The sequence below is a fragment of the Ambystoma mexicanum genome, chromosome 3p (assembly GCF_040938575.1).
Source record: "Ambystoma mexicanum isolate Mex_15411 chromosome 3p, UKY_AmexF1_1, whole genome shotgun sequence".
NCBI classification, from domain to species: domain Eukaryota; kingdom Metazoa; phylum Chordata; class Amphibia; order Caudata; family Ambystomatidae; genus Ambystoma; species Ambystoma mexicanum.
The window spans coordinates 89,165,305-89,237,393 of record NC_090925.1 but is presented as its reverse complement, the minus strand read 5'-3'; the positions used below and the strand labels follow the sequence as shown (position 1 = coordinate 89,237,393).

At 43.5% G+C, this 72,089-nt stretch overlaps 1 protein-coding gene across 1 annotated transcript; it reads right to left on the bottom strand.

The window, feature by feature from the left end:
• Positions 1 to 40,294: 40,294 nt before the first annotated feature.
• Positions 40,295 to 41,233, bottom strand: LOC138579776 (olfactory receptor 5V1-like). Its single transcript, XM_069650008.1, has one exon. It carries the CDS (start codon positions 41,231 to 41,233, stop codon positions 40,295 to 40,297), a length of 939 nt encoding a protein of 312 aa, XP_069506109.1.
• Between the last annotated feature and the right edge of the window lie 30,856 nt (positions 41,234 to 72,089).

The following is a 72,089-nucleotide window of genomic DNA, read 5'->3' as shown; positions in this document are numbered from 1 at the left end:
ACTCCACCCGCGTCAACTAGCCTGGACATATCGTCTTGTACAGAAATTGTTTATTTGTTTATTAATATACTTTTAGCCAAATCGGCTTTGTATATGTGCAACATTACATTAAAATACATGATTAAAATGACAGTAACCAGTACTATTCAACAGAACGGAGAAAATAAAAGCACATGACGTTACACCTAACCGGCCAGAACTAGTAATCATTATTCACTTATAGTACAACCGTCACTCATTCCATCAGGCGCTGCAGGTGAGTTGGGGCATGAGAAGACCCTCCTGGGCTTCTGGTCGCACCATTTTGGTGCATGGTTGGGGACCCCTGATCCGGCCTGCAGCCCTGTTTCCTGGCTTCCCTTCCCTCCCTCGACCCACCTCCCAGCCCAGCCCCTGATCCCTGATTGGGATGCCTAATGCTGAGCCTCGCTAGGCTCGTATGGAGCCCCACTCCCTGCAGCCGCCATTCCATCAGGTGCTGCAGGTGAGTTGGGGCACGAGAAGACCCTCCGGGGCTTATAGACGCACCATTTTAGTGCGTGGTTGGGGCCATCTGCACCCGGCCTGCAGCCCCGTTTCCTGGCTTCCCTTCCCTGCCTCGACCTGCCTCCCAGCCCAGTCCCTGATCCCTGATTGGGCAGCCTAATGCTGAGCCTTGCTAGGCTCGTATGGAGCCCCACTCCCTGCAGCCACCATTCCATCAGGCACTGCATGTGAGTTGGGGAACGAGAAGACCCTCCGGGGCTTATAGACGCACCATTTTAGTGCGTGGTTGGGGCCCCCTAACCCGGCCTGCAGCCCCGTTTCCTGGCTTCCCTTCCCTCCCTCGACCCACCTCTCAGCCCAGCCCCTGATCCCTGTATGGGCAGCCTAATGCTGAGCCTCACTAGGCTCGTATGGAGCCCCAGTCCCTGCAGTCACCATTCCATTAGGCGCTGCAGGTGAGTTGGGGCATGAGAAGACCCCCCCTGGGCTTCTGGATGCACCATTTTGGCACGTGGTTGGGGCCTCTTGCCCCGGCCTGCAGTCCTGTTTCCTGGCTTCCCTTCCCTCCCTCGACCCACCTCCTAGCCCAGCCCCTGATCCCTGATTGGGCAGCCTAATGCTGAGCATTGCTAGGCTCGTATGGAGCCCCACTCCCTGCAGCCGCCATTCCATCAGGTGCTGCAGGTGAGTTGGGGCCCGAGAAGACCCTCCTGGGCTTCTGGACACTCCATTTTGGTGCATGGTTAGGGCCCCCTGCCCCAGCCTGCAGCCCCGTTTCCTGGCTTCCCTTCCCTCCCTCGACCCGTCTCCCAGCCCAGCCCCTTATCCCTGATTGGGCAGCCTAATGCTGAGCCTTGCTAGGCTTGTATGGAGCCCCACTCCCTGCAGCCGCCATTCCATCAGGCACTGCAGGTGAGTTGGGGCATGAGAAGACCCTCCTGGGCTTCTGGATGCACCATTCTGGTGCGTGGTTGGGGCCCACTGCCCCGGCCTGCATCCCCATTTCCTGGCTTTCCTTCCCTCCCTCGACCCGCCTCCCAGATAAGCCCCTGAGCCTTGATTAGGCAGCCTAATGCTGAGCCTTGCTAGGCTCGTATGGAGCCCCACTCCCTGCAGCCGCCATTCCATCAGGCGCTGCAGGTGAGTTGGGGCACGAGAAGACCCTCCTGGAATTCTGGACGCACCATTTTGGTGCGTGGTTGGGGCCCCCTGCCCCGGCCTGCATCCTCGTTTCCTGGCTTCCCTTCCCTCCCTCAACCCACATCCCAGCTCTCCCATCCCCCTGTGATTGGCCCATCCAGCTCGAAACAGAATCCGTACGGCCCTGGCCGGTATCCTCCTCCCTATGATTGGTTAATTGCCCCTTCTTAGCACACCCCCCCAGGACAGCCCTGAGCCCGGCAGCCCCTGCGAACATGGGCCCCAAGGCAAAGGGCGGCTCCTCTATTGGCGATACAAGACATGTCTGCAGGTGTCCACAGGGGAAGCCAGTGAAGCCAGCAGTCAACAGACACCAACAAAAACTGTAAGTGTAGCATGGGTTGGGTGTAGAGCAAATACTCTACTCCAGAAAGCCCCCGCCACTCTACCTTACCTTTCCATTAAGTAGACTGCCATAGACTTACACCATGCATACTTAGAGAGATTTGTGACCACCAGCCTAAATCTACTCATGGCTGGACTGTAAATGTTGCCTGCATTATATACTAAAATATTTGCCAATGTTAACTTGTGTCACAACTAGAGAGAACTATGAAGATTAACCTGCGTAGCATCTAGGTAGGATTGTGAATGTTAGCATGCGCCACACTTACATGGAATTCTTAACCTTAGCCTGCTTTGCGTCTACATAGAAATGTGAATGTTAGCCTGCGCCACACGTACGCCACACTTAGATGGAATACTTAGCCTTGGCCTGCATCGCATCTACGTAGAAATGTGAATGTTAGCAACTGTCACACTTAGATGGAATTCTTAGCTTTAGCCTGCGCCGAATCTGGATAGGATTGTGAATGTTAGCATGCGCCACACTTAGATGGCATTCTTAACTTAGCCTGCATCACATCTAGATAGGATTATAAATGTTAGCATGTGCCACACTTAGATGGAATTCTTAACTTTAGCCTTCGTCCCATCTAGACAGAAATGTGAATGTTAGCATGTGCCACACTTAGATGGAATTCTTAACTTAGCCTGCATCACAACTAGATTGAATTATAAATGTTAGCATGTGCCACACTTAGATGGAATCGTGATCACTAGTCTGCCTTACATCTAGATAGGATATTGAAGATTAGCAAGTGCCACACTCAGATGGAATAGTGAATGATAGCAAACATCACACCTAGACATAATTGCAAGGACAGCAATGCCAACTAACCAATCCTCTAACTATTGCACCCCTCTGCATACACCTCTCAAATTCTAACCAAACACAACCACAAGCCTACAACACAACAATCCGCACAAACTTCACTACACTGCAACAACAAAACAAGACATGCATACACTCGCACAATAGTACACAACGACTACCGACCGTAAAACGACCCAAGCCCAGCTAACGGGCCCACCGGGCTGAGGCTGCAAACAGCACATCAGTGCTCTCCTGCACTTTTCCAGCTTATTCCCACTAACTCACCCCCTTCCCCTTTTCAGAGCCGCCAGAGCGCCACTCCGATGGTGATAGTGCACAGTACAAAATATCCTTTAACATTAGCTCATTGCCAGCTTAGAACATACTTTACACTATAACAATAATTCATCAATTAAAAGTTAAAACACACCGCGTGATAATACATTTCAAATCTCTGTACATTCCATAAACAATTTCACCTTAAAATAGATATACTTTATATCATTCCCTTCCATTAGTTTACTCCACATTTCTCCTGTCTTAGTGCTGTCACATTTGTTATGGTAGGATTGAATCCATTTGGCTCACAGAGTATTCAAGCCTTCGCACTCAACTAGGAGATGCTCTGCAGACTCTATTATGTTGGTACCGCATCATCTGCCCCATCGAGCTATTCGCCCTGTGTGTAAGGGCGCTCCCATCATTTCTAGCACAGGACATATATTACATTTAATCAGCAGATATTGCCTAAACATCCAACTACTTGGCAATGCAATTATGTAGTAAGCCATTGAGATACGCTGCAGTATATAAGCTATGAATCGACTATTATTCACATTTGTTGCAATTTCAGTTTTAGCCACCTTTTGCATGGCCAAAGATGATTCATGCTACTATCCCTTGTGAAACCTGTAAGCCGACTATCATGGGTCTTCCTGATTTTAGCACTGGTACCCATGTGAGTGTACGTGTCAGTCGATGCATATGATTTTAAGTAGCTCACTATGATGGTCTGATTATCTAACATCAGTAGATTTTCGTACCATAAAGTTACTCTAGATATGTATACAGCCATAGTACCTTTTATATTGAATTCAAGTCTAAGATATTCAACTGGCAAACTCATTTCCTTAACATCCCTGCTTCAAAACCATTCATTTCTGATGTTAAATCAATCATGACCCCACACTTCAACACCGTATATAAGAACAGGGATGATCTTTGCAGTATCTAACAACATAACGGTTTGGATTGACACCTTGCCGACCAATAAAAGCGATAAAATAACTTAGGGCGTGCATAAGTCTCATGCATTTGTTTTGGGGTTCAGTCCGGTGTCATTTCCAGGTTAGTGTATTATCAATGGTCACCCCTAGATAGTTATATTGTTTAACACATTCAAGGGGCAGTGAATCATAATTCCACACATACTTACAGCCTACTCTCGAGGATTTCCCTCTAACAATCATAATTTTAGATTTACTAATGTTGACCTTGAGACCAGTGTTGCTTGCATATTTATTCCAACAATCTAGTAAGTTTTGCAGGCCGTTTTGTGTTTGATATAATGGTAATAGATCATCGACATAACCCAACCCTTTTATTTTCTGCATTCCAATCTTGATTGTGAAAATTTTGAGTCAATAAATGCGACTGGCATGTCTGCTAGTAGAGGTTAAAGAGTGTTGCAGCCAGGATGCAACCCTGCTTGACGCCTCTTCCAGTTGGAATAGAACCTGAATGTTTACCCTCGACATTCAAAAGTATTTGTATATTAGTATCACGGTACAACAAGACTATCACATTCAGTAGGCCTCTCAAGATGCCCCACACTATGAGTTTGGACCACAGCTTGTTATGAATTACAGTGTCAAAGGCTGCACTGAAGTCAATGTAAGTTCCATGGACTGCTGAACTTTTATTATTCATGTATTCAACAGCTGACCCTAATATTAGTAGACTGAGTGGTATTCAAATGTTGTCTGTAGCCAATCTGGTTAGGCGGGAGAATGTTGCTGGTGGCAATCCATTCTGTTCGTTCAACTAGGATGACTTTTGCAAACAATTTCACAGGGGTGTCCAACATTGCTAACATCCTATAGTTGGCTGGATTCGTCCAACAGCCTTTCTTGTACATCGGGAGAATGTGGCTTGCTCTCCACGAAGAATGGAGAGTTCCACTGCTTCCGATCTCCACAAAGAGTAGACGAAGTGACTTGGTCCAGAGTAAAGGTGATTTTTTAATTAGGCTGTTACATGTACCATCAGGGCCGGTGAGCGTGATGATTTTAGTTTGCTGATGATCAGTATGAGATCTTCAACAGAAGATGTGCAATCCCACACATGTGTTGGTAGTTCAATGATCACATCTAGTGGAGTCTGGCTATTGAGGGTTCCAGCAATATGATCAGACCATGCGTTCACAGCTACACAGGGGTAATACACACTTTTCTGCTCCCCGATTACCGTCCAGACACCATTAGTATTCCCACTGAGCATGTCATTTGCCAACTGTTGCCATATTTCTCTCTGACAAGCGAGATGGTGGGTCTTTAGCCATCTCTTGTACTTGTTTTTAGCTTTTCTAATGGACATACTTATTTCCCAATCTGCCTTTGTAATACTTGCAGATTTCAGTCTATTCGAAATTTGTGTCCTCAACTCTTTTTTAGACCTGTGTATGTTATTAACAAAGTGCAGCCTTTTAGTGCCTGACAAGTTCCAACGCTAGTGGGGGCTTTTAGTTACTTTACGTGTTTTAGTTGTTGCTTTAATCTTGCTTGTTAGTTCAGCGAAATCGGTCTCATGTTGGGCAGTAGCTCCTCCACCAATGGATTCGCTTTTTCAAGATTCTTCGGATTCCACTGAATCCGATTCTTACGATTGTTGATATAGATGTCGCCATTCTCCTCATACTTGTTACTGCGTGTTACATTTTGATCTATTTCTAGGGCGACAAATAATGGAATATGGTCACTTTCTTCCTGTGAAATTATGGCAATGTCTAAAAATATCGGCATAGCGGCTGAATTCACACATACGTAATCTAGAGTGGATGCACTTTTACCACTAACTCATGTGAAAGCCTCAGTGGGGTCTCTACGGCAATTACTATTTAGTTGAATTAGTGAGTGAGAGTAGAGAAGTGTCGCCCAGGCCTTTCCTTGACGCTGCAATGGCCATAACTTGACAGGAGATGAGACAGATGTTTTCAATAAAGCGGGACGTTTGGGGGGGGGAACCTGTAGCAGCTTTTTTACAGCATTCACATTGCTGTCGTTGCCACTGCTCCTGTTGGATCATAGATATTTTCTATGTTAAACACTTTACTCTGGTAAGAGGCAGTGGCTGCCAACACCATTGGAGATGACCCAGATAGCTCTTTCTAGATCCAAGGGAGATAACAGTCTGGGCCCTTACTGGCCATTTGGAGGATGGTACTGCGTCCATCTAATTCAACTGGCACAAGCAGCCATGTTCCTTGTAGGGCGACCATGCAGAATAATTCCATATGGGTTAAGAGTCCTTCCTCAGACGTTAAGTGTGTGTTACCCCTCGTGTTCCAAGAACATAACAAGCTAGGTCATCGAGTTACACTTGCAAAATGAGTCTTGAAAATAGTTGGCAACCACTGCCAAAATCCCTCACCATTGGACTCACGCTTACTTTTGACGTTTTCGTTGGGATCTTCCAGCAGATTATTAGTATTTCCCACAGCCGTTTTGACAAACTGGTGTTTTATCTGTCCTTTTCCTGCGTGTTTATGGACTGTATCTGACTTAAGGTTAGCAGCTTTAACAGTTCTCCTTTTTTGCGAATGAATTGTCATAATTTTACAGCTAAAACCCAATTTGGTGAGTTCAGGTGCATAGTTAATTAAATACTGAATGGTCGCCTCTGATGTGAACCAGATGTTAGAAACAGATACTGGTGAGTGTTCAAGCAGTTCTACAATTTTGATGTCCTCAGAGCTAACTACGCCAAGAACGACTCCAGAATGGCAAAGGTCAAGGATATATTGCCAATTCAAAGGAGGAGTGTATTCAGAAGTGGACAGAGGATGAAGTTCCAGGGCTTTAATGTCGACAATGCTCATTTCATCTACTCTAGGTTTAGTAGTACTATTATTACTATCTAGATTTAGTGCAGGAGGTACATATACTTCTAATCATCTGTGATTGCACCGGCAGGGTCTTCTGGTTATTCTCGCTGCCTGGATTTTCTGAAAGCTCAAAGCTTAACGAGTCAACATGTTCACTCACAAATAGGAATTCAGTGTCTTCTAATGCTCCATCAGGGTTTGAATCAAGAACCTTTTTTATTTTTGCATTTGCTTATTTTGTTATTTGATTTGGGGAAGTGAATCTTCTGCTGCTTCATCTCTCCCCGGGTAGTCTTTGTACTAGTTACGTTGGTAGTAGAATCCTCGTTTGGTGTTATACATATTGCTTCAGCCTCAGACAATACGCATGCGTTCTTCGGCCTAGTTTGTTTATTGCTATACATACATGCCTGAGCAATTTGTTTCTTGTTTCTACCTTTGGAAGATTTAATACTTTGATGATTAGGAAAAGCTACACCAGTGGAATCATCCACCTTCTGTATATTGATACTAACTGTTACTTGAGCTACTTGACCGATGTCAGGTTTACTCGTGTTTATCCATTGATCTCTCTAATATTTACGCCACCTGTTAATACTTTTGTGTAGTAAAATAGATGATCAATCTTGTTCTCTAGTCTTTCACATCTTTCTGTGAGCTCAAAGCTTAACGCCTCAACATGTTCACTCACAAATAGTCATTCAGGGTTGAAGCAAGAACTTTTTTATTTTTGCGTTTGCTTATTTTGTTTATATTTGTTATACTGTAAGCAGTAGATTTTCAAAGATACTAAACATTGCCGACAATGTCAAACTCACATTGACTAGGTTATTACTATCAATATCTTGCACAGTAGACTCTTTGGGGTCAGTAATGGAGTTATTCAGGGGCTAGGCTCATGGAGCATAGGGACATCGATCTGTTGGTTTCCGTAAATACTATTTGTGTGGAACTCTCTATGGGGCCTATTTCACTTAGATCAACTTCATACATTATGGAAGACATAGAATTAGCATTTTCAGCATTCACAGGAGTGCTAGAGGATGATATAGTTGGTGACATCGGTATATCATCATCAATTACATCGATTACATTCACTGTGTCCACAACATTAGGATCCAGCGTCATATTCGCAAGACAAACACTAGTTACAGGGTTGTGTATCATTGCTTGCACACTCAGCACTTTATCAAGGACAATATTTTCAACACTAGTCACATACTGCCGGACCCTAGTACATGCTGCGTTGTTTCTTTTGAGTACATGGTTAACGAATATGTACAAGGTACAGTATCACCTATGATTGAGTGGGTATCAGTGATGGGAATGTCATCTATAACAGGATCGTCCTCACCTGATATATTCACCAAAGACAATTGTGCACTCACAATGTCATTAATTGTTACAGCGGAATTACCATTGTTACTTGTATCGTTTGTGTCCTGCCGGACAGTAATAGTACTGATTACCTGGGAAATAAGCTGTGTTCCTGCACATCCAAACGCTGTGTTTAATACAGCTACAATTGCTTCCTTTTCCTCTATGGGTCTAAGCATTGGACGTATGCGGAAAAAGGTTGTTAGTTTCTTTGTTTTTGACACAGGTTCAGGTGTAGCTATGATTTTGGGTGTGCACATTCTACGTTGTCTGTGTAGATGACTCAGGTCAAGAGGGAGCTTAGATGGCTTGGGGGAAGAGCTGAAACATGGCGCTTATATCGTGCTTCAGCAAACTTGACCACGTTGCAATATTTCGCTAAGCTTGTTCACAAGTCTACCATGTCATGTGGTCTGAAGGAGCAGACAGGAAAACGGCAGAGCAAAGAGCGGGGGAAGGCATGGGTTACTGACAGCTAAAACGGACGAGACGCTGTGTTCGTGGCTGCAAAACAATGCATATGTTAGGTTGCTCAGTTACTGCTTTCAGGCAGCCAGAAACTGCAGTACACAGGCGGACTACAGTCGGGAGAGTAGAGGGGGGAAAGGACCAGACGAACGCGCACGTTGCTTTTGAATCCGTCCGGGTCAGAAGGGGAGTGCCTAAACTTCTGCAGAGAAAGAGGGACAGAGAAAAGAGCTACTTTTAGTGATTATATTAGGTAGTTGAGAGTGGAATTAATATATCTATAATCCCTTATGTAACTCGATCATTCTACAGTAGTCCATTCCAAATGTCATAACTCCAATAATCCACGAGAGTTTCAGAAGTCTTGCAGAGTATCCCTAGCAGACAGTAGAGCAGACAGCAAACAGCACTCAATGCTGCACTCACTTGATGCGCATGTGCACGCTGCTTTTGAACCTGTCTGGGTCAGGAGGGGGCGTGGCTGAACTTCAATTGTCCAAACCCCAATAGTCCATGAGAGAATTTATAGAAATCTTGCAGAGTATCCCCAGCAGACAGCGAACAGCACTCAATGCTGCACTTGCTTGATGGGTGCGGGCGGATGAGTGCGCACACTGCTTTTGAACCCTTCCCAAAAACCTCTCCATATTTGGTGGCAGCCTTGCCTCTTAGTTATACAACAACAGAATTCCTATTAATGACGCACACAGATCTGCCCCAAAAGCACCTAAGCACATGAAGACGAGAGAAAGACACATAGATTTCCTTTTGACCTATTCGTGTTTGTTAATCGCATTGCCCAAATCTGTCCGGGGTCCTATTTTTATGACTTCTACGTGACTGATCTTTCCTATTCACATGAGTTCCGCCCACTCTCTGACAACATAATCGCTCTCCTGAAATGATGGTGAGGGTGCCAGAGAGGAGGGAGAAGCTGTGGGAGAAGAGCTGCACATATGTGGCAACATGTCAGCCTGCACTGCATCTCATAGCAGCGAATACACAAAGCATACAGCTATAGATAATACCTTACACCACCAGAAGAAAAAAATCAAGGGCCACAAACCTCTGGACACAATAGACTTACCTTAGAGGAGCTAGAGCCAAGGCCCCTAACACAAACTCGGACCTTCAGCTTCCAGGACCACCATCTTTTTTTAGTGGTAGACTCACGTGCAGACAAGAGACAGGGTGTGATGGTTTCTAATGTGTATTTCGCCTTCCGACCTATTTCCAGAAGCCGGCCCACGCTTCGTAAGTTCGCCTCGCTAGGATTAAGAAGACTTTTTCTCTCAACCATTCTTGTCTATTTTACTCACCTTCTTGTTTTCCATTCCTCCCTTTCATTTCAGAAGGCATTACGGAACCTTTCATTTTCATTTCTGGGATCGATTCTACTTCTAAGCACGCTTAGACCCGGAACCTCCTCCATACCTCCCTCTAGGGAGTCTCTAGGTACTAATCTATTTTCCATCTCACCTCTTCGATCGCCCCCCGGCGATCGGACTTCTGTTTCTAAAACCTCATCCTTCCTTTCTAGCAATACCTTGTTGGGAACCTCCAGATTCTCCTTATCCACTCAGGCTGGCTCAAAAAGACTTGGAAGTGAAAGGGTAGGCTTTTCTCCTAGTTCATCCTGCTCTTATAGGACTAGATACATCCACCCTAAATCTTACGGGTCTTTTCTTTCCCTCATCATAATGCCATCTTACTTTTGCAATACGACGGAGATTCCTTACCTCTCCGCACTCTTCATGTTTAACACATGGTAAGCTCTTAGAACCTTCAATAGGAACCCCTCCTTTGCTTACTATCAGGAATAACTGTGTTCATTTTACCCACTATATTTAGCTCAGTTTCAAAGGCCACTCATCTTAACAGCCAGAAGAATATCCAGACCAGCTTTCTCACCGGGTCTCCACAGGAAGACAACGCCCACCAGCAGCTCTTCCAGGGTTTTATTCCCCACGAGGGTTTCCCTCAGAGTTTCACGAAGGACAAGCTCTTGCAGGTCCTTTGAGGAGTTCTCAGGGGGATTTCTCTTACTCTTCGAAGGTTCACGCTGAATTCGAAGAAACACCAGGGTTTCTTCAGACACCTGTTCATCCTAAATAACCCCAGGTAGGTGGTCTTTTGTTTCTTCCCAGTATATTTTCGAAACACATTTGTTGTCTATACAAAACAGTTAACAGTTAGCAACGCCCGAGTGTTATATTTTGTTCTTAGTACTCTGGGTAGAAACATAGGAATCACAAATCATGGATCAGCAACAACAACAACAAATTCAACAGCTGATTGCTGATGTTCAATCTCTAACTACTGAAGTACAGCAGTTAAAGCATGAGAATGCCTCCCTAAAACAGCTCCAACAGCAAACGGCCCAACAGGCTGCAGCCCCTCGTGTCCCACACTGCTCAGACGTTCCTCCAGGACCCTTACCAGGAGGACAGTTTGATGGTAACCCGCATAAGGTTGAGGAGTTCTTGGACTCCTGCTCTGTGCAATTTGCCTTTAAAGCGGCTTATTTTCATACCGATAGAGATCGTGGGGGATATATGGTCTCACAAATGACTGGACCAGCATTGGCTTGGGCCACACCATTAATCACAAACAATAACCCTATTTTAGACTCTCATACAGCATATTGCAATAGCATCCGTACCATGTTTGGCCGCCAAGAGATTCGTGTGGCTTCACAAGAACACCTCCTAGATCTAAAACAAGGAAGCTTAGACATTTTGGCTTACATAACCAAATTCAAACAGATGGCAAGCGAAACCACTTGGTCAGATGACACTCAGGTCACACTCTTCAGCAGAGGTTTATCTGAAGACCTCAAAGACGAGGTGTCTCGGGTCCCACGCCCCTCTACACTAACTGAATTCATCGCATTGGTAATGCAAATAGATTACCGTATGAAGGAAAGAGTAATAGAGAGAAAAAAGGGAAAGAATACACAAACTACATTCTCTCCTTCTTCTTCTCGTCCACAGCCCAATGATGAACCGATGCAATTGAGTACAACAGCTCGAGGCCCCTTGACTCCCGAAGAGAGAAACCGTAGGAGGACCTTGGGTCTTTGTATGTACTGTGGTTCAAATAACCACACGGTACAAGACTGCCCAATTACACCACCTCGGCGTTCGGGAAACTCCGGCTCCCAGCCGTAAGGGGAACCACAGTACGGGAACCAACACCTAAACAGGGTTCCTCACAAACCTCATACTCCTCCTTCTGTACTAGTCAGACCAATTCTCATATGGTGGTACTCATGGTCTCTTTCTCCTTTGGAGATCATCTGCTACAGAACATACCGGCACTAGTGGACAGTGGAGCGGCCGGAAATTTAATTGATGATCAATGGCCCATTTCACACAGTATTCCCAGGTCCACTAAGGTAGAACCTATTCCAGTAGAAAGTGTGGATGGTAGCCCTTTGGTTTCAAGGATCAACCAATCCAATCTTGATGAACATCTCTGGCCATCAAGAGATTCTCACGTTGGATATCATTCGGGCAGCCCATCATCCAGTAATTCTAGGATTACCATGGTTAAGGAAACACAACCCGTTCATTAACTGGACAGCTGGATCTTTCTTTCTGGGGTCTGAATACTGCATCACCCATTGTGTCAAAGATCAGCAAAAGGTGATGGTTGACTCTGCTCCAGTCCCCTTGAATCACCAGTGGGTAACCTCCTTTAACCATGTATCTGGGCTTCCAGAACTTTATCATAAATTCCAGGAAGTTTTCTCTGTCTCAGAATACACTCAACTTCCCCCTCACCGTAGGGATGACTGTTCTATAGAGCTGGTTCCTGACCAGTCATTACCATTTGGGCGAATGTATATCTTGTCTGATAACGAAAAGGAGGTCCTACGTGAGTATCTTATAAACCATCTAAAGAATGGACTGATCACCGAATCCACTTCACCTGCTGCTGCCTCTTTGTTTTTTGTTTCTAAGAGAAACTCTACGGAACTCCGCCCGTGCATAGATTTCCATGGGCTGAACAAAATCACAGTTCCAGACAAATACCCTATGCCATTAATACCCGACATCCTTGAAGCGGTCAAAGGGGCCAACATTTATACCAAATTGGATCTCAAGGGAGCTTATAATCTTATTCGAATAAAACCGGGTGACGAATGGAAGACAGCATTTAGAACTCCGTTTGGACATTTTCAATACAGAGTGATGCCTTTTGGATTGCCCAACGCCCCGGCTATTTTCCAGAGGTTTATGGATCACATCTTTGCAGATCTGCTACTTCATAATATGGTCGTCTATTTAGATGATATCTTGATATTCTCTTTCAATATCCAAGAACATCAGAAACATGTTGAAGAGGTGTTATGGCGGCTCCAACAAAACCATTTGTATTGTAAGATAGAGAAATGCTCCTTCCATCAAACTCAGGTTACCTACCTAGGATATGTCCTTTCGGCCGAAGGAATAGCAATGGACCCTGAAAAGGTGTCCGCAGTCCAAAACTGGCCCACTCCCTCTTCCGGCAAGGACATTCAACGCTTTGTTGGATTCGCTAATTTCTATCGAAGGTTTATTCCCGAATTCTCAAGACTTACCCAACCTTTGACGAATCTACTTAAAAAGGGAAAAAAGTTTTTATGGTCCCCGACCACAGACCAAGCATTCAACAAACTCAAGGAGTTGTTTACCTCAGCTCCTATCCTGTTAACACCGGATCAATCCCACAGGTTTATTGTTGAAACCGATGCCTCACAGTACGCCCTAGGAGCAGTCCTACTTCAACTAGACAATTCTAATCAAGAACGCCCTTTAGCGTATTTATCCAAGACACTTGCTCCTGCCGAACTAAACTATACTGTTCTAGAAAAAGAACTCTTAGCCATCAAGCGAGCCTTTGAGGAGTGGCGTCATTTACTCTTAGAGGCCAAACATCCTGTTGAAGTCAGGACAGATCATCACAACCTCCGGAATCTGCAGTACGCACAAACCTGTAATAGCCGCCAGGCTCACTGGGCTCATTTCTTCTCTCCATACAGGATCACTTTCTCATTTATTCCCGGAAGGGATAATTCGAAAGTGGATGCTCTTTCACGGAAGGAACACCTTCCCAACGAACTTTTCAAGGCAGAACCCATCTTTCCCCTGATGGCTTCAGGTTTACAAACCACATCGGATTTTCTGTCACGACTTAAGGTCCAATCAAGGCACATTAGCAAGGACCAACGATCACTTACCGATAAAATGGCTTTGATCAAGGAAGACAATTGTTATTTTCATGGAAATAAGGCATTCATTCCCACTCAACCACTCCAGAAAGAAGTCTTGGACATGTGTCACTCTTCACAGATAGCTGGACACCGTGGATTCCTGTCAACTCTGGAATTGATCTCACGTTTTTCTGGTGGCCTACAGTCCGGAAGGATGCCAAGGAATACGTTAGATCTTGCCCTGTCTGCCTACAAACCAAGGTTCCTAGAAAAGCACCTCTTGGGGAATTGGTAAAGATGCCATTACCCTCTCGCCCTTGGCAGATAATATCAACGGATTTTATTGTTGATCTTCCACCTTCAGGGGGTTGTTCCACCATAATGGTAACTATTGATACCCTTACCAAGATGGCTCACTTCACTCCACTGGTAGGAGTACCATCGGCAGCACGAATGGCCCGCATCTTTATCAGTAACATCTTCACCTTACATGGTTTACCCGACACTATCATCTCTGATAGGGGTTCACAGTATACCTCACGATATTGGAAGCTTGTCTGTTCACACCTCGGTATTTCTTGGGCTCTCAGTTCAGGCTATCACCCTCAATCTAATGGCCAGACTGAGAGACTCAATCAAACATTGGAAGGATATCTCCGGAGCTATGTTTCTGCAGCCCAAGACAACTGGAAAGAACTCTTGCCCATGGCCGAATTCACATACAATAACTCATACCATTCTGCCATTAACACAACTCCCTTTCATTGTACATATGGATTCAACCCCACTTCTTTCCCTATAATGAAGAAATCCGAAACCAGATTTCCAGATGTGGACTATAATGCTCCAGATACGTCACGGACATAGTTCAGCCTTGACCGCATTACAAAATTCACAAGTCAAAAGAAAATATTTTGCAGAACGACACAGAACCCCAGCACCAGTGATCAAGAAAGGGGACTGGGTATGGCTATCCTCTAGATTTCTCCCTCGCCATTTAGTACCATCTAAGCTTTCTCCTCGATTCTTTGGACCTTTTCAGGTTATTTCGACGATTGGTACCGCAGCTTTTAAACTCTGACTCCCGACCTCCTGGTCCCGGATTCATCCTGTTTTTCACATATCACAATTAAAACCTGACAATCGAAGTATTTTTCACCCTGTGGTCTTGGTTCGTCCTCCCCCAGAGATGTGTGAAACCGGACCAGAATACGAAGTCAAAGAAATTTGTGACTCTCGATACCATCGGGGTCAGTTACAGTATCTTGTGGACTGGAAGGGGTATTCTCCTGCCGACCGCACATGGGAACCTGAAACTGAGATTCATGCTCCTCGTCTTGTTAAGAAATTTCACCTCAAACACCAGTCTAAACCGGGAGGAAGCAGGTCTAAAAAGGGGCATAATGTGATGGTTTCTAATGTGTATTTCGCCTTCTGACCTATTTCCAACATGGCCGCCACTTCTGCACCAGGAAATCGTCCACACCACAGTCTAGTTGAAACTGATTCCAAGATGGCCGCCGCAGTGGTTACCATCGCTAGCGTACAGTTCAGGCTAGTTGTTAATTCCCAGGAAGCCTCTCAACCTTCCACCATCACTTCCTGTTCACTCTCTTATAATCCAGCGACAACAGAAGGAAGATGCGTTGCTACTCTCTCAGGAGCCGGCACACGCTTCGTAAGTTCGCCTCGCTAGGATTACGAAGACTTTTTCTCTCAACCATTCTTGTCTATTTTACTCACCTTCTTGTTTTCCATTCCTCCCTTTCATTTCAGAAGGCATTACGGAACCTTTCATTTTCATTTCCGGGATCGATTCTACTTCTAAGCACGCTTAGACTCGGAACCTCCTCCATACCTCCCTCTAGGGAGTCTCTAGGTACTAATCTATTTTCCATCTCACCTCTTCGATCGCCCCCCGGCGATCGGACTTCTGTTTCTAAATCCTCATCCTTCCTTTCTAGCAATACCTTGTTGGGAACCTCCAGATTCCCCTTATCCACTCAGGCTGGCTCAAAAAGACTTGGAAGTGAAAGGGTAGGCTTTTCTCCTAGTTCATCCTACTCTTATAGGACTAGATACATCCACCCTAAATCTTACGGGTCTTTTTTTTCCCTCATCATAGTGCCATCTTACTTTTGCAATACGACGGAGATTCCTTACCTCTCCGCACTCGTCATGTTTAACGCATGGTAAGCTCTTAGAACCTTCAATAGGAACACCTCCTTTCCTTACTATCAGGAATAACTGTGTTCATTTTACCCACTATATTTAGCTCAGTTTCAAAGGCCACTCGTCTTAACAGCCAGAAGAATATCCAGACTAGCTTTCTCACCGGGTCTTCACAGGAAGACAACGCCCACCAGCAGCTCTTCCAGGGTTTTATTCCCCACAAGCTCTTGCAGGTCCTTTGAGGAGTTCTCAGGAGTTCTCAGGGGGATTTCTCTTACTCGTCGAAGGTTCACGCCGAATTCAAAGAAACACCAGGGTTTCTTCAGACACCTGTTCATCCTATATAACCTCAGGTAGGTGGTCTTTTGTTTCTTCCCAGTATATTTTCGGAACAAATTTGTTGTCTATACAAAACAGTTAACACAGGGCTTAGCCCACTATTTATACATCTTGCTGCATCTAACCTCTCCTGGGCGGGGAAGATAGGACCAGATTAGCCAGGGACAGTTGACTAAATGAAACAGGAGGGGGAGCATAAAAAGAGGGGCAGGATGCAGGAAGTTGTGGGTTGTTCGGGTGAGGTCACAGGAGGAGGGGGTGGCAGACCATGAGCAAAGAAGGAAGGAGTGCACAATGTGGAGGCGATTCCTTGAAAAGGTGAGGTATTGTTTAGTGAATGCAAGTGGTACTGCATTGTGATTGTGTGTTAGAGAGTGACAGGGGTGGTTAGAAACAGGAGAGTAGGGAGTGCATGTGAAGTGATTCTATGAGTGGTAGTGGAGTAGGGAATAGTAGTGTGGAGTAGGGAGTTGTTGTGAGGAGAATGGAGTAGTAATGTGGGGGGTGAGTAGTTATATTAAAATGTGAAGGCAAGTCATAGAAAGAGTGAAAGACTAATTTTGGGACAGAGAAGAAAGATGTAAGGAGTGGAAGGGATGAAGGTGAGTGTTGATTGGAAGAGAGCAGTGGGTTGGGAACACCAGGAAGTAAGAGGGGAAGGATTGCAAGGGAGTGGAAGAAAGGAGACTGAACAGGTTGTTGGAAAGGCATGATCCTCTTCCCCGTTAGACGACTTAACTTAGGATAGAGTAGGGAAAGTTAGGAATTCACTGAGGGAGTTTTAGTTAGATAAGGCCACAGGCATTTAGGTCTACACCAGAGAGTATTTAGACTTTTAGCATACTGAGGGTGGGTCAAACAGTATCTACTTAAAGGAGGCTAAGGAACCCTGGCTTTGGGAGGACGAGCTTGAAGCTGAAAGAGAGGATTGGCCATGGGACCCATTACAAACTCAATAAAAACCCTTGCAACGTCTCTGAGGCTTGGTATAATTTGTATGCTATCTATGACACCACACAGCGGAATGGCAATGAGCATTACAATCTTTTTATATATCACCTTTTTTTTCAGACTCGCTGATGCATGAAACCGTACCATTAAAGGAGTTCATACAACCTATTGAAGAAAGAAAATGTACAATACATTCAGTTTCTGCCCTTAATAATCTTCAGTAGGATCAAACCTGCCTCAGTGGTTTTGCAGTCAAAAGGTTTTAAGATGTTTTAATAAGTACTTCCTAATACAAACGAGGTTACAAAATGATCAATATTTAGTAATTTAAACATTTGCACCAAGGAAAATGAACTCCGTGAAGGGTTCTGAATGCATTGCAGGATTCAAAATTAAGTTTCAGAGTGCAGGAGCTATAACCAGATTCTGGGTTTCAGGTGTCACTCTGTAGGCAGGAGCTACACCTGGGGAACCGGAGTGAGTATACATCACACCGCAAACCGACATTCCTTAGGACAGGCACACTTTGACCTTTTACTCATTATGTATGATCCATTAATTTTAAATGCATACACAATGTGTCCTAGTTCTTCTTTATCCCCTTTCTCAAATACTAAAAATGTATGTCACATTTCTATGTTTGTAAGGCACAGTTGGCCTGGGGAGCAAAATGGTAGCTCCAGATAGATACTGGGGATCATTTCGAGCATGCAGGTAAGGTAAAAACCATGCCGGTAATGATTTACTGGCATGGTTTACCGCTCCATGCTATTCTGACCCCTCAGACCGCTAATTACGGCACGGTCTTGGGTCTTGCGCGCGCCCGACCATGCCGAAATTAGCGGCATGGCGTAAACGGGAGCTGATCGCAAGTGAGGAGCACACGTAAATAACGGCCTCCCCAATGCCGTAAAGTACCTTACCGGCATGGAGTACATCTCAGAGAAGGAGTAAAAACCCTGAGCAGTGGTTCCCAGAGCCACAGGTGCACACATTCATCACAGATGGAGGCTATGGAGTCTGCCACAGCAGAAAAGGAACACACCCACACACCACCCCCCTCCCACACCAAGATGACACCAATAGAACCAGCAAGTTTAGTTTAGTTTAGTTTCTTTATTTATACCGCGAGCCGAACCCTGGGGTAACTGGACGCCTGAGACTTAGATGCAGTTACAACATGGCAAGACTTAGATGCAATTACAACATGTCAGGAATATACAATATACAATAATACAAGACTGTGAAATAACAACAATAAGTGTGGAAGACCAGGTTATGGAAGACCAGGTTACAGGCTGGTCGACAGGGACATGCGGAGAGGAAGCAAGGCCACAACTGCAAAAACATCTGCAACAACACTAGGCCCTCCCTCTGAGGAGACACAGGGGTAGAAGGAGGCAGAGACAGGCCCTGCATGCAGCACCAGTGCAGCCTCCATCACCACCCCAGCAGCCCCCATGCACACGCAGCATGTCCGGCCACTCAAGGAAAACCCTTAGCAGATAGACACCCCTGACCACCTTGACTGTGACACCGTCACCACCATATTTCACCAGAGACACAAAGAGATAAGCGAGCAGCATACAAATATACAGTGCTAACCTGGCACAAGTGACGGTGTTGCCTGTGCCCCAGACCCATGCCACAGGCACCTACCAGCACACAGTGGCGCCCATGCATGCCATGTCACAACCGTCCATTAGACGGCCACATAAACAAGTGCTGTTACACCTCCCCAAGCACACAAGGGCCTACCAATCCCCAACATGGACCACCCAGGAGATACACAACAGTAAATCTGGACCACATGCAAATGGAGGCATGCCAAATGACAATGGTGCCCCTGACAGCACCCACAGGTCGTATGTGGACCAGCATGCCATGCAGGCGGCGGATAGCAACTGCAAACAATACCACTCCCCCTACGTGCAGATGGAATATAATGCAACCAAGAACCACACACATGGGTGGGCCCGACACCAAAGAACTACACATGACTCAAAGGGCCAGCAGTTCACCACGCTACCGTGCCACATGGTCCAGCATGCAGGATGACGTGCCTGGCTGGCTGTTGAGTCGTCTGACTGTGTCATGCAAGTGCATTGGTGCCATGAGGTGGGTGCCTGCATGAACCAACTGGATCGAAATTATGAAGCCATCGTACGGTGTTCACCCCAACAACAAACCTGCCACAGAACCAGTGCAACGGCACATACAAACAGATTCCCACTTTGATGGAATAAGGCACTCACAATACACTACATCTCCACCATCTGACAAGGGCTAATCACACTACACTTGCACCACTCATTGGCGGCCACCACAACCGTAAGCGCATATCGGAAGACACACTGCATATGCACAATGTGGCAGCCTCCAGCATGGCACCACATCGGAGACCCATCCCTGGGAGTGGATTGAACAGAGGGCAGCAGGGATACCACACCACGTCACCAGCATGGCACACCCATAGGAGTGTTGGGATTCACCATAGTATGTATTTGATCAGGATGATGATCATGAGCCACGGACTACAGCCATCACACCCAAATACGAATCTACACAGTACACAGCACCACATGGATCTAACATCAGGACAGCAGCATGCAACAACGAAACATGTACCACGAGATGTCCATGCCATCGTTCACGGACCATCTTGAAGACGCAACCCCCCACAGCATTCCATTGTATTGGACACATATTGTGTCCATGATCATGCGGAATGCATCCATGGACATGTGCATATGGCCATCAATGAAACCCTGCCATGACAGCCAAGTACTGTTCTCCACCATGACAGTCCAAACACTCACCTTATTTGGCTAGAAATGCAGCTGTTGGTGGCTGTCCCTTGACAACATGGTACATGACCCCTGTCAGTAACCCCCTGAACAGGCCCAGGGAGCACTCAAACAATGGCCATACCCGTGCATGCGTCTAGATGAAGCAGTCACCTGGCTTGCGTAAAGCACATATGAGTTGGCGAAGCAGGACTGGTGGGTGACCCATCCACTGATATCTGGTGTCCAATAAGCCCATGTCATATGTGTAGCTGAACAAAAAGTGCATCCCTAGATTAGCGTCTATCACCCCTGACATGGTACTGCTACGACCACATGAGGGGAGTGGCAAGAAAGCATCATGGAGGCAGTGCACTTGAGGGACATGTAATGCGCCAAACTAACAGTGGACAAGATTTCCAGGACACAAGTCAGCAGAGGGTGGCATGACATGGGCACACAGGGCACTGGACGTGTGTATACTTGTACACCATGCACTGGCAGACGTCAATAAACACATGCTCAATGATGAATGTCCACAACGGTTGAACTTTGCGACACCAATAGTGTATTGTGAAAAAAAAGATTCAGTGAAAACATCATCATAAGCCCCCCCCAAACTCAACAACAAACCATCACCCCCCTAAACCCCAACTCCACAACAAACCCACACCCCCCATGCCGGAAAGTACCGGTACTTACCTCCTAGCTCGGAATGAGGGCCACGGATTTAAAGCTAAGTTGGCTCTCCAAGGCTAGAAACAGGAGCTCAATAGACAACCCCCTTCTCTTTCAAATACCTCTGCATTTCCTACAAACCAAGTTGAGGGTCATTGTTCATCACTATGCACTTGGGGTTATCTTCCCTCATGTACGCCTTCTCTGGAAATTCAAAGACCATTGCAGAGGAGATACTGTGAACAAATGCGACCTTAATGCATTTGGATGTGTAGCCCATCAAGACAATACCAAACCTACAGCCATGACCTGCCCTTCCCAAGGGATCCATAAAGTCTATACCCAGCTCATTCTATACACACTTTAGAATCATCACAAGAATCAACTCTTGAGTGTGAGTCCTGTGCATCATATTGCACTTTGCACACACACTCTACTCCTTCGCACAGCCCGCTATTAGTATGCCCATGCCTAGAAACTAAAACCTGAAATTCAGCATCATTTTCCTCGGACTGCAGCCCAAGAGAACCGAGTGGGCTAATTTCACCAAGGTCCCATGCATGCCCCTGAGCAGGACTACCTAGTCACCTCAGGACAGCTGAGATCTCACCTTGAAGGAAAAGAATGTGGGTGTCTATTTGGCCCATTGATGTACTAAATACCCTGTGATTTCACCTCACCCTGCCCTCCCATTCCTCATCTGCTTTGCCATTGAACACCACTTAATAGTTTTGGGGAAAGTGACAAGCATTCACCGACATGGCTCTCCTTCCCTGGTACATATGCCCGGCAAAGTTGCTGTAATGAACTCATGGTGGCAACACTAAAGACAGACACAAGTGATCACAGTTCAAGGGTGTTTATTAAACTGTATAAGTAGGTTGGAAAAACACCTAATCTAAACCTAAATCTAAAATGGGAGCAAGCTTCAACCATCAAAAAATAATAAGGTAGTCCTATTGTCTTTGTCAAATAAAAGCGCCTATACAAAAAACTTATTGGCAATCCTTACGCTAAATACAAAAAGAAGTGTGAGATAATGTTCGTAAGAAAGAAAGACATGTTCACAAATAACAAATCAGGATGCAGTATTTGGTGTCTCCTTCCCCACATTTTCACGTTTTCTGCATGGACAAGGTAGGATTTTGGAACACAGCATATGCTCAAGCTTTCCCAGCATGAACCAACAGTTCAGCTGACAGCAATCACGGCCCTTGGTGGTCGAATTGTACACAAAGAAATAGTTGAACTTGTAATGAGGACCTATGCCTGGTGCCTACAATAAATACATCTCTTGGCTTTTTCTTATTGTACTTCTCCTTTTTTCTAGGCAATTACAAAATGTATTTGTTTTAAAACAAAGTGGCAGATAGAGCAAATAGCAAGAGAGCGCATATGCAAGGAGGGGAAGGAGCGGGTGATCAGAGACATAAAACACAGTGGACCGTGAGCACAGGAAATGACAGAGTAGGAGGGGGTAGGTGAGGGGGTAGGTGAGCAGAGCCAGACAGCATGACTACAAAGGATAGGACTACCTCTGTATCAGACAGAACAGGCATGTGGTCCTGTGGGGAAGGAGGCACACATGACTTGCGTGACTTCGACTTCTAGGAGATTGAATTTCATGGACAATTTCTGCAGTAATATGGGCTCTGACTCAGACAACGAAGTAAGGGGCAGTGGGGACGAGGGAAGCGGGCAACTCAACCACCAGTCAACAGGGAAAAGTGCAGACAAATGTGTGACCTGAGACATGGGGAAAGGTACAGAGGATCTAAGGGAGACAAGGATGACCGAACACTGTGTTCACTGGACGAATTATGCAACCTAGATGACCTGGTCCCATATGTGCAAAGGCTTTGGGATCTCCCAGGGTGACAGAACAGGGAGCCAGTAGATGCATACACTGACATAAGAGACACCGACAAGCATATTAGACTGACTCGAGGAGCGAATGGGGAGGTAGGGTTTACACAGTTGCCCCTACTGGAAAAGGGAGGGGGGTGAACTCAATATATACCATGGAAACACATAGACAAGGACAACTTGAGGTATAGGCTACCCTCATTAACCACGGGTGCAGGGAAATGGATATACAAAATGGAAAGAATGACAGCAGGACAGAAGTTACCAGTGGGGGACGCAATGGAACTACTAGTGGCAATATTCAGGGAGGCTGTTGATGACGTATGGAGAAGGGCGGGATACCCAGGACTGACCATCCAGGACATGGCATACAATGGTTCACCATTTGCAAACTGCTGAGCTGCTGTATGGCAAGCTCTAAGGACTGTCAAGGGTTTTGACCCATGTTGAATCCTTAGACTGGGTAGATGTGGGGATGAGCTGTCGCCGCCCACATTCACGCCAGAATCCAGGAGAACTGCACAGTTGGCACAAGACCACTCCAAAGATACAACCTTCTTGTGGGGGGTTCCACATCACCACTCTACTGTAAGGATGCCATCAAAACAATGTTAAGCAAGGGTCCTATACTATCAAACAAAAGACCACTCTATTGAAATGCAGTAATTCAAGACAGATCCCAAATATGGATGCAATACCGGTGCTCACTACTATCAGAAAGCCGGCGTTTTAAAACCACCAGACTTTTGTGTAAAACTGAACAAATGAACCGAAACCAGGCCGAGGAAAGACTTGCTAAGAGGTGGATACAATGTAAAACTATATTCTGAAATGACTTGAAGGAAGTAATTATTTAATGTATATGTAAACATTGTAAGTTTGATTTAAACTGGGAACTAAAGTGACATTTAGCTGAATTCTGCCTGACAACTACCCCCGACAGGAGTTGAAACTTGATCAAACTGCATTCCCAGGCCTGGCTGCCTCCTGCTTCCCCACCAAAAGGAGATGACACCTCTCTGATTAGATTAGGGGAGGGGCACCTGCAGGAGGTTGAACAAAGCCTTGTCCTGGACTCAGGCAAATGTTATATTGGGGGGGGGGGCGTAAAGTGGCTTCCTCTTGGGAGAAGTGGGAGGAGAAGTGCCTGTGAGAGCCAGCTGAGCTTGGGGGAAGTGGATAAACCAGTTATTCCACCATGTGATGTGGGAAGCCATACCCCTTTTTGACCAGGGCATAAGTTAAAAAGATGGATAATTCATAGTACAGACTTGTCAGAATTATATAAGTAATATCATTATTCTTGTGATTTTTCTGTGCACGTTTTAAGAGGTGTTAGGACGCTGTGGTGTATTCTGGGGGGTTGCTAGCGGAAAATAGGGTCTTACTCCAAATGTCTGCATGTTAAAAATCTGACACTTCATCAATTAATGTCCTTACTCCTTGCGCACATGTGTGTAATTTTTGGTAAATGTCCGATATTGGTAAACCAGTCAAAAAGCGCAAAATGTTGTCATTTTTGAATGCAAGCCCCCAGGAAGATCAGAGGCGGACAATCATGGACCATAAGGAATATATAATGTGTACATGTAATTTCAACAAATTGTGTATCTGGCAAATATGTATTTGAATCAAATATAGATTTGTGGGCAAATTGACCAGGGGAGGATCCTCTGACCCATAAACAGACCTCATCATGATGACAATTCATTTCCTTCGCCCAATCATGGGAGAGGGGAGAGTTGGGCCAATGACAAGTAGAGAGGGGCAGGCTCAGTTATGCCACGCACACACCCACTTCCAAAACACATAAATAGAGACTGCTGGGACAGGTAGAGACATTCAATTCCATTTGCTGCGGAGCGTGCTGACCAACGACTTCACATCCAGAGATCCAACACTTAGACTTCCAAGCTAAACAGAGACTACAGAACTTTGAACCAAGAAGGCCCACTGCAAGCAAAAGTATTTGTCAGCAGGCCTCAAAATCTTTTGCAAACTATTCCACAGCCGGGCGAGCTGTCTGAATTCTTTGCCAAGAACATTTGCCAGTACCCAGAAAGCAGTGTTACATCCAGAATCCACTTGATCCGGACCGGAAAGCAGAGCAGTATCCAGAACCAGAGGCCGCTGTATCCAGAGAGGCTAGACCAGCAGAGCAGAGCTGACCCAGACGCTGTGAGTAGAACCGCCCGAAGTCCAGCCCAGTTGACCAGATCCGTGACGAGGCCCATTCATTTCAAAATTAGGAGTGAGTATCCGCCAGAACTGTGCAAAACCAATCTCTTAGTTAAAATAATCTAATCCAAACTATTTTATCCTAAGTAGAACTGCCTCCTAGAATCGTGTCGTTCTGTCATCTTTAAAACTGAAAACTGTCATCTGTCATTTGAACTTTTAAATTTCAAATCCGAAAAAGTACCTTCACGAAATCGGCCGTATCTCCGGAACCGAGTTTTAACTGTCATCTTAAAGCTAAGATTCTAAGCTTTCCAACGAGCTTAGAACCGACTTCCTACTCCTTATAGTGACTCCGCAATCACGCTCGACGCACGCGATTATATTTGCCGCGATTTTACATTTTGCACAATTTCAGCCACGTGTAAAATCAGCAGCTTCTTGCTTTCCTTTGCTAAAATTCGTTTTAACCTGCTGGTTACACATAGAGCATTGCTAAAGTGAGCCTGAACTAATATAAACTAGATATCACCCACCCTGAACCTCTAGAGGGAATTAAAAGCATTTTTAGCACAAATCTCACTTAATTGTCATCACATTCAAAGCATTTTGGGCCTGTGTTTCAAACTTCTACCTGTTTCCTCTAAGCTTGCTGGGGGGGAACTGAATTCCGTATTGTATTTTATTGTATTCCTGAAGACTGTGTGTGTGTTACTTCCATCTCCTTGCATTGCATATGGGGGGGTGAATTGCCACCAGGGGAAAAGTGAGCATATTATCTCTTGTGAAACCATATCAGTTTATTTTCTGTACTGCATTTATTCCACCTTGCATTCCTTGAAACCAAAAAAGTATTTTTGCTACCTTATCCATCCTATACTAACTCCTCATTGATTGTAAAGAAGTTTGCTAGTGCCAGATTACCCATTGCTGATCAACATTATATTCATACGTGTGATATCAATTATTAATCTATTATTAAATTGTGATATATATCTTGTTAATTTTTCAAATAAACCTTTTAATTTGCAAAACAAACCTACTTCTTGGCTCAGTGGGGTCAGGGGGATTCTAAGAGGGGGGTGTTATACAAGGGTTGTCATCCAGAGTACTGAACTGGACATAAAAATACATCAATAAGGGTTTTCCTCAGCATCCCAGACTAGGCATTGACTTAGCTGTAGTGTTGATTGAATATCGCTTACAGGACACAATACCCAGACATGTCAGACATTAGTGCGATTATGGTACAGAAGATGGGGGAAGATGAAGACCCCTTAAACTATATTCAGATGATTCAAGAGCTTTTGCACCTTAAAATGCAAGAACCGTGGGACAAAACAGTAGCATTATTTGACCACATATTGTGCCAAGGGCTCTCAGTTCTTCCCTAACAGCATTTAGCCTATGTTCTGTTTCACTTGCAAGCTGTAGCAGCTCCCACTGTGTTATGTGCAGCCATTTTACATTTGCTGCTGCCTGCACCCCGGGAGCAAGGATCAATGTAGAAAAACTTTTAAGCTTTACTAAACAACCTAGTCTTCGGGATTAGCATTCAGCCTACTGATGGAAGCCTGGGAGAGATAGTTGCTTCATCGTTAATCGTTGCAAACCCATTGAGCATTGGGCCCACTGATGCATGTGGTGCACTGGTCTGGACATGGGGTGTTCGCTGATTGCAATCTGGGACAAAGAACATGGGGTACTGCAGGGTTGAGAAGGAACACACACCCTTCCAGAGTGGTGGCAGTTGGATGTATACCAGGCTGCCACAAATCCAATATATGTGCATGAGGGCTGCTGTACTCCCTTTAACGTCTGGCGGATCGATGGTCACATTACACTGTGTGTTAGTTCCCACATGTATGCTGCCATTGCTTCTGAAACACAAGGAGAATAATGCAAGTTTTATACTTTGATAGGCTTCTAATGCTCATCAATCCAAGTCAATTTCTTAATACATTTCTCCAAAACAGCACATCAAGTTGCTTTGATTTGTTATACTGCACTCTCTGATAGTGCGCCCAGCTCTCCTGCTGTGCACCCCATCAGCCCTCAACCCATTCATCTCTATAATAAACAGCACCTTCCAGCTGCAATCGGGGTCTTGTTTTGCACTGAAGCTGCTCCTGTCCTCCTTCCTCAGTACACCTGATCAGGGGTGGTCCCATGAAGACAGATTCACCTTTCCTCTGCCCCACTGTTTGATAGTTCAATATTCAATTTTTTCAACCTTCCATATTTGCCATCTTCTTTATCCGTATGTAGTTATCTGTGTATGCTGAGATGTCAACCTGTACCTATTGTGCTTGGACCCTGTGTCCTTGAATGTTCCGCTGCAACCCTATTTGCACTAAACATGTATCTACTTCTGGTGGCAACTCCTGTGGTATAAACAGTCTGGGTGTGACTGTTGCATAAGGAAGTAAAGAACACACATAGCAAAGATCCATCTATTGCCATCTTCCCAACACCTTCATTTGGTTATACCACATGTTATCAGTCTTAGAGCGATGCACGTCTACAATACTGTCTAAATAAACTCCTGGATTTGAAACATCCCTACTAATCCTGGTTACAGATACACTACTATTCACTGTTATATATGCAATATTAGTAATGTTAGTAGGCCCATGCCTAAACAACAACCGTATACATTCATCCATGAAGAAAGAAAGAGAGAGAAGACAAGAAAAACAATACAAGGCATACTCCCTTTAACATTGTCTGTTGTTCCTGATGACTGATATTAACGTCACTCTATTTCTCCCCCCTTTTTCTCCTCATGCTGCTGGAGACAAGCATTGGGTTTGTTGTCCATCCAGGTGTCTGTCATGTGGTTCCTTGTCTTCCGGCCTGAAACCTTGACTGCTGTGGGTGTGGTATAGATGGCGTTGTAAGGACTGTTGGTTCTTGGTTGATTCCACTTCCGTATGAGTTTTCTGATTAATATTTTATTGCCGAAAGAAGAACTGTTGTGGCTGCTGAAGCACAGAATCCTGTTTTCATGTGTGTGTGTCTGCCGTTGATGGAGTGAGCTCTCTTGGATCGGACCCACGCTGGCGGGATATAAATCTGACAGATTTCATTAACTCCCTCCCTGAAATTCATCACCTAGAATGTGGGCAAATGTTGTGCATTTGAGGATGTGTGCAGGTGTGAGTGTAGTATGCAGCCTCCTGCAGTCACTATTTTATTTATTTATGCATTTATTTATACCGTGCCGAAGGCCCGCAGACATCCGGACGCGAACACTAACACAGGACAGAGAACGTATGGTATGACAGGACACCAAACATGAACATATATGCGCTGCTTTACTAAGCTGTTCTAGCCATAACTGGTTCACTTAAACAGGTACGTTTTAAGTTGCTTTCTGAATTCAGTATATTTTGACTCTAGTCTTTTGATGAAGCGGTAGGTTATTCCATTTGGTAGCAGCCTTTATAGGGAAGGCTTTTCCCAAGCCATTTGCTCGCTTATGAGGTTCCACTATGATCTGGCCCTGCGCTTCTGATCTTAGGGCTCTCTACGGTAAATAGCGGGTGATCTGTTCCTAGAGGTATGCTGGGACTTTCCCATGCAGACATCTATGAACCAAAGTCAAAGCCTTAAACTGGATCCTGACTTCCACCGGTAACCAGTGTAAATCTCTTCGGCCGTTGCTGACATGTTCTTTCTTAGTTTTCTTTTTCACTATTCTAACTGCGTTGTTCTGGATCACTTGGCATTTTGCTATATACCATGTATTTGCCCCTAGCAACAGATCATTGCCGTAATCCAGCCAAGACAATATAGTAGCTCTGGCAATGATTGCACAGTTTTCCTCACTCAGGTAATGTTTTATTACTCTGAGAAGCCGGAGGTAACATGAGTAGTTCTTACTCAAGTACATAACCTGCACTTCTGCACTCATTGAGGCTTCCAAAAACATTCCCAGTGTCTTCACTTTGCCTACAACCTGAATGGGGGAGTCTTTAATGTAAAATGACTCATATTGGGGATCCAGCTTGGCCCGAGCTTGTTGTGAGCCAAAGACCATCAGGTCTGTTTTATTGCCATTTAGGCACATCCAGTTGGTATCCATACAGGTTTCGATAGTTTTATATAGGGCCTTTACTCTGGCGCTATCCTGTGCATAGCTGCCACTCAGCTTTACCACACGTTGAGTATCATCTGCGTAGTTGGCGAAATACACAATGATGTTATCTAAAACTATGCAGAGGAATCTGAGGTAGAACTTGAAACAGTAAATGGAGGTCTCAAGGGAGAATGTATCTCCCCAATGAACCTTAGATTTCCTATCTATAAGGAATGATACCAACCAACTGATTGCTTCTGGGGAGCAATTTGCAACCTTCTCTAGTGCCAGTTGAAGTTGTTCATGGTCTAAAAGATCAAAAGCCGCTTTTAGACTAGGAGTATAAGTAGCCTGTGTTTCCTTTATCTATTATGCTCAGCATGTGCGTTTGCAGATTTAGCATTGCTGTTTCCGTGCTGTGAGCTGCTCGGAAACCAGATTGTCGATTATGCAAGATCTTGTTTGCTTCAACATATGACTGCAGTTGTGTTTGTAATGATCTTATCCAAAACCTTTAGGAGGATATTACAATTTGTTAAAGGTCTCAAATTTCCTGGTTCCTCTTTGATTTAGTCCAGGTTTCTTCCCCAGGGTTGTGATAGTTCCTGTTTTAATACAAGTTGGCACTACTTTGTCACAGAAGGATGCATTGACGATCTTAGTAAGTAGTGGGGCGAAGATGTCAATGTTCTCCAGAATCATTTTCGGAGGGATGATATTCTCGAGACATGAAGTCGGTTTCATTGTAGAAAGATTTTCAACCATGTCTTCAATTGTAACATTATGGACATTGAAAGTTTCCAGATGACTCAGTGACTTGCTCCTAATGGGTGAGTCCGTCTGAGCCTTAGATGTCGTTTGCGCATCTATTATCAGATCCCTGGCCTTTTTTTATTTTATTTACAAAGGCTGTCTGTACTGTGTCACAATCTTCCTGGGACGAAATAAAGGTAGAACCTAGTACGTTTGGCTATTCCATGGATTTGACAATTTCAAATAACTTACTTGTGAAATTAGCAGCTGACGTAATTATTTTTAGCTTGACAAATACTCACTTTATAAGTCTTCTCAATCTCCCTCGAACTGTCCTTATTGGACTGGGATGGGTTCTACCGCCATCTACTCACTCTCTTTCTTTTTTCTTTTTTTAACTCTGCTAATTTGGAGTTAAACCATTTTTGATGGTTACTATTCGGTCTAACCAGCTTTGCTTTTAGTGGTGCCCTCTGGTCCACCAACTCTTGAGCATGATGAAGATAAATTGATATGAGTTTCTCACATGAGTCCTCCTCTTTGGACTCCATCAGTACTTTAGTAATACAACGTTCTAATTGTGCAATCTCAATTTTCTTATAGTTCCTGATTTGAAGTCTTTCCTGCACATTGAAGCTTTTCTGTTGGGGTTTTTTTAAGGCCATATTAAATGACACTTTGAAGTGGTTTGTCCAGATACATGGCAAGGTCTTGTACCTACTAGTCTCTAGGTTGTGCGTAACAACCCAGTTGAGTAGGTTTCCATTTACCATGGTAGCATCTGTATTCATGACCTTGAAATCGATGTTATTCAACATCTTCTCGAGGCTAATAGCCTCTTTGTCTTTGGGGTTGCCATGCCATCTATTGAAATCCTCCAATACCTAAGTGGCAATATTTGTGAGGGGTGAGGTGATAGTCTGGCCCTGGCTGATTATGAAGAGCAAATACAAACATAGGTAAACAATAAAGCCAGCTCTTTTTTAAAGTATTACAGATCTTTGCAATATGATGTTTCTATAAGCCATTTTGGTGCCTCACAATCCCATTGGATTGCAGGTGATAAATATAGCACAAATTGTGTTTAATTCCCGATAAAGAGGACATTTCTGTGAAGAACCTTTTAGAGAAGTGTGCCCCATTATCAGGCCTGCAGACATCACATATTTCGCATTGGGGAAAAACATTATGTACTAAGAATTTTGCTCCCGATTTAGCATTGGCTTCAACCCAACGAGAGAATGGGCACATCACAACAATTAAATGACGTAGGTTACTGCACCTGTTAACCATGTCCACGTAATCAATATGGAGATGTCAGAAAGGCCCTGAGGGGAAGAGTAATATCACTCTCAAAGTTTTAATAGTCTGACATGTAGTATACTGTTTGTTTGTGGAACAATTAGATTGGAAGTTATTAAGATATTCTTGAAGGTTGGGAACAAATCATTATTCCTATAAATTATCTGCAATGTAATGCTTGGACATATGTGTTTTATAATACAACTGCTCAAGAAGTTGCTGGTTCATTATTTCTTTTCTTGAAACATTCTGTCTCCAAATTAAGTCGATATGGCAGAATACCATCTTCAGGTCCATAACTCCTTCTCTTGTTCAGGGAGCCTGTGCCTGAAATTCAATGATCTGACCCAGTGAGATTGCATTGTAATGACACACTAGTTATACCTGCTGTAATATTGCCTCAGGGAGCACTCTGGGGTTGCAATTTTCCAGATATGCTTCTTCTTTTGCTGCTAAATCTGCTGGATCTTTACCATTAGCAGCTAGGTCTGTATTTTTGGTGTGGGCTGCACACTTCACTACTCTGACTGCCGTGGGGAGTAGTACTGCCTCAATTGATCTAGAAAGTAAAGCAGCGTGTTGCACAGAAGTACCATCTGATTTTTGTAACCCTTGCTTCCTCCATCTGGTGAGGACTGAATGCAATGTTGATGTGACTTATGCAGAATCTGAGTAAATGGTAGTGAAGCATACTTTTGATATTTATAATGCTGGATTAGTGCTATGAGCTTTGGCACTTGAGCTGAATAGTGTGAGGGCAGCCATACTTATAGATATAACTTCAAATTCACCCTCCTCAAGCCTAACTACTGCCGCCCCGTAGCCTTACTCCAGTGTTCTGATCAATCGTCAATGTGCTGTCAATGAAGAGCACATCCCCTTCTTCGAGTGCGTCTTCCCTGACCTAATCAGTGCCATCAGAAGCGTCTTTGTGTGTAGTGCAATAATGCACTTAGTCATCTGGCAGCACTGGCTTTGCAATGAATGTTGCTGGGTTGACTGTGTGAAATCCCACTAAGTGAATGGAAGGGTTGGGTAAAATGTCCTTGTATCCTGATGCTTGTTATATGGTGATAAGGGATTTCAAATTCTCTAGTATGGCAAAAACTGCATGTTCCATATATAATGTGACAGGGCATCCCATTGTAATTGCGGATAGTTTTGTATAGCGAAAGCAGCTGCTGCTAGAGCCTGTTCACATGGAAAGTGTCCCTGCATGACTGGGTCTAAAAGACCACTTTAATAAGCCAAAGGATGTTGTCACATTGATGTCTGCTGAGCCATCCCTACTGAGCCGTCATCACTTTCTCATTAGAACGTGAAAACTGAAAGAATTGTTTATAGTAATTAGGCGTTGCTAACACTGGTGCATTACTGATTGCATTTTTGAGTTCCTGGAATGCTCAGTAATTTCATTTTTCCAGAAAATAGGCCACTTTGCTTTCTGTGCTTCTTTTAATCCCTACAATCCTATTGGACCTTTAGGAGAAACCTGAAAACTTGGCTTTTTGAACAAAGCTCCTCGGAGCCAAGACACTGTATCACTGCTAAATTTCTTGAACCTACGCCTCATGCTTTTCCTGTTTACCTTTACCTGTACATCCCTTCCTCCTTTCCCTTATGTAAACCTTGCCTAGATACCTGAGGGTTCAGTGGACTGCTATAAATGCAAAATAAAATACAAAAACAAATACATATCCATGCTTAGCAATAGATACATAATCTTAATAATTGATGTATTTGTTTGACTGTGGTTTGCTTTTGGGTGTGGTGTACTGCTGCTGCCCTTTCTGTGGTTACTCTCCTTCCTGTTGCTGATATTATCTGTCATAGGTACACACATTCCTGCAGATTTTGTTGTTGACCTTGTATCCCTTTTCCACCAATAAAGTCAGCAGAGTCATTTCTACACTGCTCTTCTGTTGTACTACAAACTAGGAAGACATCTGCATACTAAATTACTGTTCTCTGTACCTGTAGGTTTCCCAAGTCCATTTGCAGTATCCTATAGAAAAAGCTTGGGGACTAAATGAGTCAGTGCAGTGGGAATATTGCAAAGGATTTTTGAGGGATTGGGGACCACAGGGAACTCAGCCACTACACTATTGTTTAACGGGCGTAAGTCCGGCACTATTCTCCACAATGATCTTTTCACTTTTTTCACCGGGTACACAGCTGTGTTGCAAGGGGACTCCGATGACATAATTACACCCTGCTGCCATGATGCGACAATGGTGGGGTGAACACCTTTGTCTGCTTCTTTAGTCATGGGGTACTGGTTGACCTGGCACAATACTGTCATTGGTTCTAGGTCACTTGGTCGAAAATAAATGGTCGACAGGACAAATGGTCGACACCAAAAGGTCGACAGGTCAAATGGTCGAATTCTTTTTTTTGTTGGTTTTTTCATTTTTTTTTTTGCTGGGGTTGCTGGGGTCCCCCCCAACCTCCTTGTTTTGCTAAAAACACCTTTTTTTCCCTAAACGAAAACCTAAAATATATATATATAAATAAAAAAAATTTCGACCATTTGACCTGTCGACCAAATCTTGTCGACCATTTGTCCTGTCGACCATTTGTCTGTCGACCACTTGACTGGACACCACTGCCCTTATCTACAGTTTGATGTGAACTGCCCCTATCCCTTTTAAGCGACTTACATTGTGAGGGATAAATGTCCAAAGCTCTCTGAGCACCTTGTCTAAATCTTCCCTAAGGTGTGGTGACAGTGGGCCACATCACAAGTTTGGCTTCAGCCCTTAATTGTGGCGGTAGTGCTTTTATCGCCACATTTAAAGGCTGGCAAAATCAAGAGTCGGCAGTTCAGGGTTTTACCTCCAACTTTTAGCTATTACTGCGGCGCTAATTGTGCCAGCGCTAATAGCGCCCTCAACCTCATTGGGTCCAATTGATCCAATGAGGAATGGGAATTTACCACTGAACCGCTACTCATGATCTGGTCCTTATAGCCCCAGACCGAGTAGCGATAACGCTATTTGTATTGGCAGTATCCCAGCAGTAAAACTGATAGAGCCAATTGTCTTAGCAAGGAGCACGTTATGGGGCACTTCTCTATATACAATACTTATCTGACAGGGTATACGGATTTGAAACACCATTTCTCTTGTGTCTTCGGTGCCTTCAAACAATTGCTCATTAGACATCTCCCGCAATTGCAATACTGGTTCAATACCTGGGACTGTATTGCATTCAATGTCATTCTTATCTGTGCTGGACAGTATTACCTCATCTGGTTCAGTGATCACTGCTTCTAAATCTAATATGGTGATAATGCCTTGTGCTACCTCTAGGGGGACGGCTGCTCTGAATAGAAATTCTCTGTTTATGCACAGCTTTTTATTCTTAATCCCGGACACCCAACCTAACAGAACTGTTACCCAATGGGATAACAAATGCGGGTGATTGTATTACTGCTATATCTCTAGCATGGTATAAGCCTGGAGTAGGACACACAATGCCTTCCGCAGTGATTGAAATGGTCCTTTTCAGTTTGCGCATGATGTCCCTGCCCGGGAGGTTAACTTGGGTATCTTGTGAATACAATAAGTGTGGAAATACTTCTTGGGTACCTACGGTAATGGGTAAATCTTCAATGAAAGGAACCAGTACACCAGCCCCAGATAATACCTGCATGTCCATTATTTCAGAGGACAAAGGAAACTTACCCTCCCTACTGCAAGACTTGGTGGCTCATGTGTCACCCATAAAAGAAAATGTTTGGTCATCTATCTTCACTCCCCCTTATGGTTCCTCTTTTGGTTGCAGTGTTACTGACAGGGCTGGGCATGTCAGATTTTCTGTGGGCTGGCCTATTGTGGGTAAACATTGGTGAATTCTGCCCCTGTTGCCCGTCTGTGGGGTTAGTAATCACTGCTCCCTCCATGCTGAATTTAGCTAGCTTTTTCTGTACCTGTTTTGCTTCTTCCCTCTGTGTTTGCTCCACCCTCTCCTTCCCACAGCCCAGCCTGGCAGCCCACACTCGAGGGACCAGACAGACATTTATGATAACTTGGCATCTGCTCACCTCAACTGATCTCTGGAAGCAGGGCTCTGCAACCCGGGCCGTGCCGTCACAGGATTGTCTTCGGGATGCAATGGAGATCACTTCAGGGTTACCAAAAAAATACGGTAGTATGGTAGGCCCAAAAACCGATCGGAAATAAATAAATCCAAGGAAGCAATAATGAGTGAATGATTTGCAAGAAAAGCAGCTTTAATTCATGCAAATTACATCCGGAGGGTCAGTCAGCTCCTTAGAACTGAAAACGGAAAACGCTCTCGACCCGCCAACATTAAGTTACAGTATTTATAGACAAGAACCACAAAATTGTAATGCATTACAAATTATCAAACACATGCTAGTCCTAGGTTCCCTATTGGATCTTACCTACATAAAGATTTAAACACAACCTACACTACTAAGCTTTATTGGTTAGTATGTTACCCATGACCATCCTAAATACAGCCCCCTACAAATGTCCTAGTTGTGCAGTCAGCAAAATATACTGCATACTAAAATGATATACCTTCATTGGTCAGAACAAATTCATGTAACACATGATATGCAGTCTCCCCAAAACGACTCACTCATGTAGTGAGTCTAAACAGTGAAGTCAGCTCCCATGAGCTCAGAAATCCAGGCAGTTCCCAGGCCTTGCAGCAGCACTCTTTGCAACTCCCGTTTTGAAACATGTTGCTATCCCTGGTACACATTCTCCTGGCTATCTCTTGGGAACCAGGTGGCTCCATGAAAACATGACTGAGTTGAAAACTAATTTCTCACATTTATTCATACTACAAGGCCCTTCCATTGCCGACCCAGTTGTCCCAACATCTCCTAGCATCTCCTAGAGGGCAGTATGACCGTGATCAAGTCTGGCTCTTTTGGCAATGCCTTCACCCAGGGCCTTGTTCTCACCAAAATATGTCCATAGGAAAGAGGCTCAAATCTGCAGTCAAAATGCAAAATGGCACAAGTCTGGCTAATGTGGGAAGGTGTCCTCATAGTAATGAAAACCAATAACAATATCTTGCGATTGCCTCCATTCCACCACGTGCTCAGTGGCTCAATGTTCTCTAATATATTTCAAAACTATATCCAATTATTAAAACATTGATTGAAATTCTGCGACAGAAAACAGTCACATATAATATTAAAAATAGAGTGAGTTTGAGGTAAGAACCAGCATCACCCAGGCACTTGGTCTGAGATGTTATTGTTCTCTGTGTAGTTACATATGTCTCATGCAATAAATGAGAAATCTTATCACTTCATGTTTTGTGTGATGTATTAATACATTTAAACCGACACGTGTTTCAACCCGACATGGGTCTTTTTCAAGGCTGTTGTGAGAGAACAAGATGTGGTATACATTGAATGTTGAAAGCAAACAACCGAGTAGTGGTAACCAGTGCAAGTTTGTGTTAAGCGTACAGCATTGAAAGTTTGAGTCATTGTGGTTTGGTGACATTTGAATATTATTACGCCGTTATGATGTTACAACATGACAAATTGAAGGTATGGTATGCATGTTGTATTGCAACGGTGTGTTAGGTGACAGTGGTGTGTGAACCATGTGTACATAGGTTGGGATTGGTCCCACGAATACAAGTAATAGAAGCAGGTCATAGCTAGGTATACATTGGCATGATTGAATACATATAAGTGGCAGCAAAGCAAATCATGGGAATGAAGAGTAGCACCAAGGAAAGGAGCAAGGAAGAAGAAAGTGGTTTGGTGAGTTGTGGAGGTATGGGTACCAGTCCGTGTGTTGCCGCTTGAGTAATGTTAAGAGTAGATTTTACCATGTGTAGTAAGTGTGACTTATGTATTATTGGTGAGCTCTGGCAATGGGCACTTGTTTACTAACAACTGTAGAACCCCAATCACTTATTAGCATTGGTACATACTACAACATCCTTTAAGGATATATTTTAAAGGAACATAACTGTTCTCATGCTTGACCCCCAACCCTTGACATTAGGATCACCCGCCAATAGACCGTCCACACTACACACAACACTCACTGTAATGCCACGATTTGCTTCGCTGCCACTCATATGTATTCACCCATGCCAATGTTCACACTGGCTTTTGATAAATAGAGTAGAATATCTGGCTCCGGGGCACTTGTATTTGGCCTCTTGTGGTCCCTCTGTTTGTTCTTTGTCTTTTTGTTGGCTTTTTTTATCTATTTTCTCCTTCACTGCTGGTAGTTTAACTTTAGGTATTTCTTCCAAGTCACATGACTCAAATGTATCTATTGTTTTATTCAAATTAACGCCCATTAAGAAATGATTTGAATCCGTGTTCTTCGTTGGAACTATATGTTTTAAGTGTATAGACTTTTTTTGTCTGTGTTTGCTTGCTGTTTAGTCTCCAGTTCACACCTGTTTCCACCATTACCAAGTTTGTATTCATTCTTTTGGTGTCATTAAATGTAATCTCAGAAACCCTAAATATGTGGTTTGTTGTGCAACAATCATTCTCCTCTGATGAGCCCAAACCTTCAAAGATTTCTATTGCCCCTTTTTTAGTCAGAAAACCCTCTTCCAAGAAACATATTTTAGAATTCATAGGTCCTCATTACGACCCTGGCGCTTAGTGTTTAACGGTGCTGTAAAAGGCTGCGGCGCCATTAAACACTTAGCGCCTGATTACGAGGTCCCTTTGCGGGACCCAACCTTAACGGCTGGTTTTACCAGCCTTTAAAGTAGGGACCCGCAAAGGGACCTTGGTGCTAAGTACGGTACCGCAATTTGCGGTACCGTACTTAGCGCCTTCCCCATTCCCATTGAGCCCTATGGGGCAAAAATGGGAATGGGGAAGAGCCATGGAGGAAGGGGGAATTACCGCCCCGCCAACCTTGTAATGGGGTGGTAATTCCCTCTTTCTCCATGGCAGTGTCGGTAAGTTACTGGCATGGACCATGGTGCTATTAGCACCATGGTCCTCCGCCTGGGTCGTAATGAGGCCCATAGAGTTTAAAACGAACTTCTGATCTTTCAAATCATTGTTAATGTTATCAAATAGCCATACTGACAAATGTAAAATAAAAAGTGGTGCTGATAAGGATGATGAACACAGGTTCGTATTGAGCTGTAGGGATAACAAAAGATGGGATGGAGACGGGACATCCGGAGTGGGATTGCACAATCTGTGGGAGGAATAATCTATTATAATTTGATCTAAATTAAGGGATGATGAATCGTGCAAGGAGCCAAAGGACACTTGATGGAGGCCTGAGTGAGCATCATTCAAGGATAGTCCAAGGGAATCACTATCCTTATCACCCCTCATACTGGCGCCTACGCTCGCTTCAGTTCAGGGAGAGAATCTGTGGCAGGAAGCACGTGAATCTCTATATTAGTTTGAGACCCAGCATCCCTCGAGCAACCTTGTTCCACACTTGATGGTTCATCATGCTGACCCTGAAAAAGTCTGTTATTCAAGCTGTGGAGGATTTATTTATTAATAGGTCCCTTAGGAGGGTAGGACTAGGGAGTTGCAATAGATGCAATGCTTCCTCAGCAGGCCATGTAGGTTCTGCTAACAGGGGTTGTAGAAATGTTTCGGTGGGGCAGAGCTTTACTGCATAATTTGTTCATTATGCAGCCTATTGGCAGATGGGTCTGGAGTAGTGCAGAAAAAAGTGAAATGCTGTCACTTGTAACAACTACTGATATGACACAGACCTTATGCGCTCACCATATTGTGTTGGTCCCAGCCAATCCCAACTGCCTTCCACTGCACTTGTTGCACAGTGCTTAGCGCGTGCGCTTCATGCAACGCTCTAGTTATATAGTTCTACCTCCCAAGCTCAAAACATTAGAGCAGCTCAAGCGTTTCACCAGCAACCTCGCTCATGCAACCTCGCTCGGCTCAGTCTCCAGACGATCGCTGCTGCCTCCAACTGCACTTGAAGCTCAGCACTTTGGAGCCCATGTTTTGTTTTTGGCCCAGTTTGCCCGTGTCCCTCATGCCTCCCTTATCCAGCTCATGTGCTGCTGGTCCATGGGGATAGTGCAAGGAATGAAAAGGGACACAGGGGCTATTCACAACATACATTTGAGGATGGGCACCTATTTACAAAAGGGTTTATTTTCTGTAAGAATTCCCTCTTTTTCTATTAGATGTCACCAGGAACTCCTTGTTGGGATATGTTTGCATTAGTGATTGCTGCCCATCTGCAAAATCCACAATGAACCAATGATGTTTAGCATATGTGGAGAATATGCTCATATTCAGTAGATGCAACAATGGTAAAATACTGACTACATCTTGTGGCTTTTTCTTATTGTACTTCTCCTTCTTTCTACACACTATGCACTTTGTTCACATTGCTGTTTGATGTATGCGTGTTAAAATAATACAAATTACAAAATGAATTTGTCTTAAAACAGCCTTGAGTTAGAATTATTCTGACATTAGAACGTTCTTTCTTAGGCACACACGGAATTCAGAAAAATGTATTGGAAATAATGCAACAGCATTGTGTGCTCAAGCTATAAAACCCTTGATGAGGGCCATGACCGGTGAGGTTATGCCCCAGGGCAGAAGTTAGAAGCCCAAGCGAGCAAGCGCTTTAACATAGTTTCCTGGGCATTACCTCAGCAGTAATTCTATGTATTTTTTTTTTTGTGCTATTAGTACCCCAGCATGTTATAACGGGTAATAATATTGTTTTCATTTCAAGTTGAGAAACAACGTGTTTGCCGTTTCTAAGTTTGAGATAAAAACTACAAATCAATATGGCTGCCTTGGATCAGGGAGAAGGAAACTACATGTAGTGCATTCTACCATTCAATGGTGGCCATCGCCAGATAGGGGATGAGCCGGGTACATTATCGTTCTCGGTGCCTACAAGGGACGACACAGCGCAAGGTAACTAGAGCGGGGTAGGAAGGGTTTGGATGGGTGGAAAAGGAGGGACAGGGGACGCAAAGGGGACTGCACTTACCTGATTCTCAGTGAGGTAAAATGGCAGCCTCAAGCTCTGAGGAGGCTCGGTGTGGGGTCTTAACTGTGTGGTGAAGACCCCATTCTCAGCCTCCTCATTGGCTGGGAGGTTACCACACCCCCCTCGCTGGTTACTATTATAACATAATTCATCATCAGTCAGTTTTCAACAACTAAATGTCTATTGTTTCTCACCACCTTTGCAATGTTGAAATCTGTCTTTCATCCTGCAATCTGTCCACTGTTCTTTGTCTTCCTCAGGGCCATTTTGAACTCAGTATTTTTTAGACTGTATATCACAGGGTTAAACATTGGAGTTATAACAATGTATGACAAAGACAAGATCTTGTTGTTTTCCGTTGAATATGATGATGCCGGTCGCACATGTGTCGAAAAGATGGATCCATACAACAAAATGACTACAGTTAGATGTGAGGCACATGTAGAGAAGGCTTTGGTCCTCCCTCCTTTAGACTTAATTTTTATGACGGATGAAACAATGTTGATGTAAGATATAATAATTAGAAGAAATGACATCATCAACTCTACAGCAGCTAAGACGTACGAAAGTGTCTCAATTGCGTAAGTGCTGCTGCAAGAAAGCTTCATGAGGGAGGGTACTTCACAGAAGAAGTGGTTGACTGTGTGAGACTCACAGAAAGTGAGCTTTGATGCTAAGACAGTGTGTGGTAGTGGGGTCATGAAACCTAATACCCAGATTCCAGCAGCCAATCGCATGCACACAGCCTTGCTCATGATCGTCATGTAACGCAATGGGTTGCAGATGGCCACGTACCGATCGTAAGCCATGACCGAAAGCAGAAGAAATTCTGTTGAGATCATGACCATAAATAAATATGTCTGTACTAGGCACTCAGCGAGGGACGTGTGTGCGCCATTCTGAAAGATTCGGGCCAGCATCGGAGGTAAAATAATTGTGGTGCCGCAGATATCAATGAAGGACAGATTTATGAGGAAGAAATACATAGGAGTGTGCAGATGTGAGTTGGAGTAAATTGTTGTTATAATAAGAAGGTTTCCCACCAGAGTCATCAGATAAATCAGTGAAAATGCAGCAAAAAGGGGGACTTGCAGCTTTGGAAGATCCGAAAAGCCCACTATGAAGAAGTCCTCAAATGCGCTCAGGTTGTCTTCCTTCATTTGTGCAGTGATGCTCCGATACCCCAACTCGGGACCAGCTGAAAAAAATGAAGATGTCATCAATGTATTTGCAATGGGAATGGGGGTGTCAGAAAACTTCCATGGGTGCCTTAGTGGAAGGCAACAATATAGCAAAGACATGTTAACGCATAAATACTAGTAAAGTATTAAATGCAGTGAAACAATAGTTCATATTTATTTACACCATTTACCTATGTTTCCAGACATCATGAATATGATTAACAATGTATAATTATAGTGACTTTTGAGGTGAATTCTAAGAGGCTTCATACTGAGACGATATTAACAGAGGCGGTGGACTGATCCTGTTGGTAATGGCCCGCCACCCATGTTAAGGGTCCGAGCTTCGCTCACCGGCCCACTGATGTATTTAATATCGACCATTAGCACCCATGTAGGTACCTACATGGGTGTTAATGGTGTTTAAAAAAAGAAAGACAATTACCTTTGTTGTGCTGAGTAGTGCAGCTGTCAGTGAAGTCTGTTTTCCATGTTTAAATAAAAAAGACACCACTAGAACCCATGTAGGAAACCACACAGGTGCTAAGTGGTGAAGGCGGATCAGGGAAGGGGGCGCTGGCTTCCCCAGCAGCTCAGAGCGCAGGCTTGTACCATATAGTACAGCCCACATTCTGAGGCTCCCGATTGGCCAATCCCCTCCACCCCCCCCCCGCAGGGTGCTAATGCAGAATTAGTCATATTGGAGTCATCTCCACTACCACTACTACCAATCAATTCGCAGAGTGCCTGCCCTGCAGCAGTGCAGTAATCCTTGATAAAGCAACAGCAATTCATCTAAATAATGCAATGGAAATGTTGCAGTTTCTCATATTGATGAAGTATCATTATATCAGAATGGGGCGTACAGATATTCCAATTTCAAAATCAATGAACAATTCCCAAAAAGAAGAAACTCCCAAATCCATCATCTTAAAAATAATGCACCTGAGCATGTAACCACAAGGTGAAGGACATTTGCAAAGCTGTTGACATGCAATGTCTTGTCAATTCATGAGGTAGCAAGTGCATTTGATCGATTGTCTGATGCAACAAAGCTCACAACCAGGTTTTAGCCGCTGCCCATCCACCACTTACACTTTCTCCTCGGTGCCAACTCAGCTGTGGCTTCATTCCTGGTACATCTGCATGCTCAACGTTGGTGCATGCCGAATTGCAAACACCTGCTGCCATCTTGTGTTACTCTGGAACCCCTCTTGGCTGTTGGATGAAGGAAAGCCACCCAGGGTGCTGTCACTGCTATGTATTCAAAGCACTGACCACTGGTCCACATGTACAAGATGAGGTGGACTTTCTGCCCCATGGACTGCTGTAGTACAAACTCTACTGTAGCTATAAACCTGTTCTGCAATTACAGTACCACGTTGTGAAAGAAAAACTATGCAGTGGTGATCAGCTTTTCCCATGAGGCACTAGGATGCAGGGTTTTCAACAAAGTGAGTAGGGCAATCACCATAGCGAGGTGAGCATCAGAAAGGTGCTGCCGGTCATGGGACTTTTAATATTTTGGCCATGCTCAAACCCTTCCATACCACTTCCCAGATGAAACGAGGGATCATTGCTCTATATTCTACTGGTGAACAGGAGATAGAGATTGGTGTCCCACTCCCAAGCACAAACGCAGCTCCAGTGTGTTCATCAGAAAGTGTGCTAGAGGTTTGCTGTTTGTATTATGGTCTGGGAAGGAATCCACCATGGATATTTAAACTCCTTCCCATCTGGGTGCACATTTCCCGGTCTATGGGACTGCATGCATGTGGTACACAAGTTGGTCCCTGCTTGTCCATCAGCCCACATCTTTACAGCAGAGTGTGCACGTGGCACAATATGGTTGTAGTTTATTCTCTGTGAAGAACTTCCACCTTATTGACTTTGGTAGTGGGCTACAACACAGCTTGGGTTCACATGGGCATGATGGTGCATGCAGTAGTGGTACTTGTGGTGTAAGTGGTAAGCATGTCATATAATGTAGTGATGATCTTTGCAATCTGCGTCAGCAGGGCTGATTCTCAAAGATATTGCATGCAGGTAAAGGGTGAACTGTGTTAATATTACAGTCTCAGTCACTTCCTCCTCGTCGCTGCTTTCCAAAACTAATGCTTATTGCCATCTAGACTCTAGTGGAGCATAATATTTCTCTATATAATCATACATCTCACCAACAACTGTTTGACCCACTGGATGGAGGTAGCAGAGGAGATAGAGAGATCTAGGATGTTCAATCTCCTCCTGCTGTTCAAGTACCTCATCTGTTGATCTTCCTTATTTTCATTAGATAACATATGAACACCTATCTCTTCTGCCCTTGAGATAGCGGCCAGAGCTGAAAGTGTAACCTAAGCTGATGGTCTCGGTGGGTGTTCATTGCCATGATGCAATACCTGTGCGTTTTCCAGCACTGGCACAATTACCCCAAAGTAACGTTTGACAGGGTGGACCATGAGGTGGAACACAACTACAATTACCCACTTGCAGCTCTGTCCTCCCCAGTGCAAGCAGCATGTAATGCTGCAGGAGTGACAAGATCACAAGCAGCATATGTACCCGGCCTTGAACGTGTTTGTATTCAGACATGTTGTTTCAAATGCGTCCAATTGTATGTGACCCACCACCACAACTCTTTGCTGCTCCCTTCCAGATAAATCAGAATCCAGATAAATCAGAATCAGGCAAGCATGACTCTCCCCAAAGCTGTCTTCTGGCAATACTGGTTCCCGCTGCTCATCCTCAATGATTTCTCTCAATGATATGATATGATATGGCATTTATAACGCGCTTATACACAAGTGTCTCAAGGTGCGACGATGCAAGGGAGGGGAAACAGAGGGAAGATAGAGACAGTGATCCTACTAGGTCAGGTGACATTAAGATTGCGTGTAAGAGACGGACACTGGCTGGTGAGTCACTCATCTCCCAAATCGCTGGTTATGGCATTTATGTGGTTCAGGTAAGAAATGGGTAGATCCAATCCTTCATGTCTCTTGACCTACCACGCCTACATCAATATGAACCAATCTTCCTACTTGGGACGTGCAGCGTGTTTTTATCAATACTAGTCAACACATCACTTTCCAACCTCAGATTCAACAAAAGGGTCTGTCCCTTTATTTCAGAATATCAAGAAAATGTTCAAAGCCAGGCAAAATCAGCAAAATTACTGGCAGCGGAATTTCAGCCAGTGATGATTTCTCTGAAATCCCCTTGGAGTCCTCGAATTAATGGGTACTAACACCACCTACCACACTTGTAATCCAGCGTGAATTCTGCCAGACCAAGGGGCAGTAACAGTAAATAGGTTTGGTGGGATTTTTGTGGATTTTCTGCCAAAATACCTCCAAACTTGTAATGAGACCCTGCACCTGGTTGTATATGCCTGGTCGTATATGCCTATATCAACAGGGCAACACTCCTTGCATTTCTCGTTCCTTGCATGCTATGGGTACAAAGCTATATCTTTTGATCTCCAACATGGATTTAAGGTAATAGACCCATGGAAATTGGAAATTTAGCAGACCCCACTGATGACATAAGGTCTTCACAATAGGCCATAAGATCCTCACAATAAGGATTTGAATCTCATTTCACAAGTAATTCCGCTCAGACCCAGGTCCATTTTAGTTGGAATAGATAATTCACTAAATGGAAGTCCAAGCAATCTGTACTGCAGTGCAGGTCCAGCTTGACAGCTCTAAACCACACTGTGACTGGATATTATCCTGATACCAAAGTGCTTAGGAAAGTGTAGCACTGCACCCCCCCTTTCTGCTAAGGATAATACTACTGTGATCAAGTTGGGTTTCCAGATTATTAATCTATCTACGCAAATGTATTTTTTGTATTTTCTTTTTGATTGATTGGGCCGCCATCTTTTAACTGTAGTACAGTACAGTGACCTGCGGGCAGTGCTTTCGGATGTGCATCCATTGGGATTAGTCCTTGGTCAGGTGTCATTGAAAAAGCCACATTTTGAGAGATTTGTAAAATTGGAGAATTGTGTGAGCTCTCTGAGCCGATAACGAGCTGATACTGTGATCGAGTTGCAGAGGGTGGGTGCGTGACACAAGAAGTATTTCATGCTGGTCCTCTCTTTGTGGACGAGTTATGAAATGATCCAATTGGTCGATTTGCGACACGTGAAGCGTGTCCCATCGGATATAGGGAGCTTAGCTGCACGGTACGCTGGTATGCAACTCGTGACTGCTTAGTAGATAATCCATGCAGTCTTCAACACTATCCTTACCTCAGGAGAAGCCAATGTAGTTTTGATAGAGCAGGGGTGAATTGGTCATATTTATATGCACCTGTAATAAGAGGTGCTGCAGCATGGTGGACGGTTTTCAGGGGATCAAAATGAGCAGCCAGGAGCCCTGTGAGGAGGGCATTCTCCCCATCGATGTGCATGATTACATAGGCATGCACTATGGTCCGGAAGTGATGCGGCGGGATGACGGATTTGATTTTGCAGAGGGTGTAGATTTGGATTAAGGCAGTTTGGGCCTTTCTATTAATGACAAGTTTGAATAACATTTGTTGTGATTGTGATACATGTTTTGACGCCCAATGAAATTGGATCATAACAAATTAATCTTTCCTTGATACACACTCTATTTATGTGATGTCTTTCCTCTATGAGATTCTGAACAAGTGTGTGTGCATACTACCAGCATCTGTACTGTGATGAAATGACTACTGTCCTGCACAAGCACAAGAATGACTAGTGGCTAAAAAGGCTTCTCAGCCCTCAGACTGCTACAAACCAACAGTGATCATAAAGGTGAAACAGGCACAGTCAGGAGATATACCTCCTTTGCCTTTTGTGATAATGTGGTGGGAGGGCAGGCTTTACTCTTAAGAGGGCTCTGACTGTGATAACAGTAGCAACACAAACAGTTTAACAGTCCAAAATAAAATAATGCCCATTCAAGTTTCTGTGAAAATAAACACACCAATATGCAATAACTATAGGATAAAAGCAACCCCTGTGAACAGAACACAGAGGGCCTAATTCACAGGGTGTTTTCCAATGTGGTTTTACCATTATAAAACACTTCTGTGAATTAGGGCCAGAATATGCAGACTGCAATCTGGGTAATGTAGCTGGGGTGGAAGGCAATACATGAAAAGCAGTCACCAAAAGGATTTGTTTTTGTTGAGAAAGATGTTGAAAGGGGGGTTAGCAGTCACCAAGATCCCAAATGTGGACCAATGGGGCTGTGGTCTCCCAGCAGTATTTATTGGAATTTTCGGCAGTTCCTCAGGATGCTGTCTATTCAGGTCAAACCAGGTCTGGAGGTGATAAATTGTACTCGTCCAAGCGGCGAGCTGGTGTTAAGTCAGTTCCAAGTGGTAGCACTGTGCTGTTCAAAGGTGTTAAACGCGCAATGCAATTTGGCGAACTCAAACTCTATCAGTTCGACAATCAAGCTTGGGTCAGTGGGAAATGGTGGTAGTTCAATGTGTTGTTCCAGGTGAGGAGGTTCAAAGTCGTCCACAGCAGTAAGCTCTTGGTTCGAGCTGGACAGGTGATTTTCTCTGCAACATGGAGCTGGTTCGATGAATGCAGCAACAGTGATTCTAAGAAGTTCAGACGAGTGACAAAAGTACCACTGCATGTTATTCTTGTTCGATGCAGTGTAATGCAGAAACTCAGCTGCTTTACTTCTTCTGGTTCTATGATTCCCAATCCAGGCACTCGGGAACACGACTGATGCGTGTCCTCTATACTCCTAACCAGGGTAGACTAGCTAACACTAGCTGGACTCCTTTACCTCCAGTGAGGAGCCTGGATACCAGTGATGCTGGCAGAGGGACAGGTACTGTTCCAACAGCAGTTCACCCCCAATGTGCCTGAGGGTTGGTTAGAGAGCAGACCTTGCAACTTCCTGAGAATACCAGCTCATACCTCACAACTGGAGGACTTTGGAAAACACTGCTCACTCAAAAGGGAAAAATAAGTTCTTCTTAGAATCCTTGAAGGTCCAAAGTAAATGAAGGACGGACTGGGAGAACATTTCCACAGAGAACTGTGTAAAAAAGCCTGCTTTAAGTGGTGGATTTCCTGTGAAAGTAACATATGACATGCACCTTCTTGCATCATATCCAAATTGCATTTCTTTGTCGGAAGTGAAGGAGACAGGAAGGCAAAAGAAGCCCACTGACAACCAAGATAGAGGAACCCTTTCTCATTTCCGTTCTTCTCTTTCTGACTGTCTAATATCACTCTTTTGCCAATCCTGCAACTTCAAACTCCCTTTCTAATGCAATACCCTGGTGTGAGTCCGGCCCTTTGTGTAGGGTGTTCCACTTTGAAGCTCGTCCCCAGGAAGCTCCTGCTGAGAGCTTCCTGGGCTGGGGAGAGGCCTTACCTGACCTCACAGAGGATAAAAGAGAGGAAAAGTCCTCCTGCCCATTGCCCTGCTGGCTGAGAAGACACAGATAGTCAGTGTTCACAGTGTTGACATGTACGTGTTACAAAACACATGTGGCTCTAATATGTATGTTAACTGCCAGCCACCATACCTGAACCCAGGTATGGCTCATTTGTCAACATTCTCTTACGAACAGTTGATAGTTTATCATTTTATTTTGGTTTTGGATCGGATGTGTAGATTTAAATGCAACAACTGTCTGTAGTAACATGGCATCTGTGACCTTTGAACATGCTTTGTGCCACTGAAGCCTGATGCAGCAGGGCACAGGTGTAACTATGCTTTTGGCAAGGAGCATTCTGAAAAGGGGATCTGTTTAGCAGACCATTGTTTCTGAGATGGAATTACCTGTATCATATTATTATCTCATAAAAATCAAAAAGGTCATGATTTCTACTCACTTACCAGAATGTAATTCCTGACATCTACTCAGAGGGAATGTGGTTATCTAAGAATGTGCTCAAGGAGTCCCATGTATTTAAGAGCCTGATTGGATTGGATCTACTTAAGCTTTCCAGTCAACAGGGTTAAATGCTGTAATTGCCAATGCATATGTGACCTAATTATCTATGTTGTAAGTAACAAGACCAGATAGACGAAAGTGGGGCTACAATTAGGGGGATTGGGAATGTAACTTGTCAAATCAGCCTGTTCCACCTCTGTGCCCACAGTCCGGTGTTGGTCAATCCACTTACGCCTGATTGGAGATTGAGATTTGATTTGTTTCCATTCTATTCTTTTTAAATATTTTTATTTAACTTGCCAGTGCAGAGTGGCAAGTCTTTTGCAAAGGAATTCAAGAATAATAATTACAATTAAAAAAAACAGTGACAATGCTGACTATTCACCTTAAGAATTAGTCCCTATATTCTCACAGGGTCAAACACGTGTAACCTGGCAGGAGGGCTTGGGGAAGGCAGAAAAACTGTAGGAGAAGTGCACACCCTAAATGACAAAACAAAAAAGAAAGGTGGTGTTGATTGTAAAGATTGATCCAAGCACTCCATAGTTGAACCTTTGAGGTACCCACAACTTAATGTCATTCTCCAGCTGCAGTACCTATCCATTGGCCACTATACTGACAATCTATCCCAATCTAATCCCACCACTTTGCAAATTTGCCCCAATTTTATATTAACTCTTTAACTTTTTCCTTCTCTCAAACATTTCTCCCTCATGCATCCATAGATAGTTCATTTACACTACTCACTGGTCCACCTTCAACATGTCAGAGTTCTTCATCTCCGCAGATTTGTTTTTTTAAAAATCACTGCACCCCGGTATACTATCTCCTTCTTTTCTCTCCTTTTTCTCAAGTCTTCCGCATTTCCACCCCTCAACATTATCACTACACTGACTGTTAGGAATAGTCTCATATCTAGAATAACTCCTAAAATATTGTCAGAATCCCAAAACCTGGTTTTATTCCCAGAATATGTGTGTCAGAGTTCTGTCCATTCTCCCACATACCCAACAGCTACGGCTCTCCTGGAGCTCATGTCTGAACATTATCAGACATCTGGACTTTTCACAGTATTGTCTTTTGCTGAATTTTCTATGCAGTATCTCCCATTAGATTCATGTGCAGTTCAGTAAATCATGTTCATGCCGATCTCCTGTTACTTCGTTGCATTCCCTAATGTCTAACAGTTTTAGAATCCACTCATCATTATCCTCCCACCATTGAGTGTATCCATCAGCTGGGAGGTGCCCGGCAGCTGTCCCATCCTCCGTCTCACAACACCAGCCAGGAGGTGTGTCTCCCAGTACTCTGTAAAACCTCTACTTGGCATTACTCAGCGTACATTTGTAGCACCGAAACTCTGGGCCTCATTACACGGACGGCGGTGGACCAAGGTGCTATCAGCACCTTGGTCCATGCCGGTAAAATACCGGCACCGCCTTGGAGGAAAGGGGAATTACCGCCCTATTCCAAGGTTGATGGGGCGGTAATTCCCCCTTCCCCCATTGCCCTTCCCCATTCCCATTTTTGACCCATGGGGCATAATGGGAATGGGGAAAGTGCTAATTACGGCACCGCAAATTGCGGTACCGTAATTAGCTCACTGGTCCCTTTGCGGGTTGGTTTTTAACGCCTGCAAAAAGCAGGCGTTAAAGTCTCCAACCCGCAAAGGGACCTCGTAGTAAGGCCGTAAGGGTTAACGGTCACCGGTACCATTAACGGTGACCGTTAACCCTTACCGCCGTCCGTGTAATGAGGCCCTATGTCTTGCATATTGACATGCCACAGATCGTAAATCATTCCAATTCCTGAATTAATACACAGTTTCATGTATTTCTTTTTGTCACCAACCAGGAACCCCTGATTGTTGAGGAGGTCCAGCATCTCCAATATTCACCCTAAGGTTTGAGGGAATCTAACCATTTTCCAACTAGTTTATTACTGCTCAGAACTTTCCTGTCACCTAGCCTTTCCTCTTCCATCATCATCTCTCAGGGGGAGGCAGAGTCCAATGTCCCCTTCTCTATTTCTTCAAATGATTTATCTTCCTCATCACTCAGCACCTCTGAAAATGGACTCTGAATGCAAGCAGCAAGGTATCCTGTCAGGTCTGGAAATCAAAATCTTAATAGTCACCCATGAGACGTGTGCCATTTACCCCTTGCACACAGGTAGTCATCCATCTCTTTACAGAGTGGGACCATCATTTTCCTGGTTGCCCTATAGGGTATATTCCTAAACATATAGAGTAGTCTGGGCAGCAAATTCATTTTTATGATGTTTATCTTTCCCAAATACTGAAATTCAGTAGTGCCTGCCCCAGGAATGCTGCTTTAAGTTTCTCTTCTATTTTCCTGAGATCATGGTTAAGCACACCCCTGTTATATTCCTCTGTATCACAACCCCGAGTTAAAGAAAACCTGGTACCGGTCTGGGGTGCTTAATGAAAATGGTGATCTTTCAGAATCGATCGCAACAAATAAAGGAGTGAAGCAAGGCTGCCCCTTGGCTGCGGTCCTATTTAAGTTATACATTGCTGATGTCTCGGAAGCCTTAGCTAGCACACATTCATTTCCCCCTAAAATAAATGGACATCAAATACGTTGCTTGATCTATGCCGATGACTTGGTGCTAGCAGACAGAACACCAGTCGGCCTACAGCGTCTCCTAAGTGCCTTGGAAGGGTACATGGAAGCTAATGACCTTAGGATCAACGTGGGAAAGACGAAGATCATGACATTTGGTCACATAGAGGGAGCAATAAACAAGAACTTTAAGTGGTATATTAATAAGGTTCCAATAGACGAAGTCAATGTGATCCGTTATCTGGGAATCTCAATAAGCACTTCAATCAGAGAACGAAGCTGGGTTAATGAACTTGACAAGCGAACGCGAACCCTGGCACTACAAGGAGCAAGAATCCACATGCTATATGGAAAATTTACGCTTGTTTCAGTCCGCACATTCTATCTCCAAAAAGTTATCCCAGCTATCACATTTGGCGCAGAGGCAGGCTGGAACATTGACCTAAAAATCTGGACAAAACTTGAAGGTATTTTTTGGCGACGTGTGTTACAACTACCAAAATACCTATCAATGACAATAATTCGGCATGAACTTGCAGTGGAGCCTCTGTACGGCATAGTTATTTGGAAATCCATGGCGTTGTTAAGAAAGATGGAACTTAACAATGTGGAACCTGCATACAAAATCGTTGCTCCGCATGGGAAAACAAATCAAGTAAATTTATTGAAAGAATGGTCTCAAAGAATAAAAATCTATATGCAGTCTGCAAACATTACAATGGAGATGCTATTGAAGTGGCCACAAATTGCAAGGAAAAAACTGAGGCAGTGGCTATGGATACAAAATTTAGATAAATACTATGAGCTGGCAATTAACAAATTAGACAATCCACCAAAATATCTCTGTCAATTTCCATCTCGACTCCATAGAGACCGCTTTTTCAGTCTACGAACTAATATCTACAAGTCACGGAACATGCTGCTTGTGAGACATATGGAAAATATCACAGACGACGCATGTAGGCTCTGTGGGCTTGATACTGAAACAGTAAAGCACTTATTAACGGAATGTCAATCACTAAAGGAAATTAGATCCCTACTCATGGGCCAGTTTGCACCTTCAACTGGAAACCCAGAAGACTTATGGATGCGAATCCTAAGTGGGAACTCAGTCCATCTAATTTGTGCAGCTATAAACCTGTTGGACAGTGTTCTATCCACATCAAAGAAGCCGATTAGTGAATAGAATGGAGGCTGCTCTGTTATGCTTTTTTTGCTCTTCTTGTTTGTTTAATCATGTAAACTCCTTTGTTATCTCTTTTTGATGTTGTTGGACTACTGGTGACAAGGATGAACTTAACAAGGAGATGTGATTTTCTGAGGATTTTGTAATAAAAGTTTGTAAAAAAACTGTAAATTACAAATAAGAAAAAAAGAAAAAAAAATTGTGTTTCAAGGCGCATCAAGACAAGGGGGTATAGGGATGAGGAGTAGCGTATAAAACCAAAACAAAAACAAATCTTAAAAGGTCTTGAAACATTCAGAACGTGCAATTGCTATAGCATGAGAGCAGGGGAGAAGGAGAGGAGGGGAAGTGCAAAAAGGGGGTAGAAGGAAAGTAAACAAACAAAAGCAATCTGACTAGGCCGTGAGAATTTGTGGAACGTGCAAGTGCTGAAGATGAAAAAAGGGGTAGAGAGGGAGGAAGGGAAGTGGAGGAGGGGGAAGACGTACATTAAATACAAAACAAGTTAACAAAGTGCAGGAACAAGTAAGTAAACTGTATTAAAAAATACCAGATATGCAATTGTGACCTGCAGGTATGAGTGACTGCAGACTGGAAAAGCCTTCCATCATGGAATGAGGGGAACCACCAGGCATGCAGGCAAGCAAATGAGACTAAGGGCCTCATTACACGGAAGGCGGTGAACCATGGCGCTATTAGCGCCATGGTTCATGCCGGTAAAATACCGGCACCGCCTTGGTGGAAAGGGGAATTACCGCCCTATTCCAAGGTTGCCAGGGCGGTAATTCCCCCTTCCACCATTGCCCTTCCCCATTCCCATTTTTGCCCCAAAGGGCATAATGGGAATGGGGAAGGTGCTAATTACAGCACCGCAAAATTGCGGTACCGTAACTAGCTCCCTGGTCCCTTTGTGGTTTGGTTTTAACGCCTGCAAAAAGCAGGCGTTACATTCCCCAACCCGCAAAGGGGGATAGCACAACCCGTCCTGGGAGGATAGCACAGCGGCAACGTGCGCGCCTTGGAAGCAAGACGACACGAAGCAACACAGGTTCGATCCCCGGGTCCGCGCTTAGAAACATCTGGGTGTTTAAGCGCGTTATAAATACACAACTAAGAGAAAAACAATTACGCAACTACAAAACAAACAATTCCTGTAACAGCGCCTCGATGCCTCGATGCCTGTGGGCTGTGTGAGCGCTTTAAAAATGTAAAAGTAAAAAGTAAAAGTAAAGGGACCTCGTAGTATGGCGGTAAGGGTTAACGGTCACCGTTGCCATTAACGGTGACCGTTAACCCTTATCGTCGTCCGTGTAATGAGGCCCTAAGAAACGACATTGGAGTAGGTGTCAAAGTCAATCAGTGGTTACAGGTAGGTCAGATGGAAGGCAGTGCATGGTTTCAAGGTCACTCAGTTGTTGCAGGTAGGTCAAATTCAAAACACAGCAAGGTTTTAAAGTCACTCAGTGGTGGCAGGCAGGTCAAATCACATGCAACACAGTGTATGCTGCGTAAAATCCTGCCAGTTGACACAGGCAGGCAAAATGCAACACAGTGTAGGCTGCGAAAAGTCACGTCAGTTGATGCAGATGGGTAAAATGCAATATAGAGTAGGCAGGGAAAAGTCAGGCAAACTGATGGAGGCAGGTAAAAAGAAGTACATAGCTCAGGCTGCGACATAACAACCCGGCGGTTACAGCAGAAAGAAGTTGGCCTGATTTCACCACATTTAATTTGTAGCCTGACAACTTCTCAAATCTCACTATCTTATTTAGCACTCTCGGTATAGATTCAAGGTGGTCTGAAAGCAAGGCCAGCACATCGTCTGCATATGCCAGCACCTGGTTTTCAGCCCTTCTATAGCAAACCCCTTTTATTAGAGAAGTGTTCCAAATTTGCATAGAAGGGCACCAGGGACATGTCATAGAGCAGACATCCCATCCTTGTTCGCCTCGTAAGACAAAACTTTGATGACATTGTCCTATTTACAACAATATGCACTGTCGCATTAGAATACATTTGGGCATCATTATGAGTTTGATGGCAGTAAATTTGCTGATCTACGACAAACTTGCTTACCGTTAACACCACTTGGCCCATGAATTTACCCCAAATTGCAAGTAAAGCTAGGACGGTGTTAATCCCCATTTTTTAGTACAAATGAGTCCATGGGGATTCCAGCAGACTTAACATGAACATGAATTCTGCCCAGTCATCTTTCCGATTATTTTGCCTCAAAGTGGCAGATTTAAAATCGTCCACTTGAAGGTCAAACCTGTAATTCAGCTGTGCACTAAAAATTTTGAATTCCCATTACTGGCAAAAAAAGTGGTGGTAACGGAATTACTACCAGTTTTCCAGGCACCATAGTACTTGTAATAAGGCACATTAAATGTATTTAAAACGTCTATAAACTTCCCCTGGAATCCAAATATAATGAGACATTCTCGCAAAAAGTGTCACCTTACCCGAGCAAATGCCATTTCACTGTCGAGACGAAGAGCCATTGTTGTGCAAGCAGATTAAATAATACCCTTATGTTGGAGAACCCCTCTCTTCCATTTATGAAACAACTCATGGTGAAAGAGCGGCAGCATAAGATCTGCTACCTTTTTGGCCATCATTTTCTTTCAGGATCTTTAGGTTGTAGTTAAGCAAGAACATTGGGTGCATTTCAACTTATCTTTTCCACTTTTTGGACTGCCTTTTATTAAGGCTGTTATCACTTGGGGGTCACTTCACTCCTTTCTCCAATATCTCATTTTATACCCAACACAGAATTAGACAAAGAGCGATTTGGGAAGGTATTTCCCATACCTGGCGATTTGCCTGGTTGCTTCTCTTATTTGCTCATGTTTAGTAGTTATACTCACCATGTTCCAAACCTCCGCTTCTGATATGGTTTTAATATCAAACTTGCCAATTTCATCGATGCAAACTCACCGTTTTAGCACAGCTGCTTAAACTAGGGCATCTGAATTGCTCCCATACAATGACTGCGTGTAAGCGGAAGTAGAGGAAGACAGGACCAGGAAGTAATTTGAGGTAAGGAGGGTAGTCAGTGTGAGTTTAGCGTTTGGGTTGCTGAGAGAGTAAATATGTGCGGATTGGAGGATGGGTGGAGTAGAAAGCATCAGTGCGGGTGAAGAGACGGGTGCTGAGGGGGTGTTCCCTTCAGGACACATGACTGGACTTGGGCAGAAGAGGAGGGGAGGGGTTGCGGGGGATTCCCCTGCTTTTTGAATGAAGAGAGAGGGAAGAAGGAAATTAACAGATGGTTCCCTGCAGTCCAGAAATAAGACCAGGGCAATTGAGTTTCAATGAAATTGGACTGCAGGGATTCAACATACATCATTTTTTATCCAACCCACCAAAGAAATGTCTAATAACCATGGCAGATCTCCCACCCTCTTCTTTGTAGAGATCCTTGTAAAACTCCTTAAATCTCACTTTGACATCCTTACTACTGGTTGCGGTTTTACCTCTGCAATCCTCTAAACCTTTCACTGTCATTGGTGCTTCAATCTTCTTCAGTCTCTGGGCCACCATTATACTTGCTTTCTCTCGTATTCCTAGAGGTATTGATTACATATGAACACGAGATCCTCTGCTTGTTTAGTTGGGTGGTCATTCAGGCAGTCTCAAAGTGTACATCTGTTCCTACAAGTCTTTTTCACTTCTTGATTTCCTAAAAATCAGTTATTTGCTGTGAGATTATATTGTAACTCGCTTTCTCCATTTTTCTCTGTCTCTTCTGTGCTAACCCTATACTTACAATCTACCTCTCGGAAATTAGTTTAGTAGATACCACATCACACAGTTTGTTTCCACTCAATTAACATTATCTTCACACAAGTGGAGGCCTTCAACTACATTATCTCCTGATGCAATTTACTCTTCAATAGCTCAGTTTGACCTGGGTGCTACCTCCTTCAAAGAGTTGCAATGAGGCAATCGCATGCTCATTGCACAATTATCACCACTACCTGCATTGTAGACAGAATTCACTATGTTTGTGATATCCATATGTAATGTATTCTCAATCACAATTAACTTGAATCATTATAAACTAAAGTATAGTTCCATGCTCTAGGATGTGTGGACCTCCAATAATCTGCCAGGTTGATACTTTTCCCAATCCACCTCCTTATTGTAGGAGTCTGGAACCTTTGGATTTCCAGATGTTTTTAACTATGACTCGCATGGTTCCTCACTATTGGCATTGCGGGTTAGGGCTGATGGAAGTTGTAGTCCAAAACCTCTGGCAAACCAAAGGTTTTAGACGCCCATCTAAGTCTACTGCATGTCCAACTCATATTCTATTATAATGTTGAACACTCCTCCAATGGTCATGTTTTCATCTCTTATCTGGTCAATGTCTCCCACTAAATGTTAAAAAGAAGCATTGGGGCAAGTATTCGTTGTGTATGAAGCTCCAATCATATACCTCTCTCCCCTATTTTGAGATTCAGCTGTGCATACCTCCTTTTTCACTAGTCGTGCCTCGAAACACTTATATATCATATAATATCTATCACTTCTAGTCTTTATCACATTGTTTCGCAGGCCCTTTCATAGAAGGATAAAGACCCCTCTGGCACGAAAAAGCTGGAAAATCCCTCCTCAAATCTCCCCCTCCTAATGAGAGCAAGGTTTTCCCCCATTGAGTGAGCTTCTGCAGGAGCACAATTCAGACCTACAGGAATTCGATGTTAACCAAACCTACATTATTTTTGCCTGGTAATTGAGACCCTTAACATTCAAGTTGAAGATTTCAAGATCCCCTTTTCTCCTGGCACAATCTCCTTCAAGCATTTTCACTCTTGTGCATAATGCCACAATGCACCATCTTCTTCCTAAACTACTTCCTAAACTAGTAGACAAGGACAAAAAAAGAAACATAAATGACACTTAAACTTACAGGGACAAAGAGATGTGTTGACTCCAACGCATGATACGCCTTTCCAAATTCTCAACTCATTACCATAGCTTCCTGCTGGATCCAAGCAGTGATGTGCCCTCCATGGGGTGTACGCTGTATCAGGGGGCTCACACACTTCCAATCTGCCATGGACTCCCTCTGCGAGTCTTACGCACCGGTGTGTTTGTTTTTAGCATTTATATAGCGCTACGAATACTCAGGTATCTGAGCGCTGCTTATTATTACCCACAGTGTGTGGTGATAATTTATCGACCTCGAAAGGATGAGTTTGGCCCTGCCGGGATTCGAACCTGCTTCAGCAGGCTCTGCACAGTTGGTAAAGTGAGCGCTCTGCTCGCTGTCCTATTGGACCGCTGTGTGTGATTTGCGCATCTACATCGGCACACACTGTAAGAACTAGAACACCAGTCATCTTGACGGTTTACACCACAGCACCATCCTGTGAATGGGCCGGGAGAAATCAAACCAATTGATCAATCCTGGAAATTAACACGAAACATGCCAAGCTATGGACTTTCCTAATTAGTAGTACAGCGACCACATGCTGCTGTCGGTTATTCTCACTCAATCACTGCATAGTTTCCAGTAAAATCCAGCGCTTTGTAGGGATCGTGAAACTGTGCATCACCTCATCTACCTTAAATTTAAAGATTGCTGGGAAAGTCTCTGTGTAATCCAGACTCTTTACTTCATTGTTCTTTTGCATGAGATGAATAGCTTTCTCTGTTTAACCACAGCCCTACACATGTCACTGACGAACAATATGTTACTGTTCCCTCACATTATTTCTCTCCTTTCAACAAACCAAGTAGCAGTGTTTTAATAAACTCCCCAGGTGTCCCTCGCTTGCGCCTTCCAGAAATCCCCAAATTCAGAGTTTGTTTCTCCTCATGATGTTCTCCTGTTCTAACAGCCTGGTAGTTCCCCTAAGTCTAAGGACATATGTTCGGCCTTCAACTCTAGATCACACTGCTTGTCCTTCTTTTTAACATGCCTCTCCTGTAATAAATGAATTCTGGAATTAACTCTGAGCAGTGCTTTTTCAACTGTAGTCATGCAATGTTTAAGTATCCCTATGCCTTCCGTGCAGCGGGCTTGCTTCTTTATGCAGGTATAGAGTGCTTGCTAGAGCTAGGCATAATGAGGGGTGAAGAGTTTACCTGTCTGACACAACAGTGGGGGAGTTGCAGGGGAGGAAGATAGTCAAGAGCTCAGCCAGGTTGTTCTGCCTGGAATGGCCTGCACTCATGGAAGATTTCCTATAACAGGGTTTCTTGACCTGGGATCTAGTTATCATGTCCTGCTAAAAGTGATCAGGTGGGTCTTTTTGGGTCCAATAGGGGGTGCAGAGTCTGTTTACCGGCTTATATGTGCTCCTTTTCATGACCTGTGTGCTGCATATGTGTTTTAGCTATGTACTTGGGTGTTTCTTGTCAAGTGCTATACGTAAACGACTGGATGGTTTGCAATCTTTATCAGTGTCATGCATGGCTTCAAGGTTGAACGGTTGGTCCTCATATTGATAAAACACCCTGATTATCTAATGGCTAATGGTGTGTTCTGGCTAAGGTAGAGGTGGAGTGACATGGGGAGAGTTCTACGTTTGCTGTGGCCGTGTCCCTCAGCAGAGAGTGATGGGGCTGTCCCTATTGTGTCTGCGATGGGGTGAGTGCTATTCACTTCACTGGTAAAGTAAAAAAAAAGGCTTAGAAAAGCAACATGAAATATTGTTAAAACACATTACAAAATATTGTATGGTGATGCATGATACAGTACGGCTTATCAAGCTATAATAAAAACATGTATTGTTTACCAAACATGAAAGAAATACGTACATTTAAAAAGGAGCAAAACCTCTATACACCTGAAAAATGTAATTCAGTTACAAAACCAAAATAGAGAAGGGGAAAAAAGGAAGAACAGAAAGGTAGAGTTTGAGAGTGTAGTAGGAACATCTTCATAAAAGCAAAGGGCAGGTGTCCACTACATCAAAAAGGAAAATGCTGTGTTAACTTCTCCATCGAAGATGCCTTTGAACACAAAACCTATAGATCCTAATGAACCAACGTTGCATAAAATGTCCCAGCAGCTTAATATGACGTGGTGCAGCATAACATAATGAAGCATAGCATACCCAACCGAAAGCACGCATAGCAATTCAAAGCGGGGTGTAGACAGAGAAAAACAGCTGATCATAGCTTGCTAGACATGACATAATGTAACATAACATAACATTCACCTTCTCAAAATGCACAGCACATTTACAGTGGTCATTTAGGTATGCCTCACACGTCTAGTAAATATTTGTAAAGATCGAAAGTGTTTGCAAGTTAGAGTTTGTACACTACACCATTACTAATAGTAGTAGTAAAAGGTCTTCTGTACACAATGCTAATTTTACTCTATTTCTAGTTCTAACTCAGCCAACTCTGCCTGCTGTGTGCCCCTGCCCACCACACGCTGATCCTCTTCCAGTCATCCAGGCATGGCAGTTCAGCTTACCAGTCTTGCCTCTCCTCCATTAAACGTAAACAAGGGATTACCTTTTGAGACCCTGCGAGGACTGAGGTTACTGTGTCCCTTTTCCCTAATGATGAAGTGATCCTAGAATGGGTAACCGCGAGGAAGATGGAAGGACCCTGCGTGCAAAAAACACCTTAAATTAAAGATTCATATTCATCATTCTATATACACATCTTTACAAAACAATGCATAATTAAATCATTTTTTGATGAAACAAAACTTTCAATTCATGGATGCGAAGTCTATAGAAAATGTGTTTTATTCCAAAGACACAGGCAGCCATTAATGTCCAATGCATTTCAGTCTGTTGACCATCTTCAGGGACCAAGAAAACCAAACAAATAAAGCTTATAACTAAACAGTGTGTTTGCTGCTGACCTCTTTTGTGAAATCTGCTTGCTGTATTTATTTGGAACTTCCAACTGTGCATTTCGTGCCTTTACAAACCAGAGTCTGTTTTCCCTGGCACTTATAACATCAGAAGGACGAGCCCATTAAAACTCACTGCCTCGGCAGAGCTGAGGCGGAGTGAGCTGAGTGTGTTTTTGCTGCTCGTCACTTTTGTGAAATCTGCTGGCTGTACTTACTTGGAACTTTCACCTGTGTATTACGTGCCTTTACAGACCGGAGTCTGTTTTCCTTAGCAATTACAACATCAGAAGGAAGAGCCCATTAAAACTCGCTGCCTCGGCGGAGTGAGCAGAGTGTGTTTGCTGCTCACCTCTTTTGTGAAATCTGCTGGCTGATGGCTGTGCTTACTTTGAACTTTCACCCGTGCATTTCGTGCCTTTACAGACCGGCGTTTGTTTTCCCTGGTACTTACAACTTCAGAAGGAGGAGGCCATTAAAACTCGCTACCTCGGCGGAGCCAAGGCGGAATGAGCAGAGTGTGGTGTTTGCTTCTCTCTTCTTTTGTTAAATCTGCAGGCTGCTTACTGTGCTTACTTGGAACTTTCACCCATGCATTTCATGCCTTTACAGACAGGAGTCTGTTTTCTCTGGCACTTACAACGTCAGCAGGAGAAGCCCATTAAAACTCACTGCCTCGGCAGAGTGAGCAGAGTGTGTTCTGTGTTTCGGTGGGAGGCGGCGAGGCTGAAGATAACACTAGAGAGGTTATCTAGTCATTTAATCGAAAATAGTTTCATCTAATGCCACACCAACAAATTATATTCAACGAAAAGCACTACCATCGAATTACCTTTTCACTGATGGTGTTATCGAAATTAATTTTGACATTTATTGGGTTAGGGTTAGGGTTTGGGTTAGGGTTAGTGTTAGGGTTGGGGCTAGGATTAGATTAAGGGTTAGATTAGGGTTCGGGGGTGGGCGTGGTGTTGGGGGGCTTGGGGGGAACCCCCCCAATATACAAAAAACATTAAAACCTTACAAGGAACTGGCCAGTGCCGAAATTTCAGCACTGGACAGCACAATGCAACGTTTCAATGTTACAAAAATATGCATTGAAATGCGATCTTTTACATGTAATAGTGCATTTTCATTGAAACCAGTCCATTTATATTTTCGATGGACTGGTTCCGATGGAAAGGCACTTTTACATGTAAAAGATAGCCTGTCAATGCTTTGGTAAACAATGCTTTTTTTCAATGGGAGGCATTTCGATGCTTTTTTTCCGATGAATTGACTAGGAATCCTAGATAGTCTCCAGGGGCCATGGATCAGCATTCAAAGCTCGCCCCCCGAACAAGGAGGCAATTGGAAACTGTGTTTCAGGACGGGCTGCCCGAAGCCAGGGAAGCCGGCGATCAAGACGGTCTTGGATCTAAACAACTTTCAACAATCCATGCTGCGGATGATTGCGAAGGTAATAGCAGCGTCGCTACTAGCTCAAAAGCGCACCTCTCGAACTTCCCGACATCCTCCCTCTGCATGGCGCTTCTGATCAACTTTCCCTCACACACATTAAGGCGATTCAGGGACAAAACGTGAGGGTGGAGGAGGAGATGGATCATTGCTTGATTATACACTCTACACAGAATGAATGGAAAGACATTTCTAGCGTTCAGGGACAGTCCTCACTTATGGGGACAGGCGAGGAATGCATTAATGAAACATTGGGTGCAGACACAACAGTGAGTGTATTACAAGAAACAGAAGCCTTACGCATCTCAAATGCAGAAAATCTGTCAAGCCTGATTCACGGGATTAGTGCCACACATCAGATGGTACTATCATCTGAGCCGCTCCTTCCCCATTTGCTACCTACAATACAACAGGATGCAGAGCGCAAGAGCTAAACAATGTGTGGGAATGCAGGAATGAATGACGTGGTCTCTACACGTTTAAAGAAATCGAGCGCCCAACAAACGAAACAGCGCTCCAAATTTTTACGGATAGTAATTCTGTTAGGCAGAATTATATGCAGTACCCTTTGGGAACACCCACCACACACAATTAAGACTACAAGTGACAGTACAAATTCACCTTTGTTACAAGCCTGTACTACACAGTAAAGTGGTAGCGATGGCTGAGCAGCCAGACTTATCTCAAGAGTAAGTGAGCAGTATCAATAGTTACACAAAGGACAGCAATTACTATGATTCAAACAAAACAAAAATAATAATATACATTTATTTACACATCAGTTGTAAAACATTTCACCAAAGAAAAGCAGTTGAAAAATCACACTCTTAATACACTACACCACACCCAATAGATTCTGGACAAGTTAGGCTAAAAATGAAGTATGAGCAAAATGGCACTCCAGTAATTTAAAAGGGAGGGAAAGACAAAGTTAGGCAGAAATTGAGTAACACCAACAAGTAAATAAGCAGGGAAATCTAGAAAAAGGAACTACAGTGAAGAAATCAGATCCAAACAGGGCCTGGCCCAAAGTCAATGGGTCAGAGTCTTTTGCTGAAGATCACACAGTTCAGGGTAGTTTGCGGTTAAGTCTTTGCCAAGAGTTCCGGACGAAGTTGGTAGGCACAAAAGTTAGTTTAAAGAAGAGAGAAGGACAAGCCTTCGGATTGGCAAAAGGTTTCACACACTTTCACCGCGGCTGGACGAAACGAACAACCGGATTTGAACAGTACCTTAAATGGAGAAGAAGGCTGTAGCTGAGCGGACGTTCCTGGCAGGTCCTGCAGGATCACGGTTCCTGAAGCGACTGTCGGACTGACACGAAGTAAGAAGACTGGAGGGTCCTGCACTGCCCAGGGAAGAAACCAGCAGCAGAGCAAAGCAACAAATAAAAGGTGCGCTCCTTAAAAAGCAAGCAGGGTCCGTTTCTCTTGGATATCCGGTTCACTGTAGTTCTGTACAGCAAATTCGACCAGAGAAGGGAGCCTTGCTTGGAGTTTGGGTGAACTGGTTGGTCCCACCAGCTCAAGGATAGAAGATTCTTTGCAGATTAGTATGAAGATTATGAAGATTTGGACCTGCAGCAGGGCTTCACCAGGCAGTTCAGTCGTTGTAAGGGTCCTCTTCTGTCAGCTCCTCTTCGGTTCTCTCGTTCCAGTGGCGACTCTGCCTTTCCAGACCCAGAGACCTGCTTTTTATGCAGTTTTTCCCCATTCACACAGCCTAGCTGTCAATCACACAGCTTGGTGGCTGTCCCACCGGGACAGTCACCACAGCCAATCAGATCAGAGTGCGACATGGGTCTCCAAGGAGACCCTGTGCAAGGAGTCCTAAACCCTTCCCTCACATCCTGTCCCCCCAGACATACAGGCGCCTAAGGAGGGCTTCCGTGCAGAAGCCCGCAAACAGATAGTGAACAAAGGAACCAGAGAAAAACATGAAAAATACTTTTACAAAAAGAAATGGTGAATAAACCCAGCCGTAACCGTATAAAAACGTATATGGTCTAGCGGGTTTAAGTCCAAGGCTACCAAGATAGCCTAAAACAATACCACGATTATTTATGATAACCGCGGTAGGAAAAATAGGGTAGTTACCACTGCCACCAGCCAAGTCTTAATGAAAAACAATGCTCCAAGAGAAACAGACAAAAAGCGATAAGTATTAACCCTTTCTCGAACTCTATTTAAGATAGTTTGTCCTGGGTCTGGTTTAAAAGAGACTAATAGAGTCAATGGCAACTTTACATGTTCTGGGAGACAGTAGTCAGCCCCAGAAAATGGAGTCGGAGTTGGAAAGGCAAAAAGACAAGACAACCCTGTGTCACTGCACTGAAGGTGCTGTGTAACACACAGTGAAAGGATGATGCCTACCGAGTAGGTGAGGCTCCAAAGTCTATGAACACAGGAAAATGTTAAACACACACAGCAAAATACATGTAGGAGGATGAAAACAGGCTCACACTATTACCAGGTGAAACAAATAAATCCTAGAAATCCAGCAAAGCTGCTGAGGGACTCAATAGGTAAGGGAAATTAGCCATTCTGGAGAATTCTCCCTAACAAAGTCCATTAGATGGCACTTTAAACCAGGATTAGCTGCCCAGACAGCTCCATATCTAAATGCAGCAAATCTACAAAATCTTAGTACCACATTAGGACACGTGGATGACTCATGGCATGATATATCAGACGCAGACATCTTGGTAGCTTCTGGATGCACAGCATTGGCAAGCACAAAAAACAGTCCAAGCTTGTCCCGAGTTAATCAGTAAATGGCTCGGTCCTACTAGAAGATGGACTTCACGGAGCATCTGCATCTACAGTAGTTCAAAGAAATAACCATCTAGCACAATAGTCTGCAAGCCCAACCATAATGACATCACACAACGAGAATGCAAGTATGAGAGATGTATTCAGATAGGGAGAAACTGAAGCTAATCCAAGAAAGCGCAAAACAGCAATAAAGACCGATAAACCAAATGAGATACTTATTCCAGACGATGGGAAGTGGCTATTAAGGGAGACAGGTGAAACCAGTACCTTGACAAGCCAACCTAAAAAGGCATTGTTACAGGAAGAACAGTGTGCCAACTTGCAGGCAGCGCTGGCCTCAATGGTAGCAATAACACTGGCACCTTTCCTCAAGCGCTACGAGTCACTCCATGAAAATTATAAAGATCAAACAACACTCATCGCCTTAATGCAATCAAAACTAACATTCATTGAAGCACATATTGAAGCGGCGAGAGAGAAGAGAGCAAGAGAGAAACAATCAGAAAGAATCATTTTTAAGACCTTGATCGATCTTATTGAGGAGGCACGTGAGGATAAAAAATCATTCCTGGCCTGCTTCAGATATAGAGTCAAACTACTGAGATCACAAAACCAGAAGAATAAATGATAATTTCCTCAAACCGAATTAAATACATCCTCTTTACAAACTCAATATTCTTCACATGCTGAGGTATGTCCTCCTATCCTGAATGTGGACAGTAGTCCATCAATCCACTCAATAAACATAGACCTGATTGCACAAGGAACTGCTCCAGTAAACAACTCTGTCACCTACTCGAATCAGAACAATGAGGCACCACGTGTTAATCACGAGACAAGCAATAAAGGACAAGAGGCTAACAAACATCCAACTCAACTCGAGGTTTTTGCAATATTTGAACGAGATGTCTCCACGGAACCTAGCTCAAAGGAACTAGGAGCTAGACCAAAAGTAAGAGAAGCACAACTTAAAAGATCAAAGAACCAGCCAAGAAGCAAACAAACAATGGGTGGCAGTATGCGTAACTTCATTATAAATGTTAAACCTTTATGGGAACACAAGCAGAGTGAAGCTCAAGTGACTGGAATGAGAAAAGACTCCCCCACTAGCCTATCAATGAAACTAATTGACAAATCGAAAGAACCTGCAATGACTCGATCTCAAATAAAAGCAAGAAGTGAGCACCAAGAAGAGGAAATTGATCTTCTTTTACAACTACTGACTCACAAGGATGAGAAGCCCCCTGAAGTGGAAAGCGACACTTCCTACAACAACAACATACTCAATACAGATGAGGAAGATAGTATGGAGAGCATATCGGATCGATCATACCACTTTGAAACCCTACAGGAGAAAATATCTAAAGTAGAGGCTAAAACAATTAAGGATAATGTTAAACACAGCCTATTGGACACTATGATTAATACATCAAGAAGCAAATGGCTTCAGCAAACCAGGCATCCAGAAACACAATGAAGAATAAGATGTGAGGAAGACCTGGAGGATCAACGTAAACCACAGTGCTCAGAAAAGCTGGTGGAGTCGACCAGCCGAGTACATACAACGAGTATGAAGGCAAGGGATGGATTGATAATGAATCGTGCTAACATTATCACCCAACCGAAATTGGTACTCATTTATCGACCTTGGAAGGATGAGTTGGCCTTGCCAGGATTCGAACCTGCGACCTGCAGATCACGCTAAGATTGCAGCTGCGAGCGCTCAACCCGCTGAGCTATCTTATCGGCTTATCACATAGTAGCTTGGAAAAAAGATGACAGACATTGGGAATCAAATGATGAAGAAAGATCTCAAAAACTAAGTAGAACATCTCCCATTACCCTCCATGGTCCGTAAGCCCAGAGAATGGCAATAAAAGGTACTTCATCAACTGATGCACAAACTAATAAAATAACTACACACACTTTGGAAACAAGGCTTGACTTAGAGAAATCTTGGAATTGGCTTGCAACAACCCTGGCTAAACCAAGCATACATTAGATCGAAAGAAATAAGGTCACAAACAGGCTAAGGATAGGTTCATGGAACACCAGAGGATTTGTCAACCTTTTTCAACATCTGGACCCTAATTTAGCAAGCCTCGACGTGCTATCCCTTCAAAAATCCTGGCTAAGGGAAACTCCAATGCTTGATAGATTCACTGATTATTTGAATAAAGCAACAAAAGGGCAAAGGGAAGACCTTCTTCAGGATTACTTTTGTTCATAAACATACGCAGAGTGGGGAGAGTGCTAAAAGTAATCAATCCTTCCCCCTTGATCCAGAATGCATTAATAAAACAAAAAGAATCACCTATTAAGATAAAGGGATTCCTAGCAGTCATTAACCTTCATTGGAACACCAAGGCCAAAGAAGCAAATTGGTTTACAAATCTTGTGATAAAATGGATAGACGATATTAGAGTAGAGTTCGAAAACCTGCAAATTATCCTCTGTGGGGACCTGCACATAGACTGCCTGGGGATCTCGTCAGATTTAAACAAGCTGGGACCAAAAAACGAGAAGTTGACCCATACTAAGAATTGGATACAAGAGACTAAAAACAGGAATCTACACATGGTCAATGGACATGTGCACGGGGACTTGCAAGTAGCCAAAACCTGGTCCTCAGAATGAGCAAGTGGCACATTAGACGACTTCTTTGTTGATGAACCAACTTTTAGCAGAGTCACCTTGCTAAAGATCTTAGCGTCATCGAAGGGTGATCGTAGACCGTTGATATTAACTTGTCTTAAACATGGTGAGAAACAACATGTATACAATGACGAGAAGCAATGGCCCTGCAAAGTTGACATTAACAACGGCCAAAACGGATTAACTCAGAAGTGCTACTGGCACTAAAAACAGCCCTGACAAAATGGCATCTAACTCCAGAAGAGGGAGTAGAATACAAATCGTGTTTAGTCTCCTTTAGAGAGTTACCTACCGAAAATGATAAAGCAAAATTCAAGAGAAAGCATATTTACGATGCAGAAGTCGCGGCTAAGAAAAAACAACTGGCAAAAGATCTCAGGAAGCTTAACCCGGAGCCTCTCATATCTAGAAATGAAAAAAGAGGAAGCGTAGACAACAGTACCGCAACTGGGTGAAAGCCCATAGAGCCCTTCTGTATCAAAAAGACTCTGAACATATGCTAATGGCCCTGAATACCAAAAATGCTACATTTTTCAGGTCGCTCTTGAATGATAAGGGAAGCAATAATGACCCCCTATTGCTAGATCCAATACAAGAATCTCAATGGACAGAGCACTTTCAGTTAATATATGGCCAAAAAAAGAATCATCAAATACAGATGTTAGAATAAAACAAAAAGCCAAGCCTCGGCTAATAGACATCGACATAATGGAATCAAGCTCATCATAGCAAAAGCAAGTGCCTCAAAAGCCCCAGGCCCAGATGGAATGACGGACATCATGCTAAAAGCACAACCAGACCTATGGGCAGACTTTTGCTTTGACCTCTTCAACAGGATAAACCTCTTAAGAACAGTCCCTACCTCGTGGCCAGGAAACTACCGCCCAATTTCACTCTTAAATTTACTGGGAAAAATCTATGCAGGCATTCTATTAAAATGTCTAAAGGAATGGATTACATCGACTGGCAACTTTGACATAAGACAAACGGGATTTGTGGAGCAAGCAGACTGTGGTTTAAATCTTTTTCTAATCAGTCTCCTCAAAACAATGAGCCTAAAGGAAAACGAAAACCTATTTTTAGCCATCATTGACACGGAAGCAGCTTTTGACAAAGTAGACCGAAACACACTGTGGTCAAAATTACTCATGAAAGGCTGCCCGGAAGACCTGGTGGCAGCGATAACAGCTCTTCATTCTGAAACATCACTCCAAGTCAGTCTTGACCAATCAGGCAGTCTGACTTGAGAAATACTGGCCAAAAGGGGACTCAAACAAGGGTTTCCCCTGGCATGCATTCTATATAATTATTATATCATGGATATGAAGGATGAACTAGAGCCTATAAGATCATGCTCCCCAAGAATAAACGGCAGTTTGGTAGGTCATCTACTATATGCAGATGACCTTGTATTACTGGACAGAACTCAAATAGGCCTGCAGAAAAAATTAGATGCTCTCTATACAGGCCTATACAGAACTGAATGATCAGAAAGTAATCTTCAACAAATCCGAAATCTTGATAGTCAAAAAACCTGGGATAAAACTTAAAAAACTTTTGGATGGAGTTTGGATAACAAAAAAATACCTATATCACCACCTGTTAAATACCTAAGCATAATGGTTAGTGCTGACAAAAGTGAAAAACCTTGGATTGAAAATCTAATAATGAAAATGAACCAATTTACTGCCCAAGCCCTCATCATTAAAAGAAAGTATGGCAAATTCTCATTAGAACCGGTTATACAATTTTATAACCAGAAAGTAGTCCCCGCAATGGCATATGTCGGAGAAACGGGATAAGGCCTACATCACGAAACCTGGGAAAAGCTCGAAGGAGCTTACTAGAAAATTGTCCTGAGATTACCAAAATCCGTAACGATGGTGATTATTAGGCATGAATTGGGCCTTCGTTCATTGTACTCTCTAATTATTTGGAGGGCCTTGACCACTTTTCGCAAACTGGTACTTCCTTGTTGTCCTCCCCAGTATAAAATCATCAAAACGGAAGCCAAAGAGTTCTCCTTTTGGCCCCTGCAAATCAAATCTGAAGAGGAAAATGCATGGAAATCTTGAAGGCCCTTGACACGACTGTGCAAGTCCTATGTGAAAATCCAAAGAGAAAAAAAATCTTACTTGCGGCTGTGGATTGGTCAGAAACAGTAATAAAACGATCCAATTCAAAGGACCACACTCTCTCAAACAGACTGTTAGCTCTACCTGATGCAATTCCAGAACACCTTAAAAAATCATCTCATCAGAAACATAGAGACCTAATTATAAGGTACAGGTTAAACATTCTAAGAACAAAAATATTTCTGTACAAATATGGCATTACAACAGATACGAATTGTAGACTGTGTGGTCCCCAAGAAGAATCTCTACAACATCTGGCTCTCTCGTGCAAAGATTTAATATTGGAAATAATCTGATTTTTCCCGGACAAACTAGAAGATGGTTGTACTCTAAATGCTGAATTATGGTGGGAAAACATATATAGGGCCGCTGACCCAAAGAAAATAAGGGCTTTGGGAGATTTTCTAGTAGCAACATTTGACAAAAGATTTGAGTCTATACCATTGAGCCATCCTCAGGACAAACAACCAAGATCGACAACAGACAAAGCCAAGAGTATGGACTGACCATACCACGCATTTGAATGTACTATAAAGGACCTTTAAGCCTGACCCACAAGAATGTACTTACTAAGACATGGAAGCAGATGAAAGGAGCATGGAGTTAGCTCTTGGCTTGTGCAGCGAATGTAACAATTTAAGCAAACGTTTATATTTAAACTAAATGCTAATAAAAAATAAAAAATAAAAATAACCAAATATGAATCGAGTTGCATTACTCTATGTATTGATCAAATATTGTGGGAAGTAAATTAATTTACCTGCCTGCTGTGACACGCTACATATACATCTCAAATGTCCTCACAGATTCTCTGCAAGCCAGCGGCTCTCTTCTTAAAGATCTATTTCAAAATCCTGAAATATGAATGTTTGTTCATCACCAAAACTGCAATAATGTTTTCATGTTGTCTAAAAAAAGTCCTTCTTATTATGAAATGTTTAGAGCCTGCCTATCTGAGATATCAAAGAAGCATACCATATTCTGGTGCTGCAATCTCCTGCAGGTGGTTTTTCAACTGCTCTGGAGTTCTGCAATGTATAATAGCTGAATAGCTCTCTGTATATCCTAATGCAAACAAACCTAGCTTAGGGATGGGCAATTCAGTCTGCGTACCCTCAATTTCGACAAAACCTCCTGGCACTCCAAGATCACTGTAGAAGCCGATCTTGAGTGCCAGCATGGTTTACATTTCAAAAATGGCACCTGTGTGCGCGAGCGTGATTACGTCATAGACGTCATGCCGTTTTGTGCGTCCAGAGACACAATTCCTCTGTGTTCAATTTAGGAGCGCAACCAAAAATTATTGTGTGCAATGCGGTGACCCATGACCATGTAAACCTTGTGAACAATAAAATCTGAATCAACTGGTATATACAATAAGTAAAATCAAATTATCTTAAAAGAATGTTTTCTTGCAATTCTAATGCAGCCTCTAGGTTTTTCAAAATACACATAATCCACACAGCATGTTTTGATTGTCATTATATAGGCCATACATTTCTTACATTTTGTGCAAATTATGAACATTCTTTCATTATGGTATACACTGTATCCGCATAGCATATATTGTGATACATATGACATATGGTTTTGACAATGCATAGAAATATACTAAACAATAACGTGTTTCATAACCCTGCATAAGTGTCAGCAATCACATGACAAACAGAAGGCAACCTATATTCAACTTCTATTTATGGAATGCAGACAATAATTCTTCTACCAAACATAGTTATCTGATGCATCGATAATAGTGGTGATTTCCTGTTGTCAACATTGCTCATTAATATATTCCTTCTTCAATGATGGTTAACATTTGATGGTAGGGTGTATGTACATCAGGTCTACAACTGATATAAACATATTATTTTAACAATACATTCCATTAAGTTAGTGATTAGGTCAATTTACTGTTACTATTTTAAGGTAAAACAAGCAAAAATGACATTCTTCATCTTGAACATTGGTGAACAATCATTCCAATAGTTCCTTAGAGTTAACAATCAAGTCAATCTGCTCTACTTAGATGAAACAAGCAGAAATACATTCTTCATTGAGACCATATGGGAATAATGTGTTCAAACACTCTATCTACTATGTTTCTCTTTGGTCTAGAAGTTTTGTGATGGTGCCTTTTTTCTGGTCTTGGTCCTTTAAAATCTGAAACCTCATTTGTGAGATTTGGATGTCGCTTCCAAAAAGTGACATGATTTCAGTGGTGTTCATTCCACCATGATTTTGCTTTGCGTATGGATTGCCCAACATGATACTTGTCACAAGGGCATTTGATGCTATTTAAAATGTTGTTGCAATCACAAGTCCCAAAGAACTACAAGCAGATGGTGTTGCCAGAATTAGGGTGAAACACTAAATTGCCTTTGAGTACAAAGCTGCAATTGGAGCATTGGAGATATAAAAAGGTACCACATCTGGTGGGTTTCTTTGGTAGTCTGTTTATGTCACTGCTTACCAACATCTCTTCAATGTGTCTGCTTCTACTGTTTGCAAACAATGGTGGAGTACTGTACAACCCTCCATTATATAATTAATGAATTGACTCATCAATCAAGCGGTGCCCACACCCCCAGGTTCTCCCTTTTCCCTAATACCACAGAGTGCCTGTGGGGCACACAGCTTTTTGACAAGGGTAAAACATAGATGTGGTTTGCTTCAAAGGGAGGGCAAGCATGAGGGAATTAACCTTGGCCTTAATATGGCCATGGGAGTGTAATGAGTGTGCTCATAGCCAAACACCACTCATGTGTTCTGAAACATTCATTAGAAATCACGGCTACATGTATGCACTCCTATGCCAATAGTTTTGGATCTTAGGTGGAGCTGAAGAACCACCTATGAGCTAAAGTGCAAATGATCCACTGGGGTCAGTCAAGGTGTAAGGGTAACAGCAGCACATACATTTTTAAAGGATGGTGGTGTGTGCTCAATGGGAACAACCTCCAAATTTTAAGTACAAAATGGTGCATCATTTGGAGAAAAAAACAATTGCATAGTGACCAAACCTGTGCTTGACAATGAGTTAAAGTGCAGAAAAATCAAACATTTTCAGAAACATATGCATCATTTCAAATGTTGTTATCGTTATTCTAAATCTCCTGGTATAGTCATCCTCATCAAGCTCCTCACACTTGCCTGAATAAATAAAGACATGTGCATGAACCGTGTAATAAGACAATTATTCCACCTTCATGAAATGTGAAAATCATGCAGGAAATTGGGACTTGCGGATCCATGCAGACACCTTAAGTCCCCCTAAGCCAGACCAAAAGTGACAGATCTAGTGATTC

Coding starts and splice junctions, on each gene's coding strand:
- LOC138579776 (XM_069650008.1), bottom strand. CDS start 41,233: ATGAAGGAAGACAACCTGAGCGCATTTGAGGACTTCTTCATAGTGGGC.